The sequence below is a fragment of the Pinus tabuliformis genome, chromosome 3_2 (assembly GCF_031772625.1).
Source record: "Pinus tabuliformis cultivar Carrire ecotype Pingquan chromosome 3_2, CPIR1, whole genome shotgun sequence".
Classification (NCBI taxonomy): Eukaryota; Viridiplantae; Streptophyta; class Pinopsida; order Pinales; family Pinaceae; genus Pinus; species Pinus tabuliformis.
In genome coordinates, this window is record NC_142302.1 from 936,673,851 (window position 1) to 936,745,939 (window position 72,089).

A 72,089-nucleotide genomic window follows, 5' to 3' on the forward strand; every position below is an offset into this window, starting at 1 on the left:
AAATAGCCACACTCATGGTCAAAAGAATAAAATTCTACTAACTATTGACCTATATTGGAGGACAAATTTGTTGGATTAAGCTCTTCTCAACTATACTGATGCCAAAATGGAACATCTATTGATCCTAAACAACATTGTTCTTCACCAAAAGGACATGAGTGAGTGTATCAAGAGAATTGAGGTTAACATTGCACCTACTATTGAATTGAGTGGCTGTAACCTAGGGGATCTCAACTCAATTTAGGGGGATGCTTCCATCTCTTATCGCTCCTTTTTTGGATGTATAACTTTCAATCTATTTGGTTTTTTTGTTTCACAATTGCTTTCAAGGCCAATTTGCAATATTTTGTTTATGTCCATTTAGAGGTGGATCATAGTGAATATTTTCTACATTATTTTGATTGAGTTGTTGCAATCAAGGGGATCTCAATCTAATTGAGGAGGATGCTTCCATTTCTTCTCATTCCTTTTTATGATGTCTATATTTTATTTGGTTATTTGGTTTTCCCATTCTTTTCAAGGTTGATTTGTAATGTCATGCTTATATCCATTTAGAGGTAGATTATAGTGAATAATTTCTACATCATTTGGTCAATCCTAGGGATATCATGTATTTCGAGGAAACTCTTGTGTACTCTGAGGTTTTTTTTGGCATGATACTTTGTTGTTTTGTTAGTACTTTGGTTTTTGAAGTGGTAGAGCACTGACAAGTAAAAACCTTGAACTCCAACTCCAAGTGGTAGGCCATTAACAAATAGAGACCTCGAAATTTTATAAATTCTTGCAAATAATTAAAATATAGTTTAAAAAACGAATATAATAAAATGATTAATAATATTAAATTATCTTAAAAGTTTTAGTTAAAAATTAATCTAAAGAATGATAATTAAAAGGAAAAAAATGTAGAAGGAAAGATAAATCAAATAACATTATTAATAAAATATATTAACATTTTATTTAATAAGAAGATTACAACTAAAAAGAGTGCAGTAACTTGTTGATGGCCAAAAAAGATTGAAATCAACAATGGGGAGATCACCACATCAAGGCCCCAAATAAGCATTTATTCATTTGTGATGGTGATTATGAATAGTTTAAATGGTTCTAGTTACCCATGAATCTTTAACTTGGGGTATTCCTAATTACTTATCAACAAGAAGAGAGAAATCCGATTTACTTTTTTGCAACTAGCTTGCAAGAAAACAATCCTTAAATTGACATAAGGCACAACCAAACCAGTACTGAGATTGCTCCTACATAATGAGAATTCTAAAAATGCTAAATATATCTAAATCTAAATTCAAGCTTACTTACTATAGAAGAAAAACAAGGCAAACTACTCTATCTGAATGTTACTTTATATTAACATAAATACTTTCTCCATTTAACTATCATCAACTCAATTTATTTTATTTTAAATTGGTTTATATTTTATTATTAGTTTTTTTCAACAAATTAAGTTAATAAATTAGTTTAATATGTTTTACATTATTATTATTATTACAAGTAATTAATTGTGTTATAATTTTATTTTAAATTGGTTTATATTTTATTATTAAAATTTTCAACCATTTAAGTTAATAAATTAGTTTAATAGGTTTTACATTATTATTATTATTACAAACAATTAATTGTGTATATATGAGTAAGAGAGAGAATTGGTAAATGTTATTTATTTAGAAAAAAGGTGATTGGCATATAAAAGGATTACATTGCAGAGGCCTATAAACCAAAATAAGTAACTATGTTGGTCTAACTTATACATTGAGACATGGAAACCCAGAGAGCATGAGTTATTCATTTTGAAAAAAACAAAATTACAAAAAACTAACATCAATGATTATAATTTCTTTATTTTCAAATCAAACAAACTAAAACTAGATACACAAAATTCATTTATAAAAAAAAATTGACATACTACCAAATAACTTTAATTTAAAAAAACTATATGAATTTAGTTTTCTGATTACACATTTTTAAAAGAAAAACCAATTTTTTTTAATATTTCATAGTGAATAAAAAACATACAATCCCTTTATTTATTCATAATCAATATTCAAATTATTGACAGTAGACACAAGAGTACGTAGTTGAAAGAAATCGCATTATGTAGTAAATGCGCTTTTCGACACAGTCGACGATACTAAATTACTATCGTGCAAGTACAATGGCAAACGCTGTGATATATCATATAGACCTTATTTGTCAGTTCCTCTTGGTTGGAGGGTAACCCTCAGCCCATTTTTCATAAAGAGAGTCAATCCCCGTACCTTATAATTCAGCTGTTCACCTTCGTTAACCAGTTTCAGTTTGTAACGATATAAGATGGATGCCGCCACGTGCTTCATCTGCAAATATGCAAAATCTCTCCCCATACACATTCGAGGGCCTCCATGGAAAACAGGATATTTGTAAACAGATTGGTTCACAAAAACACCCTCATCATTAAGCCATCTCTTTGGCTTGAATTCCATGCAGTCTCTGCCCCAGATGCTTTCCATTCTTCCCATGGCGTAAGTAACGTAAACAATAGCAGTCCCTTTCTTCATAGGTGTCCCATCAGGCAACACGTCGTCCTCTATCGCCTCCTTTCTGCCCAATGGCACAGGAGGGTAAAGTCTCATTGTCTCGGACAAACATGCATGCAGATAATGCATTTCTTTCAGCTCCTCCCTGCTCAAACAAAGTGGATCACCGGGTTTGACATTAGCTGATCTCTTCTTTAAAATGCGGTGGATCTCCTTCAAAATATTTTCTTCCACATGGGGATGTTGAAGAAGCAGCCAAAAGAACCAGGAAAGTGCCACAGATGTTGTGTCGCTGCCGGCAAGAATGAAGCTCAGACAAATGCCTCGTAAGAAAGTGTCGGAATATGGGATTCCATTTTGGTCCAAAGATTTCATAAAAATAGATAATATATCTGCATGGCTACGAGACATTCCAAGTTTTCCCATACCCAATTCCTCCCTTCTAGCTGAAACGATCTCCATGACAAACTGGTCGATGATCTTCAGAGCAGACTGAAGTTTCGCATCGATCCCCAAACCGAAAAATCCCATGATCTTTCTCAAATATACAGGCATTAAAAATCTACTATATGATGCTTCAATAGCATCATCGAATGCTTTGACAAAAGGAATGGCTGGCAGAGATGGAGATAAACACCCCACATCCACCCCAAACGCAATTTTGCAGATGTTGTCAAACGTGAAACGAAAGAGCATGTCTTGAAGATCGGTGGCGCTTCCCTTGGATATGGTGTTGTCCAGGACAGGAATCAGATTTTGGCGCAGCGAGTCTTGTACGGACTTCAAGACATAAGTGAGACTAGATACAGAGTTAAATTCTACCACAGACGCCTTTCTTTGTTGAATCCATAGTTCTCCATCGACGTTAAACAATCCATCACCGAAAACATCTCTAAACGCGCTCCTGAAAGCAGGACCCTTTGGAAAACTTGAAAACCTAGTTGTGAGAATGTACTCCACATTTGCTGGATCTATATATAAAAGCTACGTCCGTTAATGTGTTAATTTAATTTATTTTAAATTTAATTTTTATTGGAATTTAAAATTGATTTATAGAATTAAAACCAAATATAATTTTAAAAAAAATTATAATATATTTAAAAACTAAATTAAAATATTAACTTAATTAAATAAATAAAATAAATAAGAAAAAAAATCTTAATATATATGAACAAACTTGTTTTACAAAAGTATTATAAATATTTATGATGAATTGAGTGTATGATATGGATGGAATCTTAAAATTTTATTATGAGTTCAATCTTAAAATTTCATATGAATATGCTGTCTTTTTTTCTTTATGAATGGATTATCATTGCTTTAAATAAAATATATTACATATGCATTTGAGAATTTAAGAAATATTATAAAATATCGTTTTAAATGGTATGTTTTTTTATTTATTTTGATGTGTAATGATTATTTATATTTTTGGAATTATAATTATATAAAAAAATGGAAATGTTCAAAATGTAAATTTTATTAATATGGTTGAAATAAATCAAATATATAATTATCATATAAATCTTTATTACTATTTTTAAAAAATCATTATTTTGCTTTATAACAAATATGTAATCATTAATAATAGGGAATACAAATGGAAATAAAAATATAACTTATATTTTAAATGCCAGCATATCAGAGATTGACAAAATCCATTCTAGAAAATCAATATTTCTTCACAATAGTTCTAAATCTTTCATTGGTAAAATAAGTGGTATATTATATCTTGGTGAACCTTCATCATCTATTGTGTATTACCAACTTAACACAAATATACTAAACAACCTAAATATAATACAACAACAATTATTATTTCAAACCAAAGTACAACTTTTCAAATTCAACATTTCCAATTTAACAATCCTATGGGCCTCTCTCTGCACCTTTTGGGACAATTGTTAATCATTATGCAATTATATATTTTGCTAATACACCCCGCTAGTCAATTAGTCTAGGATCTAAAATTTTTATATTCAAAAGCGACCTATAAAGTTTGCAACAAAAAATGTCAACTAAAATATAACCTATTGATTATGAACATGAAATGACGTGTGTATATAAGCCAACCTTCTCAATGAATATTCATTATGCATTTATTTATTTTACTAATATGCCCCATCTCTCTACGTGATCTTAAATTTCCATGGTCAATAGCAACCTATAAATTCTGCAACAACAAATGTCAACTAAAATATATCCTACTAATTCTGAACATGATGCACACACACTATAACGAAATGAGTTTATCAAGTGAAAACTGAAGTAAAATCAAATACAATCATTTTTTAGATTTGTTAGTTTCTCTCTGGCATAATTAGAACATAATGATTTTTAAATAATAATTTGATAAAGATGACTCGTAAGGTTCAAAATAATAAGGGTGGGTACAAGACTACTTTAAAATCTGCTTAATGCAAACAACTATGAGGGGCATGAGCTTGATAGAAGAAAAGCAGATGGAAGTTGCAAGGATGGCACAAGAGTACTCTAGACCTAAAGCATGTAGAATAACATGATATAAAGGTTGAAAGGTGATTTTTGTCCAAACTGGGGACATACGTTATTGGAAATATGGTCCATGGGGAAGTATGGCAACAAAAATTCAAGAGAGACGACTACTCGAAAGAGAGCACAAAATCTTCAAGAAAGCCAAGAGGATTTCATAGACTATCGGAAAGGATTGGCAGGAAAGTGTTACTCTATATAGATTAAGGGGTAATCAGGCAGAAAGAATAAGAGATTGGTTCTTTAATGAGTACTGAAGGAGTGCACGATGTTGCCTTTAACACTGTGAGTTTCATGAGAAAATTTGCACTGGTATTATGCTGGCTTGAGAGGAAGTTTCAATCCTCTTTGGAGACATTGAGAACTCCAGAACCTGGATGGGCAATAATGTTCACCCATGTAGCTATCAAGGAACAAGCTCAAGATACAACCTAAAGCAACTGGTATATGTATACAATAAACAGTGAACACATTAGAAAGAAAACACGTTTTTGTTCATATTTTCCTTTACGTTTATATTTCTTTCCTTCATCAAAAGTTTGCTTTTAGAGAAAGAGAGCCTAAACTTGCAAAGCCACAACCGGCAACATAACCCCAGCCTCTTCAGACCTGCACGATCAATTTTTAACAACTAATATTTTAAGTGGAAGACATGCTGTGTTTTAGAGATCAAAATAATAAAAGATGAGTCATTGGAACATGGAATTAATTCACACAATTTAATGACAATTAAATTTATTTATAATGATAAATTTATGACCAAATAGTCACTTATAAATTTTATTAAAGACGAGAAATCAGGAAATCAATAGCAAATCTATATAACTATAAGATCAAATAGCTGATCTAATAAACACAAATTCACATATCTCACAATAGTGCTCAAACATGGAATTACTTGTATAAATATTCCATAAAAGAATAAGATTTTTATTCACAAATAAAAGCGTTTGAAGTGCAATCTTAAACTTGGATCTATGTTATGTATTCAAAAAAGAGTTTTTATAAGAGTCCTCCCAGCAATTTCAACTTTGCCAATAGAGAATAAAGCTATAATAGCGTAAGATCTACCAGTATAATATAAATTAAATCTTAAAAGGAAAACCCCCAAGAACTTAGATATGAATATTCCTCTCAACTTACAATAAAATCCCTCTCTACAGTAGTGTAAAAGGTCACCCTACTTGCAACAAAAATGAACCCAATTTCATTCTCTAATATGTTATTTATAATTAGAAATGAAATCACCAAGAAGAAAGCATGTTGCAAGTAGTTTTGCTTCATGATCTTAGAGTTGGAAAAATCCCTTCTCCTCCTCTATTTCTCTAATCCAATTGCTCCAAGATTCTTGAGTCTCTTCTCCCTGAAACAAACTCTTTAGCAAAACATATTAAAATTAAAATTAAATCCAAAAAATGGAGAAAATTTTTAGATTTCTAAAATTATGAAAAATAAATTATCAAATTCAAATCTAATTTAATAAATTAATAAAGAAAAATTATGCTTTCCCTTACTTTTTGTGGATAAAAGATTAACAATCAAACAATCATGGAATGAGTTAGAAACAACAAATCTCCATGGCCAAAGATTCTTTCAAAACAAACTTAAGATTTTAATTTTATTTGTAAATTCATAATCTTCATTTCTGTTATTTTTTGGTGCTTTAAATGGTTAAATCTAGTCAAATAACCACTTCCATATATTTCTCCTCCGAAGTAGTTTTCCAAAAAAACCTTCATTTGGCTAAATAAAATTCAAGATATCACTTGTCAAAATTTGAGTTCCCAAACTAAATGAGTACTGCTAATTACATAATGTTGAACAATTATGTATTAATGTTATATTTTAATTAATTAATTATTATTATTATTATTATTATAAATAAAAATAAAAGAATTATATATAAAACTAAAATATATATTAAAAAATTAAGCTACAATAAAACTAAAAAAAATGATAAAGGGGCAGACGGTGTTACTCATAGTTTAACATGGAGTATGAAAGAGTATAATGTCACATGGACGAGGGAGAGGGGAGTCCACATAAGTGGATGGTGGCCCCCCTCTTCACCATTAAATTTTAAAATATAAACACAAATTTCCTTTTAGAGTATAATGTCACATGGACGAGGGAGAGGGGAGTCCACATAAGTGGATGGTGGCCCCCTCTCCACCATTAAACTTTAAAATATAAACACAAATCTCCTTCTAGAGTATAATGTCACATGGATGTGGGAGAGGGGAGTCCACATAAGTGGATGGTGGCCCCCTCTCCACCATTAAATTTTAAAATATAAACACAAATCTCCTTCTAAAGAGTCATGTTATATAAGAATATAAGAATGTGCGTTTTGTTTTTATTATATATATATATATATTTTTTGGGTGGTTTTTTAAATAACATTATTAAAATTAAATTAATAATTAATTAAATATTTAAATTTATTTACAATTTAATTAACTGAAAATTAAATTAAATTAAATTTATTTAGTTAATGATTATTTAATCAATTAAAGTTAAATAAATAAATAAAATTTATTTATATATTGAGTATTAATTTTATTTACAAGTTATGCAAATATAATAAAATATATATTTACATATTTTATGTCTCAATAATGAAATTGACGGAGCTTTGACTGAGGATATCTCCCAAACCGTAAGTCATAATGAAGTGAAACTTGAACCTGTTGAAAAGGTGGTAGCAAAGAAAAACCATGAAGAAAACCTAGAAAAGTAAAAATCACCAAATGTTAGCAAAAGTGAAAAATTTTAAAAGCCATTTTAACCAAAATTTACATAGAGGGGCCCATAATTTCTTGAAAAATTAAAAGGGGTGTTGTTGTTGAGAATAGCAACATGAAATGCTAAAAATAGCATTGAGAATATTCCAATTTTAATTTGTCCTTAATCAAAATTGAGAATTAAAATTCAAATTTAGTCTCACACGCTGCTTGAAAAATAATTAATTAATTCATCATGAGTTAACTAGTTGGAAAAATTCAAGCTAGAAGTCTTTTTGAAGTGATGCAACAATTATCCCTTAAATTAAGGACATTATCCCTTAATTAAGGAGATAAGGATGACTTGTATTTGAGTTGTAATTAGTTAGTTCAGTTAACTGAGTTATGTCCAGTTAAATTAGTTCCAAACAGTTTGAGGAACTAATTGTGAGTTCAGTCAGTTAATGCATGCATGCATCCAACTAGTGTACTCCAGATAACTAAGGATTCTCTCATCGATAACTCATGCATGTTAGTTCAGAGAAAGACCTAGTTGAGATTAAAGACATGGACATTGTACTATCAGTCGCATGAGTTTTTCTATAAAGGAAACTCATCCATGCAAAAGGAACAAGGTTCCTCGAGGATTGCGCAGTTTTATAGGGTGTGAGATCAGTGTTACACTTGGTAACAATAGGATCACCCAAGAGAAACAACACAAGGAAATAGGAGGCTTGGAGGGTAGAGGAGAAGGTTTGTGAGAAGCCTTGTTTGCCTGTGAGCATCCAGGAGGATTATACTAAGAGCTGGATCGCTGTGAGAGCTAAGGCTTTGTGTAATCTTGATGTATTTCCACCTTGTATGATAATACATATAGTGGGGTTTTTAGCCAAGGCTTTCCCCTGAGTATTCTTCTTTGTTTCATGTGCATTGATTCTGCTTCTGGTTATATGTATTCTGCTTGATCTTTATCAAATCTATTAAGCTTCTGCAAGTTTGACTCTAGAAGTAGATTAATTATTTTACTTTAGTTATATTGCATAATCAGGTTAATCTATAGTGAGAATTTTTACAGTTGTGGACACAACAACTAGTGACACATGGGGATGAAGAAATTATCTATGGTTTAGAATAATAGGTTTAAATTTACCAAAGGTCAGAATAAAAACTTTCAAAACAATTCACGCATTACACTATTTCAAAGGATCCCACATTAGATGAATGAAGGCAGATAAGCTCATAAAAATGAAAGTACTTGAATACCCAGTCTAAAACAATTAATCCAAAATTTAGGAGTAGCTATTATTTTCTTAAACCTTCTCTCTACAACCGGGTAACAAACCTAGTTAGGAGGTCTTTTTAAGGATTAGTATTTAGATATTAAATATTAAATAACCTCTTTTTCCCGACATTGATTTGCTTCCAGCAGGCTTGTTCAATGCCCTGATGAAGTTTCCTTAATACCATGTATGCATTGACCCACCGCTAATATGCCTGTTTGGTACCTCGACGGGTTCGCATACACTTCCCACACATACGCGATTTCAACTCTCTTATGTGTCACTCTTTTCATTAATATTTGGAGAATTGATTTTAACAATTGGCTGAAGAGAGTGGGGTGGTACAAGAGGGTTTTACATTAAAAAAACAGATACAATACTAGCTAAGTTTGACCTTACTAGTTTTCTCTTCGTCTACTAATATGGAGGAGTAAGGGATGTTTTCAAAGCAAAGACTGTAAATAATTTGTTCCCTTATAAAGGTGAACGTATACCACTTGTGAAAAATCTCAATATTCCCCATAGTTAATGGTTAATATACAAGAAAAGTGAAAAATTTGTATGGATGACCTTCAGATAAACAAAATCTTATTAAAAAGATAGAGAAATAATTTCCCCATATAAGCCAACTGATGTTGGGTAGGAAAAAATTCCCATTTAGATTTTAAAAATATCACAAAATCCAATCCAAATCACAAGTGAAATCAAACCCCACAAAGAATGAAAACGAGGAAAGAAAATGCAAACTTTAAGTAAAAGGTAAATGAAAAACCGTGATTGAAAGAAAACTTCAACAAGACCACTTATGAAAATATGTCTAAACAAAGGACCAAATATGAGGAAAGCATGTGTGATTTTACTTAAGTTTAAGTCTTGATAAGTTATGTCTCGCAAAGTTATAACTGATTAGTATTTAATTGAGAAAATAAATTTTAAAACTAGGGAGTAGTTAAAAATGAAGTTGCATCAAGATATCACTTTTTTTTCACAAATATTTTGTTTCAAAATAAGTTTTGAAAAAAAAACAAGATCATAAATGAAAACGAGGTAAGTAAAGATACTCCTTGATGTAACTTTTTTGCAATTTAATCATCCTCACAAGTGCTTCTTTGAGCCAGAAGGGATGCAAAGTAACTGAAGGATTTCTATGCAATCTTGATAACAACATCAAACCTTCAGTGTAATTTATAACGCCTCCTCCCACATTTACCCGCTTTTCCAGGCTCTCCGGGGTAAACATGAGATGAGTGTCACTATAATATGGCCTGACCTCCAAGTTCCAGTTATGTAAGTGGGGTTAACAAACCGAAAACTTTTTGATACCTCTCAAGAGCACCAAATCATCCAAAAGGCAGTCCACAACCTCTAATGATCAGATCCTGAGTTGGAACTATTTTTTCACAAGCCTAACACCCAAAGCACACATTTGACACACTTTTAATGTGATTATGAGGCTCCAACCACACCCATAAGCCCACAAGCATGAAATTATAATTAAAATTCCCCATTTTTGTGCATGTGGTGGCGAGATCTATGCCACCTTTTCAGGCTAGCCTCTAAACCACTTCCTAGAATTGTCTATGACTTTCTAGAAACATAACTAAGAAGATAAAATTGCCAACCATTCAAAACTTGAGCAAGATCTTGACCTAGACATGACTAATACAAGATATACATTTTATCAAACATATGATAAACATAGAAGCTACATGTTATGAATGCATATCTGATCATAAACTTCTGAAATTCATTTGAGAATCATCAAGTAGGCTCTATGCCCTCTCAAGCTAGTTGCAACAACACTTGCTAGCCCATGCATTCATCAACCATTCAATAAATTGTCAAATCATGAAAGAGATCCATAGTAAGAGCACATCATACAACTGTGCATATAATCAAAATATAACCAGAATAAAATACATGACAAACATCCATAAAGTCAATGTAATAACCATTACATGTGCTCATAAATCACAATAGGTAAAATAAAATCATAATAACATATGAAAAGTCCCACCAAATCAGGGACTTCCAAGTACCACCCAACCATAGATTGGTTGAACCGAATTCTCTCTTTCAACCAATTACCCCTGCGCCATATTCCAAGCATGAATGTGATATCACGTGTTAAACCAAAATAGAACCAACTAGGGCTTCCAGAGGCCAAAACACCTCAACCACCAACCATAGCGATCTCACTTGTACAATCCAGAAATCACTAACGTCAACCAAATTGGTCTCTTCCCAAGCTATCCAATGCTCTAGGGACTACTAACTCAACTCACAACCTATAGGGAACAAAATATGTTACAAGGTTTGAGAGATCTACCATCTCAACCCACAACCTATAGGGAACCCAAGTTGGTCAAGGGCTCTAAATAATTTGTCCCAACCCACAGTCATATGGAACTTAAGAACAAATCAAAAAACCAAATGTGAACCCACTATACCATGGCTATCCAGGAAATGGCAAGGCAAGGTTGAAACCACTATCACTCTAGGAAAATCTCCATGCTAATGATAGAAAATGACCAAGGAACCACATGCATATACCATGCATCCTAAAACCAACAAGGAAATCACACATACAACATGTTACCTGTAAAGTATCTCTATTGTAGTTGCAGTTCCAACCTTATCTTCTGCTTCCCACCAATTCCTTTCTTGTCCTTGCCTACTTTGTGAATACTAGAATGCTCCAAGAATTCTTTAAGTGTGAAAGAGTGTAAGAGAGAAAAGATAAAACTGACAAAAACATAATTAACAAAAGCTAGCAACTGTTTCTTTGATATATTTTTATTATTGATGTCTCCTTTTTCTTTCACTTTCCTTCATTTTTCCTCTAATTTCCCTTGCATGCAAATTTGTGTCTCTTCACCTTCCTTTTCTCCTATTTTCCGTTATTTTCATAATTAAATTCCAATTAGTGCCTCTTTACCTTTTTCAATTCCTTTTCTAATTTCCATAGCCATTAATAAACCACAAGTGATTCCCATTATAATCTTCTTCGACCATTGAGCTTGGAATACGTGTCCCATGACCTTGGTATTATTTCATTTACATGGAAAATCAACTTGGGGTTGTTACAAACCCCTCCCCCTTGGGGAAAAACCTTCCTCAGTGTTTTATGATTCTTATAACCAACAAAACATGTTGCCCATGGAGCTTCATAACACAACGTGATGCAACATTTAAAACATACCAAATTGCTGAAAAATAATGACCACCATACTTCTTATTGGAGCTTTATAACACAACTCAATGCAATATTTACAACATACTACTTATTGGAGCTTTATAAAAAAACTCATTGCAGTGTTTACAATACACATATGCATATATAAATATAAAACAAAACACATATACCAAACACATATGCTCAACCAACAAATAAGGAAGGATACAAAGCTTGCATATGATTAGCCATCTCCCATGTAGCTTCATCGGGCCTAAATTACTTCCACTACACTTTAACTTATTCTATTGCTCAGTTCTATAGCATGAGTTGTTTCCACTACAAAATTCACTAAGGGTTTGGTTGGAAATCTCCCTTTGGTTCCACTTGTAATACATACCAATCAATCACATGATCAACATCCTACACATATCTCTTAAGCAATGAAACATGGAAAACATCATGGACTTTCACTATTGGCGACAGTGCAAGTCTATAGGCCACTGGTCCAATCCTCTCTAGGATCTCAAAAGGCCCACAATACCGAGGTGCCAACTTGGCACATGATCCAATCCTCAAGGAGCTCCTCTAGGGATTGATGTGCAAATACACATGCTTCCTAACCTGAAACTCCTTGAATTCTCTATGCTAATATGCATAACTCTTCTTCTTGTCCCGTGCCGCCTTCAAATTCCTTCTAATAACCTACATATCTTGCTCCATATCAACCAACATATTTTGTCTAATCATCACCTTGTTCACTAGATCACTCTAGATGATTGGAGTATTACAACTCCACCCATAGAGAGCCTTAGATGGATTCATCCTCAAGGATTCTTGATACCCAATATTATAAGAAGAATCCACTAGTGGAAGATAATCCACCCACTTCCTCTATTGACGTATGACATACATCCTTAACATATCCTCAAGAATCATGTTAACCCTCTATATCTGTCCATGTTTCTGGGGACGATAGGTTGTACTGAAATATAACTCTATCCCCAAGCCTACAAACAACTCCTTCCAAAACTTGGAAGTTAACTTGTCATCTCTGTCTGATATGATATTCTTGCGAACACCATGCAACCTCACTATCGCCCTGATGAAGATATGAGCTATGTCACTAGATGAACTAGTAGTCTTGATTCCAATGAAGTGATATACCTAGCTCAACCTATCAACCATAGCCATAATGGAATCATTTTGTCTCAATGTACTCAATAAACATATAATGAAGTCCATATAAATGACCTCCCATTTCTATTCTAGAATCGAAATAGGTTGTAATAGGCAAATTGGATGCTTACATTCATCTTTCACCTTTTGAAATTCCAAACACTTTGCAACAAACTCAACCACCTCTTTCTTCAAGTTCGACCAATGATAGAAATTCTTAACAATTGTGAAAGTCTACTGATATCCTAGGTGGCCTAAATATGGCTTGACATGAAACCCTATTAAGATAAGCTTTTTCAATTCACTGTTATCTAGCACATAAATCATGTTCTTGAATCTGACCAAGCCATATGTTGTGAGGTGATACTCGTCATTTGCATCACCCTTCTGCAACCTTCACTTCATATAATGGTACCTCTCATCATGCTGCCCTGCATGCAAGATCTTCTGCTACAAATCTGTCCCATAATATCTCATAGTTGAAATATGATTCACCTGCATTCTCCTATTGAGAGCATATGCAACCCTATTCTCCTTTCCCTTAATGTACATGATTTCAAAGTCAAACTCACTGAGGGTAGCCAACCATCTAGCTTGCCCATCATTAATATTGTTTTAGTTAAACAATTACCTTAGCCCAATATGATCACTTGTCAAAAGAAACCTCCTGCCAAGGAGATAATGTATCCACACCTTTGATGCATGAATGATAACTATTAACTCAATATCATGAGTCACATAGTTCTTCTCATGCTCATTCAATTTCCTTGATTCATAGAAAACTATATTTCCTTCCTGCATTAGGACCTCACCTAGTCCTTCCTTACAAGCATCTATATGAACCACATACTCCTTATTAAGATCTACAATCTTCAAAATTGGAGCATTTGTGAACAAATGATTCATCTGCTCAAAATTAGTTGCACACTCCTCAGTCCATTCAAACTTAATCCCTTTTCCATACAAATATGTAATAGGATAGTAAATCTTTGAGAAGTTCTTGATGAACCTCCTGCAATAACCTGCTAGTCCCATGAATGATCTAACCTCATACACATTCATAGGAGTTGGCCACTCCATGATAGCTTTAATATTTTTTGGGTCCATTGCTATCCCTTCCTTTAAGATAAGATGTCCCAATTAATGAATTTGAGATTGAAAGAAACTGTAGTTGCTAAGCTTGGCATATAATTTATGCTCTCTCAACAACCTCAACACTACTTCTATGTGCTTTTCATGCTCTTCCTCATTCTTGGAATATACCAATATATCATCAACAAAGATTGTCATAAACTTATCCAGATAAGGACGCAACACAATATTCATCAAACATATGAAAATGGTTGGAGCATTATAAAGACCAAAAGGAACTATTACAAACTCATAATGTCCATACCTCATGCGAAATGTAGTCTTGTATATGTCTTCTTCTTTGATGCGCACCTGATGATATCCTGATTTGAAATCAATCTTTGAAAAAACCGCTGCTACCTTTAGCTAATAAAAAAATGATCAATCCATGGCAATGGATACTTATTCTTGATGGTCACCTTGTTCAACTGCCTGTAATCAATGTAGAAATTCTGCAAATTCTCTACAAATTTCGCTCTGAGACCTTTATAGAAAATCTAACTGTAGATTAACCTCATAATGCAATATACCAAAGAAAAATACTTTAACTTACTTCTACAATCAATTTGCAGAAGCTTAAATGTTTGAGCAAGAACGAGCTGAACACATATAACCAGAAGAAGAATCAACGCACATGAAACACAGAAAATACTAAGGGGAAAGCCTCAGCTAAAAACCCCACTATCTATATGATCATACAAGGTGGAAATACATCAAAATTATACAAAGCCTTAGCTGTCATAGCTAGCCAGCTCTCAGTACAATCCTCCTTGATGTTCATAGGAAATCAAAGCTTCTCAAAAGCCTTCTCCTCTGCCCTCCAAGCTCCTATTTCCTTGTGTAGTTTCTCCTAGGTGATCCTCCTGTTACCAAGTGGAAAACTCTCAACCAAGTGGAACACTGATCTTTCACACTAATCTCACACCTTGTCAAAACTACATAATCCTCAAGGAACCTTATTCCTTTTGCATGCATGAGTTTCCTTTATAGGAGAAAACACACAACTGATAGTACATTGTCCTTGACATTTAGCTCAACTGGGTCTTTCTTAGAATAGACATGCATGAGTTAATGATGAGAGAATCTTCAGTTATCTGGAGTACACTAGTTGAGTGCATGCATGCATCAACTGACTAATAACTCAAAATTAGTTCCTCAAATAGTTTGGAACTAATTTAACTGGACTTAACTTAGTAAATTGAGCTAACTAATTACAACTCAAATATAACTCAATCTTATCTCCGTAATTAAGGGATAATCTCCTTAATTTAAGGGATAACTGTTGCATGACTTAAGAAAGACTTCTAACTTGAATTTATCCAATGAATTAATCCATAATGAATGAATTAATTATTTTTCAAGAAGCTGGTGAGACTAAATTCAATTTTAATTCACAATTTTAATTCAAGGACAAATTAAAATTGGAATATTATGGATTCTATTTTTTTCATTTCTTGTTGCTATTTTCAACACTCCCTCTCAACAAGAAAATAATTCAACTCGATCCTGATCATGTACCTTTGGAATGTCATGCATGCAACACTTCTCTCTAGTGTTGTTGCTCCAACAACTCTAGAAACAAAAAAAAATCCAACCTGAATCAGTATGATGCATCTGTCATCAAAGTCTATGACTACTATTATCTCTCTCAACTGAAAACTTTGTGCATATGCTGACTCTACCTTTCAGCACTATTGTCAATCCTTCTCTGCGCTCTTTAGTATCTGACTGCTCTAGCCTCTGTCACTTTGATTTATGACTGCATCAATCCCAATGATTCCTCCCGCTACTATGTACTTTGGTCTCCCATAGCAAGGTACGATCCATGAGATAAAACCTCTCAATGGACCCTGCCCAATTTTAGCCTTCTTGAGACTATCACTTCACATCGCCCCACCTCACACCTAGAGGTATGGCTGCATGTGATCCCTCTGCTGACTCTAATTGTGGCTCCTCCACAATTGTACAAGTCTTCTTCTGGGACTGCATGTTTAGAGGTAATTTACTCTCCCTCTCAACCACCATGTCTCTAACATTTGCCTTGCTCCTCAAGGCTTTGCATGCATCTTGAACATCAAGAGCATACAGGTTCTTGACTCATGAACCGATTTTCTTCACCTATCTCATGGTGATGTGTCTAATGAAAACCTTTCCCTTATTAAAAACAACATCATAGCCTTTGTCCTCTAACATCGCGATCAATACCAAATTCTTCTTCAGTCCAGGCACATACTTCACATCTGTCAAGGTGATAAGAGATCCATGCTCCCTTTGAAAAGCCACTATGCCCACTCTTGAAACACTATACCTTTCATCGTCACCCATCTCTATGCGCATCTTGAGGTCTTTCTCCTCCAAGGTACTGAATAAACTTTTATCGCTGGTCATGTGGAATGAGGCTCCACTATCAAGATACCAACCACAACCCATCATCGATGACACCATGCATGCGATGAGGGTGAATTCCATCTCAAACTGAGAGGCTAATGCCTCACCTTCAAATCCTTCTGAGGATCCCTTCTTGGACTTCTTCGATGGACAATTAGTTGCATAATGACCCATTTCGTGACAATTAAAGCATCTTACTTTAGACTTGTCAACCTTCTTCCCTCCATGAGAAGAATTCGATTTGGAATGGGAATCCTTCCCCTTCGCTTTCCTTGCCTTACTCGCTAAGGCCAGATATTCTTCATCAACATCCTTGAATGAAGAAGCATCTCGAGTGCTCCTCCTGATCTTGTCTTGCATGAGATTTGACCACAGTCGTTCCCAATCCGGCAGTTTCCCCCTTCCATTCATAGAGTCCTGGTAACTATTCCAACTCTTTGGAAGGCCGAGGAGAGCGAGGCTCACCATATCATCATTGGCAGTAATTATTCCCACATTACCAAGCTCATATCGGCAAGTTGTGAGCTTGTTCAGATATGTGGAAATAGTATCGTCATTCTCCATCTTGATTCTTCGAAGCTTATCTTTGAGCGCCAATTTCCTGGTCCCTATTGTTCTGGTAGAGGTCCTTCAATGTTTTCCACATTGAATATGGAGTATCCTTCCCATGGAGACTCGACACAATATGGTCTCGAACTCCCTCAAGGATGATCTGTCTCGCCCTCGCCACACACTTCTTCCACTCAACAAACTCTTGTGCATTAGTTGAACCTGTCTTTTGTATTTCTTGATCAATGAAATCCTTCAAGCCATTGTCTTCTAAAATAGCCTCCATGCGATCTTTCCATGCTATGTAATTTGAGCTGCCATCCAAGGCATACTCATGTCTCAAGCCATAGAATTCCATTGACCAACCTGAAGTATGAAATGAATTCGATTTCCACCTACAACCTCAAACTTAAAACTTTGAATTCTCTTCTCAGTATACTGTTCACAACTCTGATAAACTTGGCTTTGATACCATGCAGAATTTCTACAAATTCTCTACAAATCTTGCTCTGAGACCTCTGTAGAAAATCTGAATGTAGATTAACCTGATAATGTAATATACTAAAGAAAAATACTCTAACTTCTACGATCAATTTGCGGAAGCTTAAATGTTTGAGCAAGAACGAGCTGAACACATATAACCAGAAGAAGAATCAATGCACATGAAACACAAAATATACTTAGGGGAAAACCTCAACTAAAAACCCCACTATCTATATTATCATAAAAGGTGTAAATACATCAGAATTATACAAAGCCTTAGCTCTCACAGCTAGCCAGCTCTCAGTACAATCCTCCTGGATGCTCATAGGCAATCAAAGCTTCTCACAAGCCTTCTCCTCTACCCTCCAAGCTCCTATTTCCTTGCGCAGTTTCTCCTAGGTGATCCTCCTGTCACCAAGTGGAAAAATCTCAACCAAGTGTAACACTGATCTCCAACACTATCAGAATTGCGCAATCCTCAAGGAACCTTATTCCTTCTGCATGCATGAGTTTCCTTTATAGGAAAAAACATGCAACTGATAGTACACTGTCCTTAACATTTAGCTCAACTGGGTCTTTCTCAGAATAGACATGCATGAGTTAATGATGAGAGAATCTTTAGTTATCTGGAGTACACTAGTTGAGTGCATGCATGCATCAACTGATTGATAACTCACAATTAGTTCCTCAAATAGTTTGGAACTATTTTATCTAGACTTAACTCAGTAAACTGAGCTAACTAATTATAACTCAAATATAACTGAATCTTATCTCCTTAATTAAGGGATAACTATTGCATGACTTCAGAAATACATCTAACTTGAATTTCTCCGACTAATTAATCCATAATGAATTAATTAATTATTTTTCAAGTAGCTAGTGAGACTAAATTCGATTTTAATTCAAAATTTTAATTTAAGGACAAATTAAAATTGGAATATTCTGGATTCTATTTTTATCATTTCTTGTTGCTATTTTCAACAATCAATGCACAATATAAGCGTACCATCCCTTTTCCTTACAAGCAGCATTGGTTCACCCCATGAAAATTCACTTGGCCTTATGTATCCCTTATCAAGCATTTCCTTAAGCTGCAAATTGAATTCCACCAACTCTAGAGTGATCATCCTATAAATTAGATGTTGTTGCTACTCCCAACACCAACTCAATAGAAAATTCCACCTCTATATGAGGAGGCAACTCTAGAATCTATGCAGGAAACACATCTCAAAATTGTCATAAACCAGGATACCTATTCAGGACTTCATTTTGCTCAACATCCTTCCATTTGTCATTGGAAATATGTATTACAAATAATAAACATCCTTTCCTACAACTGCACTTTTCTTACATAGTTATAACCATTTTCACTAATGCAGGTTTCTTCTTTCCCTGCAAAATTCTCCTTTCCCCATCATCATCCAAGCACTCAATAGCCTTGTCATGGCAATCCACCTTAGTGCTATGAATGAATAGCTAATACATGCCAAAAAGCATACTGTATGAACCCAAAGGAGGCACATTTAGATGTGATTATGTAGGCATACCTTTTGGGTGTGGTTTTTTACCTATTTTCTACACATTCTTTCCCCAGTTTTGACCTTTCTGTCCTCCAGGCCTACGACTTTACATGCTCAAATTCCATGTTTTCTTACCTTTTTAACCTATTATACTATCATGTTACTTTTTTGTATTTTACCGAATAATATGAGGCTTTATTCCTTTTTGTGGCTAAATGGGAGAGTATTGAAGAAGTATTTTGGGAAGCTCTTATTTCCACATGATGGATCGCGAGAACAAAGCTACGAAGGAGACAAGCAGTGCAGAATAACTGCAGAAAAGGGTAGAACGGTTCGCTGTTACACCCTGGATGCTATTACTATTGGCATTATGACACAAGTTTGGTGCTATGACACAGGTGTTGTCCTTGATGGCAACTCTCTCAGTTGACAGATCACAGTTCAGGATCACAGAATGAAGGAAAAAGAAGTATACACAGGTTCCCCTTGACCAAACCACGTATACACGTGGGTTTGCAAACAAAAGGGTGCGTATGTGTATACACGCACTTTCACACAAGGAAAAGTGCGTACATGTTGGAAAACTTGGTTTTGGTCTGTGGTATTTGATCCTTGGTATTTTGACCCATGGTATTGGTCCAAGGTATCTTGTCCGAAGTATTGACCCCAGGTATTTGGTCCAAGGTATTGATTCTAAAGTGGTTTTGGACCATGGTATTGAGTAAGGCCTAAGACTATAAAAGGAGGAGGAGATCATTAGGCAAAGGCACTCAAGCATTGAATATCTAATGAAGAGAAAGATCTAGAATACTGGTCATTGGGTTATGGTGCATAGTTGGATCTGAATCAAGGAGGAACCTGAGCGCTTGAAGAATGATAAGTTCTATGGATGGGTCAAGATCTTTAGGCTTGAAGAGAAGTATCTTTGTGTGGTTTTGATCTTTTATAATTGGCGCATGTTGTAATCTGTAAATCTAATGATCTGGGTATAACTAATGTCTGAATCATTGTAAAGGTTAAATCATCTTTTATAGATCTGTACGCAGGTTCAATATAGCAAAGGTGCATATACACGCTGGTTCGACATTTAAAAACAACGTATACGCAGGTTTGCCTTCAGATAACAGCGTATGAACACAGGTTCGACACATTGAAGTAGCGTACGTCTCATAAAATATGTTTTAGCTACTTCTGTTTGCTGTTGCAGTGTTCTGGGTTCTGCATTGGGTTCTGGTTACTGTTATTGTGTTCTGGTTACAACATTCTAAAAAGTGATTATCTGATTCAGTTTTGGTTGGTGCAAAGGAGATTGATTGATGATATATTTGATGTTTGATTAATGTTATTGATGGATCCAGTCTAAAAATTTATGAAACGTGGTCCCTGGAAGAAAAGAGAAGGTTGTAGCCTTCTGTAGGTCAGCAACTACGTACTAGTAAACACATTAGCTAGTACAAGAGCTAAGGGGGTTGTAGCTCCCTCCCAGGAAAAGTTGGAGAACGAGAGAAGGTTGTAGCCTTCTGCAGGTAGAAGCCTACGTACTGGTATGAGGCTGCACCAGTACAAAATTTGTAAAAGAAGTTTCTTATTAAAGAAAGATTGAGACGATTGCAGCAAGTGGTTTTCACCCACATTGGGTTTCCACCTTATATCTTGTGTTCATGTGTGTGATTTCCTATTCTGTTTACTGCATCTAATTACTGGTTATATGGTTCTGATACACATATTAAATATCAACTAACTAAATTATAAGATTGCAAGGTATATGCTGGTTGCTCTAAACACTGTTGCGTATACACGCAGGTTTCATTAACAGAAGTAGCGTATATAAATCTGTTTATGGAAATGAAATATTTTTACATTTCTAATACTGATTCACCACTCTCAGTATTATTTCCAACAGTTACATGTTGCTGTTACACATTGGATGCTGTTAGTATCTAATGTGTTGTCCATCGTCATACCAAAAGTGTTGTCACTAGTGATGCCGCATCATCCCGAATTGCCATTCACTCGATGTTGTTGTGCCAAAGCTGGAAAATATGGGTCCTATTCCACATAACAGTTGTTGGTAGTAGGAATTGTTTATTTTTTTGAAGCAACAAGACTCAAGCAGTTGCAATCATAACTGACGTATATTTTTATTTAGCAATAGGTTGTAACTACTTTTATTTTTGATCAGCATGAGAATCGTGAGATTCTCGTGACTGATCTATTTCTAATTTTGGGTTGTAATAACTATAAAAGACTCGATTTTTCATGTACAAGGATACAACATATAGAAGAGTATTGTTACTCTGTGTATATAATTCTGTGTTTATTTTTAATATCAATTACCATAGTGATGTTGTTACTGTTCTTCAGCTGATTCGTTAATCACTTTTGTGTTATTCCTATGGCCTACTGAGGAGGAAAGGCCATCCTCTTTGGCAGGGATTGTAGTGATATAGGTAGTGTACATTCTAGTTTGGTTAATTGATTTATGGTTTCTCGTTGTTGCTGCACAAATCATGGATTACGTTCACTATTGTTTCTATTTATATTATGTTGTTAGACTGAGTTAATAAACAAAATGGTAGTAACTAGCTGGAGTAGATATTAGTTCCTGTGTGGCGTGCCTTTACTTTGATAGCTACAAGTTGTGATTTAATTATGTAGAGTGCTTTTATGTCTACATGCATGGTTTGATTAAGGAATTTAGTTCAACGACATATTTTATAGTTTTATGCATTTTCTTATTCTTGGTTGGAATGTATCGGCATAGATAGTGTGAATTCCATTGAAACAACAAGACCTACCCTGGGTTGAAAATTAATGTTGCAGTCTCAGTAAATTAAGACTGATTAAAACAACACTATATTTTGGCACCGTTGCCGGGGATGGAAGTTGACGATACAGTAATCCAAGTTGTTTATTTGATATAGAGTGTTCCTAGTCCATAGTTGTTGGGCAGTAAGACGAGAGGTAAGAACTTGCACATCACTCTAACATACCTGGGTGGGCTCACCACTATCAAAGATTGAGACACTTAGGGTGTGATTTAATAAACATAGGGTCCATGTGTGCACTTGTAGGAATTACAAAAATACTGAAATCACCCCCACTCTAATAAGTCACAAGAATGACGGGTCGTAAAAAGGAAAGGAAGGGTGAAGATTTGGGAAGGAAGACATTTATCCAGGAACTAATCTCCAAGGCAGAAGAAGAATAGTCCAGCTCTCAAAGGAATGCAAGGAAAACAAGGCTGCAGAAAGCCATTACTCCCATAGCGAAAGAAGAAACCTCTAATTCCTCCATCTCGGGACTGTATCATTCTAAAGCTAGCACTCATACCCCCAAGACCATGGATTCAATTCATGAGCAAGCAAGGGAAGCTAGTAGCAAGAATTTTAGGGCCAAGGGGCAAGGGGAAACTGAGGGGGAACATTAGACAACTGAGATGGAAAAGCACTTGTTGGTTTATCAATATCTAGATACAGGTAGTGTAGTGAAACAACTAGCCCTAGGGGTATCTGAGGCACTAATCACATCTATGGGGCCATCAAAAAAAAAATTTGAAGGACGTCTACTATAGCAAGGGTTAGAAGAATTAGTCATGGGGGAAAACAATAATAAAAATGCTAAAACATATGCCATTATCACCACCTTTGAGTTCCCAATTGAGAATATCAGAGGTGAAGCTCCTATGAAAAATGTTCCTCTATCATCCTTACCATCCTTTCAGGGGATGAATGTGGAAGATCCAGACACATTTCTATTTGAGTTTGATGTCTCATCTAGAAGTTATGATTATATAGCAGATGCTTAGAAATTAAAGATATTCCCTGCTACATTAAAAGGGGTAGCCTTGAGATGGTTCATGGGATTGGGCTCCGCTTCTATTTCAACGTGGAATGATATGAAGGAGAAATTCTTATCAAAGTACCAAGACTATTGTAGGACCAGGGACTTAAGGGAAGAAATATTTAGAATGACATAGAATGAGGACGGAAGCCTGGAAGATTATGTGGAACAGTTCCAATATAATACGCAGAGGTCTAAACACAGCGATTTAGACCAGGAAATCTTGAAGACTATATTCATCAGAGGAATGAGGGATGACTGCCTTGACACCCTAAACCTATTGGGAAAAGGGGATATATCGCAAGAGCCATTCATTGAAATTGCAAAGATTTGCCTAAGATGCTCTCGAGGGTCGTCCAAAGGAAGGAGTACAATTCAGGATGCCTCTGTTCGTATACAAAAATCTGCAGGTAGAGGAGTAACCAGAGCAGAGATCGGGATTTTGTTTGAAAACTTCAAGACTGATATCCTCAGTACTCTCTCAGCCCAGATAATGACAACGTAGATCAAGAAGACACAAGCATAAGCTGACACACCCCTGGCTGTGTTCTATCCAACTTGTTGGAACAAACATCCTTTCAGGGAATGTGAATTGAACAACATCATCCTGTGTAATATCTGCGAGCTGGAGCATTCAACAAAGCAATGTTTGTAGCTTCCTAGACTAAAGGTAGTACTAAAAGAATCAAGTGAAGAGGTGCAGTCCTCTTACTTCATCGCACCAAGGAGGCCATGGCAATCATGACCTCTATGTATGTCTCAAGACTTTTCCTCTTTCAATTCGTGGAACAATGCATATAATAACCAACAATATCCATGGTAATATTATGACCCTCCTTCAGCATAGTTCCCTTCACACTAGAACGAATGGTCTCCATCTTCTCTTGTTCAAAATTCTCAATTCCAACCATACCCTTGGAACCGGAACTTGAGAGGAAATACCCATAATTCAGCTCTACCTAGATCACCCATGCAACAACAGTTGCAGTTACCTCCTTTCCAAGCTCCTGCTCCTCCACCAACTCTGCAACCCCAACTACCTACGCAACCTAACCCAAACCTAAACAATAAAGTAGCTCAAGGTATAGAGGCTCCAACTACCTTCCAAACCTACCTTAATACCCCTATGGGACTTAATGAAATACAATTGCGATCGAGCACTGTATTTAACCCAAGTCACTACCCTATCATTATAGAGGAGGACTGTGAACCATCCAGAGGAGATGTTGGAGGCTCTGAGGCGACTATTGCACCTACAACAACTAATATAGAGGAATTTGTTACATTTATAACAGCTAACCTGTGAAGAACTGTTACTGCTATAAAATGCAATTCAGGGAAGCCTGATATACCTGTAACAACATATTCGACTGTTGTAATGTAGGACCTGTTAGCTCTGCTACAAACTTCAACATTTGGAGGACCATTTGTCAGCTCGGCTATGTGTTTATGCTGAAAGGGAGCTCGTAGCAGTCATCTACCTTCTCCTTCGTCAATTTCCTCATACTCTCCTAGCCTCGTTATCTCTATTTCTTCCATAAAACCTCTGCATTTCCCGTTTAAACCCCCCCCCGAAATTCATTAAAGACCATATTTCCTTAGCCCCCGAGCACCGAGTTCAAATGGTCATATGACCGTGATTATATGACCGTGCGCCTTTCTTAAGTCCCTTTTTCCCTCATTGAAAATCGGCAAATCGCAATGGTTTCCCCGCCGTCACATCCGACACACATCGCAGTTCTATTGCATCGCGCCCCCGCATACGGATACCACCTACCCTCCCGAAGCGGTGCGGGGAATACCGCCCGCCAATGAAACCACTGTTCACCCGCTCGTTAACATTCACGCTTCTCTGCCGCCCGATGGCCGTTGGATCTGCCCGACCACGATCCGATGGCCCATGATTGTCCGATCATTTCGTACCTCCTGATACTCCTTAGCAAGTGCTCTCCGCCGTCGATTCACGCATATCAACGGTTGATATTTTTCCACCATGCCTCCGCCATACTGCCTGTGTCCATAGCCTGTCCAGTGTACCCGAAGGAGAACGAAAGTGATCAACTACCTGTACCCTGCGCAGTTAACCCTCAACCACTGCATTCAAGGAACAGCATGGCTGAGATGGAAAGTACAGAGCTCGAGCAGATAAATGCATTTATCAGTTATGGAGCTTCTTTTAGTCAACACTCCACCTGCTCAGAGAAGGATTGCAGAACACTAGAGAAAGGTCGATTTGTTCATTAAAACAATCAGATTGTAGCAGAGACCCATATCTAAGAGTTAAGGTGGTTGGTGGTCCATTATGACCCCTCCACGCATAGCACAATAGCATATCTTTGTAATCAACCTCTATATATACCCAGGAACAGGGAATGGAAGAGGTTGATGGTTGTTGTTTTGATGTAAGGTTCAACTTCTGGAGACTGTAACTACTGTGATACCTGCAGTGTCTAGTCTTCATTTTCAGCTAATACAAGCTTCTTTTGCTATTAATTGCTCACTTTACACTTCTTCTTTGTTCCAGGCTATGCCTGTTATGCATTTTTCATGTGCTCTTGATGTTTAGCATTAGAGGGGCTGTCATCCCACCTTTGTGTTAGAATCTTGTATGTGTCATTGAATGTATATGCAGGTTTCTGTTATTTTAGTGCCAGAGAGCTGTCATCCTGTCTGTGCATTAGGAAATAGATTTGCGGGCCTCTTTAACTGGTTGCAGCCATCCATCACATGGTCTTGTGCATCTACTGTTGTGGTCAGTATTCTTCATGTTCACCTAATCCTCAAACTGTGAGTAATTGGTGGTCTAAAGCCTTGTAGTCTGGGGGTTTTCACCCATGTCTGGGGTTAAGCATAGTAGAAGTGGTTATCTGGCTTGAATATGCATCATTCCTTCCACTCATCCACCCATTTCCAACAATTTTTGTTGAGTTTTTAATATTCCCGAGCATCTCTGAGATACAACCTAGGAGACTTTCTTGGGGTGATAACATTAATTGGCGCCGTTGCCGGGGAGAGGAGATTGAAGCTTAGCTTCCCTGGGAAAACGACACAGTTCCAAGCTTTGATGATAGACAAGGTTTGGACACATTTTCTGGTTGTAATCATCTATCTAGCGACTCTACTGGAGGAAGACCAACCTTTGGCGACTCCACATTGCAGTTCTGGTGCAGTTGGTGAGGCATGCTCGGAGAAATCCTTAGAAACCATCAGCTGAATCAGTGCCTGACCCTGAGAAGATCGTTAAGTAGAAGAAAATTTCGTAGAAAGGAGCATCAGGATTAGGTAAGCCTTAAAAGTCCCATGTATCTCTGCTAGTGAAAATCACCTTCAGAGATTCACAAAGCTCCTTAGTCATTCATTTCCCTTTCGGATTTCAGTCCAAGAAAGCATCCCATGCTGTCCATCATATTCTTCTGTCTCTGTCATCCTTTTCATTGATCCATACGACTTAGTCTACCAGTATCCTTTCATATACTCCAATCATGGCAGGCCAGCAAGAACCTACGAAGATAGAAAGAATTGTAGCTTCCATGTATGGACCTTTGGTTCTGCCTGTTCCTTTAAATCCCATGCCTGCAGGAGATTATCAAGAATATATGCCTAAATTTACTGGTTCAGAAGGAGTGATAGTCGAAGAGCACCTTGAGGCCTTTTATAGCTATGTTGATAACCTAGATATCAATGAAGAGGATGTGTGGATGAGGGTTTTTGTCCAAAGCTTAGATGGGGAAGCTAGAAAATGGTTCAGAGAATTCCCCCCAGGTCTATTGTAGACATTGAGGCCCTAAATGATGTGTTCCTAAAGCACTGGGGGAATAATAAAGATCTTCTCTATTATCATACTAAGTTTGAGAACTTGCAGAGGGAGGATGGTGAGCTGCTGTTTGATTTCAACAAGAGATTCAACCATTTGTACAGCAGAATATCATATGAAGTGAAACCCACTCCTACTTCTACTATGCTCACTTATGCTAATGCCTTCGATCCTCAGTTCTGCTTGTTGTTAAGATAAACAAGATGTGCTTCTTTGGCTGATATGCAAGATGTAGCTTTTGAAGTAGAATCAAACATCATTGCTGCAGAGAGACTCGAAGGTGATGCTGAAAGAAGAAGACAGGGGGGTGAGTCCTCATCATCCTCAGATCCTGAGATCGATAAAATGTCCAGGATGATAGAGTTTTTGGCCTTTGAAGTTTCCAAATTAATGGTTGAGCAGCATTCTGAAGAAGCAGGAGCTCATTGTTCCATTTTTCTTCCAACTCCAAATCCATATAGAGGAGCAAATGATCATGTGCAGATTTTGCAAAATAGAGGTACAGATGAAGATAAAAGGGTGAAGACCCTTTTTCAGAATATAGTCCTGGAAGAAGAGCAGTTTGAAGAAGATGAGGTCCATGGTTTGGAAGATAAGGGAAGTGCCCCTTTCCTAACCAGAGCTGCCTATGAAGAAGCATTATCCAAAGGCACTGCTTGTGAGTTTGTTGTACCTGCAAAACAACAAGCCTATCAGCAGAAGCAACCAGCAGCAGATCCTACCATCCTTGAAGACTCTGAGCCCGAAGCGAGCCCATCTTTTAATGGCTATGTAGATCTGCAAATTTATCAGCCTGCTTTTGTCCCCAACACAATTATCAAAAAGGGAGAACAAGGCTCCCCATCATCTTTTGTCCCTCTGTTTGCTCAACTGACAATCCCTCACAGTTGCCCACTAGGCACTGAGGCAGGCCATAACTCAATGCCCAAGGCTGAGACTGATCACCTCAGTTTTGATATTATGAAACCTGCTCAGGTAGCCTCCACACAGCTTGGAAGGGCAGCTTGTCTGATGACAGAGGAAGAGGGTGCACAGTTTTGGGACTCCTCCTTGGATGTGGACTGTTCTAAGAAAGATGAAGGAGCACATGATGTCTTTGTGTCCTCCACACAAGAATACATTGGTTCACCATACATATTAATCATGCAGGCAACAGATGACACAGAGAAGTACACAGTATTCATTGTTATCCACCAAGTGTACAAAGGCTCCCATGAAGAACATCCAAGGATGAAAACATACAGAGAGGGGATGAAGTTCAGATCATCTATACTTGACAAAGTCAAATGTCCTAAACTGTTTGAGGTAGATGATCAAATAAATCCAGTTTTGCAACTCTATGATGAACTGGTCAAGAGCAGGAGAAACAATTTTGATGGCCCAACAGATGGCCAAATTTTGAAATTTTATGTTGTTTAAGGTCCTCAGGCCTTAATGATTGTAAGCATTTTCTATTGCAGGTTTTAGTGTAGAATTGGTTTGACTCCATGCCCAATGGATACTAGGCACTGTTTTTAAGCTTGTTTTGTACGAAGGCATTGGTTTGCAGTTCTTGAGACCTCACAGGGAGGATCTCATCCCCAGAAGGAGCCAGTGTTAGCTCTGCTACAAACTTCAACATTTGGAGGACCAATTGTCAGCTCGGCCATGTGTTTATGCTGAAAGGGAGCTCGCAACAATCATCTACCTTCTCCTTCTTCAATTTCCTCATACTCTCCTAGCCCCGTTATCTCTGTTTCTTCCATAAAACCTCTACATTTCCCGTTTAAACCCCCCCGAAATTCATTAAAGACCATATTTCCTTAGCCCCCGGGCACCGAGTTCAAACGGTCATATGACCGTGATCGTATGACCATGCACCTTTCTTAAGTCCCTTTTCCCCTCATTGCAAATTGGCAAATCACATAAATCATTATAAAGCCACCCCCCTTGTCTATCGTCGACACAATATTGCGATCGCTCCTCCGCCGTTGATCGCCCTAATCCAACGGTCCCCGTCACATGCTAAATCTTGTTCATATTCCCAGCGTTGATCACATTCACCTTAAGATCTAACGGTGATCGCGCCTCCCACTCTCATAAACAACATGCTTGATAACCTGCGGGGAAACCGGTTTCCCTGCCATCACATCCGACACGCGTTGCAGTTCTATTGCATCGCACCCCCGCATACGGATACCACCTACCCTCCCGAAGCAGTACAGGGAATACCGCCTGCCAATGAAACCATTGTTCACCCGCTTGTTAACATTCGCACTTCTCTGCTATCCAATGGCCATTGGATCTGCTCGACCGCGATCCGACGGCCCACGATTGCCCGATAATTTCATACCTCCTGATACTCCTTAGCAAGTGCTCTCCACTGTTGATTCACGCATATCAACGGTTGATCTTTTTCCACCATACCTCTGCCATACTGCCTATGTCCATAGCCTGTCCAGTGTACCCGAAGGAGAACGAAAGTGATCAACTACGTGTACCCTACGCAGTTAACCCTCGACCACTGCATTCAAAGAATCGCATGGCCGAGACGGAAAGTACAGAGCTTGAGCAGATAAACACATTTATCAGTTATGGAGCTTCTTTCAGTCAACACTCCACCTGCTCAGAGAAGGATTGCAGAACACCAGAGAAAGGTCGATTTGTTCATTAAAACAATCAGATTGTAGCAGAGACGCATATCTGAGAGTTAAGGTGGTTGGTGGTCCATTATGACCCCTCCACGCATAGCACAGCAGCATATATTTGTAATCAAACTCTATATATACCCAGAAATAGGGAATGGAAGAGGTTGATGGTTGTTGTTTTGATGTAAGTTTCAACTTCTGGAGACTGTAACTACTGTGATACCTGCAACATCTGGTCTTCATTTTTAGCCAATACAAGCTTCTTTTGTTGTTAATTGCTCACTTTCCACTTCTTCTTTGTTCCAGGCTGTGCCTGTTATTCATTTTTCATGTGCTCTTGATGTTTAGCATTAGAGGGGTTGTCATCCCACCTCTGTGTTAGAATCTCGTATGTATCATTGAATGTATATGCAGGTTTCTGTTATTTTAGTGCCAGAGAGCTGTCATCCTGTCTGTGCATTAGGAAATAGATTTGCAGGCCTCTTTAATTGGTTGCATCCAGCCATCATATGGTCTTGTGCATCTGCTGGTGTGGTCAGTATTCTTCATGTTCACCTAATCCTCAAATTGTGAGTAATTGGTGGTATAAAGCCTTGTAGTCTGGGGGTGTTCACCCATGTCTGGGGTTAAGCATAGTAGAAGTGGTTATTTGGCTTGAATATGCATCATTCCTTCCACTCATCCACCCATTTCCAACAATTTTTGTTGAGTTTGTAATGTTCCCGAGCATCTCTGAGATACAACCTAGGAGAGTTTCTTGCGGTGATAACAGGACCCTTCGTATCCTCAAAGATTGGTCGAACCTAGGATGACTTCACAACTTGAATCTAATTTTCTGAGGGAGTTGCAAAATTTGAATGTACAAATTCCTTTGTTGCAAGCGCTTAAATAAGTACCCATCTATGCTAAGATAGTGAGAGATCTGTGCATCAAGAAACCTAGGAGGAAGCCTAAAGACCCTGCCACCATACATGTGATGGGGAAATTATCCAAATTAATGTTTGCTCAGCCTCTCCTAACTAAGTACAATGATCCAGGAAATCCTACGGTCACTGTCCACATTAATTATCAGCCCATAGCCAACACATTGATCGATCGGGGTTGCCATTAATGTAATGACAAAGGACCTCTTTATTGCTGTCGGGGGGACTCAGACATACTCCTACTATGCTTGAATTAGCATATAGGTTTCATGTTAAACCTGAGGGGATGCTAGAGGATATAGTGATTACAATAGCTTTTTGGGGATATCCATTTGATTTTCTTATCTTATAGCCCGAAGGGGGGCATCCTTTGATTTTAGGGAGACCTTGGCTGGCCACTGCAGATGCATTTATAGGTTGCAGGATGGGATCTATGGTGATCTCGGATGGCCAGTCAACACAGAACCTTAATATCTATCCCCTAAAACCAAATATGGATGTGTAAAACCCTTGGTGGGATGAGTTTGAGCCCGAGTCAGATCTTTCCCTGCCACTCCTCACTCTAGAGAAAGCCTAGTATTTTAAAATGAGACAGAATATGATATCATTAACGATTTTATTAGTAACTCACTTTCTATTTCTTTTTTAAAAATGCAAATGAGGAAGAAGAGGTGGAAGATATAGATTTTGAACAAATGAGAACTGCTTCGAATATTGCTAGCATTTCAATTGGGATTAAATCTAGAAAATTTTTGAATGTTAATACCAACCTGAATGTTGAACAAAAGAAACGACTGTTACAACTATTACAAAAGTATAAAAATGCATTTGCATGGGATTATATGGATATGAAAGGGATCCACCCTAACCTATGCACTCACCATATTTATTTGAAGTATGGCTACAAACCAGTCAGATAGCCACAGCGCCACATGAACCTTGAACTAAAGGAGGTGGTGAAAGAAGAAATACAAAAACTCTTGAGTGCTAATTTTATTTATCCAATATCTGATAGTCAGTGGGTGTCACTGCTTGTCATTGTTCCTAAAAAGAATGGCAAGTGGAGAGTCTATGTTGATTACAAAGAACTCAATAAGGCCACTCAGAAGGACCATTTTCCCTTACCATTTATAGATCAGGTCCTCGATACTCTCTCCAGAAAGAAATTCTTTTCATTTTTGGATAGATTTAGTGGCAAAAATCAGATACAGATTGCCCCGGAAGACTAGGATAAAATGACATTTACTTGTCCTTGGGGAACCTACACATACAAAGTACTTCCTTTTGGGCTTTGTAATGCACCAGCAACCTTTCAAAGGGAAATACTGGGAATTTTCTTTGACTTGTTGAATGACTACCTGGAAATCTTCATGGGAAATTTCACACCCTATGGATATTCTTTCGAAACAACATTAGTCAATTTGGAAAAAGTGTTAGAACGGTGTGTATAGACTAATTTTGCTTTGAGCACTGAGAAATGTCACATGATGATGAATGAAGGGATCATGCTTGGATGCTACATTTTTGCCGACGGAATCAAGGTAGACCCTGCAAAAATAGAGGTAATTCTAAAAATTCCAACCCCTAAAATGCAAAAAGAGGTATGTAGTTTCTTGGGGCATGCAGGGTATTACAAAAGATCTATAGATTTTAAAAAAAAAAATTGCATCGCCATTATTTTCCTTGCTCATGAAGGATGTTGATTTCTTGTGGATAGGGAAGTGTGAGCAAGCCTTCTTAAAGATGAAATGATGTGTATCATCAGCTCTATTCTTGCAAGGATGGGAACTGTTGTTTCACATAGCTACGAATGCATCAAATATTGCTGTAGGTGTTGTTTTGGGTCAACTGGAGGATAAGAAACCTTATGCTATTTACTACATAAACAAAAATCTAACCTTAACTGATGTCAACTATATAGTGACTGAGAAGGAGTTCTTAGTAGTCGTGCATGCCATCAATAAATTTTGACATTACACCACCGGGTATCAAGTATTTGTACACACTAACCATTTTTCCATTTGTTTTTTAATGAATAAGCCAATTACAAATGGTAGGATTGCACACTAGTTATTGCTGTTACAATAATTTGATATCACTATTGTAAATAAGCTTGGAAAAGACAATGTAGTAGCTGACTTTCTTTCTAGGCTAACTATTGATGACAGTTGCACTCTCACTGAAGATCTTTTCCCTGATGAATATCTTTTTGCTATTTCTACTTACTCACCTTGGTATGCAGATATAGGAAATTATCTTGCTGCAGGGAAGTTTCCATAGTATTTGTCCTCCAAGGAGAAAAGAAAAATCATACAAAAAAGTGCTAAATATACCTGGATAGATGGAAACCTCTACCACACTGGATCAAATTTCTAGATCAGACGATGTGTTAGAGAAGATGAGGTATTTGATATCCTTAAAGCCTGTCATGAGGAACCTTGTGGAGGACACTTCACAGAAAAATGGACATGATACAAATTCCTTTCAATAGGGTATTACTAGCCAACAATATTTCAGGATGCCAAGAAGTTTGTGAAGGGATGTGATAGTTGTCAAAGGATGGGTCAACCACTGCAATCATATGAGATGTTGTTACAACCCCAAATTGTCCTATAACCTTTTGAGGAGTGGGCTCTAGATTTTGTGGGACCAATTAATCCTTCATTTAGACAGAGATCCTACATCTTGGTCTACACTGACTATGCCACAAAATGGGTTGAGGCAAAGGAACTAACTAGAGCCACAGAGCAGGCTGTCTCAGAATTTCTGTTTGAAGACATCTTTGTTCAGTTTAGCATACCCAGAGAGATAGTCACAAACAGAGGGCCCCAGTTCACATCTCATAAGATCTAGGAGTTGGTCGAGAAATATAAAATCCATCACAAAATCACAACACCTTATCATCCACAAGCAAATGGCCAAGAAGAAAGCACTAGCAAAGTAATTGAGGGGATCCTTACTAAGATTGTGACCAGTCATCGAAGAAATTGGGCTGAAAAACTTCCAGAAGTGTTATGGGAATACAGGACTACATGGAGGAATACCACTAGATTCTCACCATATGAACTTGAGTATGGAAAGAACCCTGTATTCCCCATTGAATTTGAAATCAAGACACCAAGGAAAACATTGCAGGTCAATTTGGATTTGGCTACAACACAAAGGAATAGATTGAACTAGCTCAATGAATTGGAGGAGAAATGGTTGGTTGCTATCCAACAAACATAGATTATCCAGCAACAGAGAGCTAAGTGGCATGACAGATTTATAAAGAAAAAGAAGTTCCAAAAAGGAGATTGGGCTCTCTTATATGACTCAAGGTTTAAAGACTCCAAGGGTAAGCTCTACACTAGATGTCTAGGTCCTTATGAGGTAGGTGCAGTCTTTGACAATGGGACTGTAAATTTGGTGACCATTGACAGTGCGAGGACACCATTACTTGTGAATGGGCATCATCTTCGGTTATATAACAAACCTACCTCAAGGGATTCATTTGTCAACATTGTCACAAATTCAGATCTACAAATTATGGGAATAGGGGAAAGCCCCCCTGTGTTGCAAAATTTTTAATTTTTCCAATAAGCGTAATATCTAAAAAACAACTTTGGTTGGCAGATGTTACGCACTCTATAACAACATTTGTTATTTCAAAGCATATCTTACAATAAGTGTTGTTAGATGATCTTTTCTTCTTTACCTTTTTGTAGAAATTAAAATAATATATATTATTCATCTTGGCTGTTACACTTGTAACAACCGATAACTTTTTAGGAATAAACAAGATATTTTATTGTAATAAGTAGCATAACATCACCATGATCCTCGTCATCATAATTAAGTTTGCGCGTCTCACTGCTGGAGCTTGGTTTGTGCGTCGTACCGCCCATTAATTCGCCCCACGTCACCTAGATATGTCATCAAAAAGGTAATATTGAATTCATTTTATTTTGTAATTATGGAAAATTAACATGCCTCTTGACGGTTGAGGATGGTTGTCATATTTAAGCTAGGGTGGGAACAAATCATATTGCGACATGACAGTCGCATGATTTGTGATCATTTGAAAAATATTGCAATTAAGGCATGATGACCTGGTAGTTATTGTTACTTAATGATGATCATACCAAAAAGGGTAAGTGTACCATCGATGAGACCTCCCCATGACTCACCATTAAGGAAAAATTCATTGTGTAGTACGAACCATGCGTGTCAAATCCTAATTCGAAATCCTCACTTGCGCCACCCTTCCACCCTTCCATTTACCCCAGCTAGAAGCACGGAATCCCCATTCAGAGTGCTCGGAGAAGAGGAAGATAATAGTGTAGGCTGAAACAACTAGATTGTGTGTCAACTACCTCAGAGCACTTAAAGGGAAGGATAAGCAGGTGGAACAACACTGAATTGCATAAGAAATGGGAGGAGTAGCAATATGGCACGAGCCAGGGTCCACAGAAGCCTTGGAAGATTTCCCAAAAGCATGCCATATTTTCAAGGATGCAGGCTGGTTCAAATTCTTCTGGAGGTTGGAAGGATTAGATGGTGGTGTTGCCATGGAATTTGCAAAGAATCTAGAGAGAAACCAGACATAGGTCAGAAGGTTGAAGTTGGAGGTAACGAAAGAGGTGATTGCTAGAGTAACAGGATTACCAGTAGAAGGGAAGAGATGGTTCAACAGGAAGGTTAATGACCCCTCACTGAAAGGGGATTTCCTCTAAGAAGAAGAGTCACTGGTAAATAAAGGAAGGGGAATTGATAGACTGTCACTCCCCCAGCCATGGGTGGATGTTGCCCTCTACCTCATCAAGTACATTACTTGTGAGGGAAGGGCAAGAATTGTGTTTAATTATCATTTTCCATTGCTGAACCACCTCCAGCATCAGCAGCTAATAAACCATCCTTATTTCTTGCTAGGAAACATTAGGCACATGGCCGCGACTGTGAAAAAAATATGCGCACCCAAAAACGTGTGTTACCAACCATGGCCTTATCAAACTCATTGTGCTAGACGATTTGAGCTGATAGGGCAAGAATTGGGAAGAATTCATTCACAAAAGGCCCAGGACCACTCACAGAAGGCAAACCAAGACGTCTGAGGAAGCTCCAAAGGTGACAAAGGAGCAACCCCAACCCTCGACAGTAAGGGTCAGTAAGAGGTCGATTGATAAACCAATTGGCGACAGGAGGCTAAAGCAGAGGATAAGGGTTAGCGGGCACCCAAAGTCGCCATCCATGTCAAGAAAGAATAAAGAAGCAACAAAGCAGACGGACGAGGAGAAAGCTCAGCCAGAAGAACCTTCTTCACTTGGTAAGAGTGAAACCCAATCCTTGTTGTCAAAAATTGAAATTCTATAGAATGAAAATAGAGAATTGAGGGAACCACTAGCAAAAGGAAAGGTAGAGCTAAGAGCCCCAAGGCTAGATACTTTGGCAGAGGTTGTGGATAGGGCCAGAAGGGGAGAAATCTCGGGCACTCTGTGCATAGCTTGTGCTAAGAAGTTGGTGGCAGCAGGATTCAAAGTTTGTGTAGCAGACACCACCTCGAGGGAGACTCAAAATGAAATCTGGGAAGCTGTTACACAATAACCTATCGAGGACATTGTTGTTACACAAGAACCAGCAACCGAGATGGTACAATCCATAGGAAGTGATCGGGTAATGGATACATAGGAGCCCTTGGCTGACATTGTTGTTTCATTAGAACCAGTAGGGTAGGAGGAAGCTAGCCAAGAGAAGGAAGAGAAAGATAATATCCATGAGCCTATGGGAAACAATGCTACTACACAAGAACCAGCAGTGAAGACACATGCCGATCCAGAGAAAAACGATGTACAGAAGTCTATGGATAACACTACTACTACACAAGAACCAACAGTGAAAATGGAAGCTGACCAGGAAGATAAAGAAACTATGACAAAATCCACTGACAAATCTGTTGTTACACAAGAACTAAAATCCGAGGTGGAATAGTTTCACCCTCAGGGGGCTGCTACACCCTCAATTGATAGTGCATGCAGATGAACACCGGGTCTTGATGAAGGATGGTGTTCTGAGAGATTTTTGTTGTTGCCAGAGCTACAAAAGTGGAAGCAGTTGGTGCTCTCTTTATAGGAGGGAGTGATTTCACTCAAAATGCATAAAAGAATGATGGATTCCCTGAGAGAAAAATGGCTAAAATAAGACTGGGAAAGAGAAGAGGAGGCACAAAGGCACAAGAAAGTTATAAAGAAGAAGGATGAACAATTGTATTAGTTGCATTGATAGGTCTCAGACCTAATGAATGACAAGACCAAACTCCGTGACCTTGCTCTAAAACTGCTAGCATGTAGGTGGCTTTCCCCTTCATACCTAGTGTTCCTTTGGGAACGTTATCACTTATTTCAATTAAAGGTAGTTTTTGAGAACATGTCATATTTGGGTTCTTGAACCCGTGCTTTCTTGGAAATTTTTCGCTCCTATGACTTTGATGACTAGATCTTGCTGTGCGAGCTATTCTTGCACAATATCATGTGTGAATATGTTAGCATGAAGATGGTGGTGAGTGTCCTCTCCTACATGGGGGACTTGCAGTTGTGGGCCTTCCTTTCATTCATGAGGAATCAGATTGAGTGGCACATGGCCAAGAAAACAATAGAAACCAATGAGGAAAGAATAACATTGTGGGTCAAGGCTGAACCAGGAATGGCTTACGAACTCTGGCGATAGTTTAAACTATTCCTGAGCACTCCAGAAATTAGAGAAAAATCAGCCAGCTACAGAAAAAGAATCGTGAGGATCTGCCTCAACTTGTTTACAAATATGAAAATCCGAGCGTTAGCTGGATGTCTCAAGTGCATTGAGGCCTGTAGCACGGAGTTATAGGAAGGGGACCACTTTGAATACAGGAACTTCATGGCTGCTGTTACACGGGTGTTGGAATACGCTCGGATTGTGCAGACACTGGGGACCTTTTGGATTGGCCTCAAGTTCAAATTTCCTTTGATATGTGTTGGACACCTAATCCTCAATGGGTTAGTGTGGAAGCTGAATAGACAAAGTAGTCCAAGAGACCTTGGGATGTGAAACCCAACGGTCACATATTGTACTATAAATTTAAATCATTTGTTAATAAAAATTGTACTCTCATGATTTATCTTTCATATTGTTCTTACTACCCATGTGTGTTTAACATGGTATCAGAGCGGGCGTACTCCTACCCTACATAATTTCTTTGAACCATTTGTTTTATGGTCTTTATGAGCAGGTCCTATTTTAGTATTCCTGCCCTTGCAACTACCTTCTGCTATATTCTCTGCAGTCTATCTTTTAACATGAATCTGTCCTGCCATGCATAATCTCTTGCAATTTGAAAATTTATTGTTGGATTTTTTTCTAGGGTCGTCTTCGCTATTTTAGTGGAAAACTGCATTTTATTAGCTGTGTTGTACTGAGTGGTGATTTAATATCTGACTTCTGTGTCAGACTGTGTAGACAATGTGACTGAACCACCATTGGCATTGTATAGAATAACAACGCTGCTCTCTCCAGACTGGTCATACGCTCCAAAATGCAACGCATCCGCCATCCTCTCACTCAGCTTCATCAACGGGAAGCTGGAGAGCCACCTTGTTGTTCCTAGTTATTTTTAAATTGAAATCATAACACCTTCTGGTCCATATCTGCTCCTATTTCATTGATGCGCAGAGAAACGCTCCTTCACTCAGTGCTATTTGTGCCATTCTTTACCTGCGCCCTCTGTCTTTTACAGTCCTGACCCTTGAAATTAGACCTGCGCTCTCTGTCTAACATTCATTTGGTTTGAAACGTTTGTGCTGGCATGCTGGTCATCCTGACCTGGTTTGAACGCTGGACGCTTCTTGTTTCAGTTTCATTTGTTTGCAGACCACAGATTTGGAGATGTGTCGCTGATTAAAGTTCCACGTCTTTTCTAATTGGTTTAGTTTGTAAGGAAAATGTTCTGACACGCTATACAACAGGTTGTTCGTGAGTATGACAGGCTATACAACTGTTACAAAAGTCTCAAATACGTCCTCGAACGGGACATCGATATGTTTGAAAAATTGAAAGAAAAGGTGGACGAGGCAGAAAAGAACAATGATGAAGAGGGCTTGAAAGTGCTTGTTCAAGAGATTAAGGAAAAGTTTTCAGAGGTAGACAGATACTCTCCGATACGAAAAGCCTTTGTCGCGTTGCATGGTGAATTGAATAAACTCAAGAGACGAATTGAAGGAGATCACAGTTGATCATAGGGTGGACTCGTCTCCGTGAGACAAAGAAGAAATACAGATTTTAGAATTTAGACATACTGCTGCTTCTGTGAGCGCTGCGTAGGTGGACACGATTTCACACCGCACCTCTTGCCACAGCCGCAGTATTCCAGAATGTAAGTGCGAATTCGATGGCTATGCCAGTGTCGAATCCCTGAAGGTACTGAAAGTATGTTAACCACCCCCTGCTCTGCTTCTGGAACAACCTCATAGTAAGGACAAGCGTATCTTGTAACCTAAGATTATCTTCGAGTGTGCTTAAGACAAACACATTGCCATCAGAACCCCTTATTACACATTGCGCTGAAGGCCCATTAGGGACTGTGATAGATATATCAGGAGTATACTTCTCATTCATGACCACTCTACGCTGTTTGTTACTCTTTATCTCATAATTTGATTTTTTAAGAGTCAGTGTAGCACTTTCCCAATTGTTACGTTCCCCAACCGAAAGCAGAACGTCAAATAATCCTTGCCCTGCAGAAAAATAATTCTCAATCTGTTCTTGCATAACAGGATCACAAGTTATTTTGTTTGGCTCATTTGCAAAAACCTTGACTAGCTTGCCCTTTCGACTTCTCTCATCCATTGGAACGCATTCAATGGCAATCCATGCATCAACATCATCTGCCGTAATTGTATATTCAGGTTGAGCTGCCCCCTCAATGTACTGCACAGTGCCATCTTGTAAGTGACGAACCCACTGAAAAACACAAAGAGAAGTGCCATTGACAGAAATTCCACATGCTTGTAATGTGTTCATGGTTGTGTTGAATTTTCTGCCGCTCCTGCGCGTTGAGACTTTGACTGGCCGTGGTATACGTCGAACAAATTTTCAAGGACTGTGTTGAATGGTATGGTTGCGTACAACTCTTATGTGCATTGAACCGTCGTTTACATGTTGTTTTCTTTTCATCGCTGAGCCATTGGAATGGTCAAATATTGCTACCTTAATTAACATACCAATTTTTTTCAAAAGCAAAAGCGTTGGGGTTGAAAGAAATTTAGTTATGCATGTTTAATCATCAAAACAACAAAGCCAATGTTGATCATGAAAATGTTGAAGAAAGTCCATGACAGATCTCAGAAGATCATTTAAATTTTGGTAAGGGAATCTACACAGGGCAGAGACACGAGCTATCACTATAGCTATAGTTGCTCCAAGTTTCTAGTCCTTCATAGGCTTGGGATCGCTGGTAACTTTGGGCAAATTGATCAAGATCTCAAGTTGAAGAAAAGAAGACATTGTCTGTCCATAGTACATTTGGAGTCAAAGAGATTATTGATAAAGGGACGTGGATTTGTCCTATAGCGAATCATGAACTAGTTGCAGAGTGGCACCTCTGGTAGCAGCATACATCACTACAAATATCTTCATGTAATTATTACATAAAGTTGAAGTGGACTATTTTTTTCTTTCAAGAAAGTGGCAAGATCAGAGGGTTGTGTTATAATTGTGAAGTTTTGATAGCCATCATTTAGTGAAGGAGTATTTGAAGGATCCAAGAAAGTTTGTAGTTGCTACTGCCCCAGTTGTGGAAATGTATTTAAAAATCATTATAGTTTCTGTCTACATATATATGCATTGATTCCTTGATTCATTTGCTGCACATTTACAAAGGATTTTTCTATGTCTTTGTACTGTGAGTGGGTGTTACTTTTACTCATTGGGTCATAGTTGTAATCAATTTTTTAAAGGGGTGTAATTTTGACAATGGAGAATATGCCTCGAATTACTGAAATATTAGAGTTCTTAAAAAATCTAATACATTCCTCTGATCATGGTACAGTAAGAATAAGCAAAGCTTCTCTGGTTGACATTAGAACCTATTTGTATAATGTACAAGAGAATATTGAGTTTTTGCAGCTTGAGACAAAGCTACAGCAGGAAGAATTACAGCAATGGAGTCATCATTCTGAACCTGTTTCTGTTCACAGGATTGAAACAAACTCCCATAAATAGCAAGACAATAATGTTACAGTTCATTCAGATAAAACAACAGTTGTACATGCAGATGCAGAAACTCAGTCTGCACTTCCCAAGCCCATCATCAAACATTGGGAACAACTTGTCCACAACAAGCACAGAACTGGTCTTGGACATGACAAGGACTTGTCCTCTCATATTCCAGACTACTCAAAGCCCATTCAGTTTCAGAATGCTGGATTCATTCATGATAGTTCAGCTGCTCCTCATGACAGTTCATATCGAGCTGTTCCAGATTCTGCCCCTCTTCCACAACAACAACAACAACAACAGATCGTGAAATGCCAACACTGTGACCGAGTTGGCCATTTGAAAGATCACTGTTTTGATCTTCATCCATGTAAGCACTGTCATAAAACCAGTCATTCTTCACACAGATGCTTAAGAAACAAACGTCCTACAAGAATAAAGATTCATCTTGGATGGATCGCTTCTTGGCAATGGGCATCAACAGCCAAGAAGATATTCCAAACACATGTCAGAACTTGCTCTAGAGTATTGAACAGTCTTGCAGTTGAGTTTTCTCCATCATCTCACCTTGTATCTAACAGGGGGGGAAATGATGGTCATCTACAAGCTTCAAAGTCACATCAAGCGAGCCTGAGCCACAACCTGCCACACCAGTTTCAGAGTTGTAGCCAGAGACAAAGATGCCCATAAACATGCCTTCAGTTAGCAATCTGGGACACTTCCTCTAGCAAAAGACTTTAGCTTCTTGCCAGTTTCGGAAGAATTCCAGGAACACAATTAAGAACACTTCCTCTAGCAGAAGACACCAGCTTCTTGCCAGATTTAGAAGAGTTCTAGGAATTGCATTAAGCATTCTAGAGTTGTTGGTCATCCTTAAACCATCACAGGTTGAGACTTCCATTTTGAGGTTGAAGTTCTCCCTTTTATACGGGTGAGACCTCCCTTTCATGGTTGAAGGTTTCCCTCTTCAAAACAATAGGATCACTTCCTCTAGTAGAATACTTCAGTTTCTTGCTAGTTTTGGAAGAGTTCCAGGAACTGCACTAAGCGTTCTAGTGTTGGTGGTCATCCTTAAACCACCTCCCTTTATACCAACATTTCAGAGAGCACATTTAGCCTAGTGCTGCCATGCATTTTTTCACATTTTGTATTACAGATCTCTTCTTGCACTCATACATAACCCTTCGGATTAAGGGGGGGAATGTTGGACACCTAATCCTCAATGGGTTAGTGTGGAAGCTGAATAGACAAAGTAGTCCAAGAGACCTTGGGATGTGAAACCCAACGGTCACATATTGTACTATAAATGTAAATCATTTGTTAATAAAAATTGTACTCTCATGATTTATCTTTCATATTGTTCTTACTACCCATGTGTGTTTAACAATACGGTTGCCATTGGATGAGTATCAGCTTGATTACCATTTATGAGACTATGAAGAGGAATCTTAGGCATGTCAGTTGATGGCCATTCAAGGATTTGGAGCTCTGAGCGACGACATTGCTAGTGCCTACAATTTCACAGATTTTCATCGTGGATACAATAGAAGGAACTGAGATTCTGCATGGGGACATGTAGTTGCTTCGGTCGGGGGGAGATGTTGGGTGTGGTTTTTTTACCTATTTTCTGCATATTCTTTCCACAATTTTGACCTTTTTGTCCTCTAGGCCTACGATTTTACATGATAAAATTCCCCGTTTTCTCACATTTTTAACCTATTCTACTGTAATATTACTTTGTTGTATTTTCCTGAATAATACAAGGCTTTATTCCTTTTTGTGGCTAACTGGTAGAGTATTGAAGAAGTATTCTTGTAGCTCTGGCCCAGAAAATATATGAGAAATAGACACAAACCCAAGAATAACAAGATCTGAATAGATAGAAATGATTCACTTTATTGATCAAACCCTTAAGGTAGGGTAACACCATACATTCACTCCTTAAGGAAGGAGAACACTCCACAAGCCATATGTTTGTTCATACAATAATCCTTCACTCTACTCCTTGACATGGAGTCTCTAGCCTCTATATAGGCCTCATACATACAATACCATGGGTCATTACCATGGTTCCCTCATACCATCAACTAATACCATGGGCCCATTACATTATTATTAACTACTTGTGGTCCCTTACATGATACGGGTTAACCACCTTATTTATTACTATGGCCCATCCCATTATTACATTATTACCTTGGATACCTCCCTTGGTACCCCATATTATCCCCCCTAGGTATATAACACTCCACCCCCCTTAGCATGTTTCGTCCCCGAAACATGGGAAGAACACAAATAATAAGATCTACTCAAAGTATTTTTGGAATCTCTTCTTTTCAGGTGATGGCTCGTGAGAAAAATGCTATGAAGCAAATAGGCAGTGCATATTAACTGCATAAAAGGGTAGAACGGTTTGCTGTTACACCCTGGATGTTGTTACATGTTTCTATTACACATTGGATGCTGTTACAAGTTGTTGTTATGCATTGGATGGTGTTACATGATGTTGTTACACCACGCAGTGATATAAGAATATGTCGTCACACCAAAAGTGTTGTCGCCAGTGATGTTGCGTCATCCCGAATCACCATTCACTCGATGTTGTTACGCTGAAGCTGGAAAATGTGGGTCCTATTCCACATAACAACTGTCAAAAATAGGAATTCTTATCTTTTTGAAGCAACAAGACTCAAGCAGTTGCAATCATAACTATTTATATTTGTATTTAGCAATAGGTTGTAACTATTATTTTTGATCAGCATGAGAATCATGAGATTCTCATGATTGATCTGTTTCTAATTTTGAGTTGTAATAACTATAAAAGACTTGATTTTTCATGTACAAGGATACGACATATAGAAGAGTACTGTTACTCTTCTTCTATAATTCTGAGTTTATTTTTAATATCAATTAGCACGGTGATGTTGTTACTGTTCTTCAATTGATTCATTAATCACTTTTTTGTTATTCATGCACCCTGCTGAGGAGGAAGGACCTCCTCTTTGGAAGGGATTGCAATGATACACGTAGTGTACATTCTAGTTTAGTTAATTGATTTATGGTTTCTCGCTATTGTTGTACAAATCGTGGATTAGATTCGCTGCTGTTTCTATTTATATTATGATGTTACATTGAGTTAATCAATAGAATGGTAGTAACCAGCTGAAGTAGATATCAGTTCCTGTGTGGCGTTCCTTTACTTTGATAGCTACGAGTTGTGATTTAATTTTGTAGAGTGTTTTTATGTCTACACGCATGGTTTGATTCAACAATTTAGATTAGTGACATCTTTTACAATTTTCTGCATTTTCTTATTCTTGGCTGGAGTGTATTGGCATAGGTAGTGTGAACTCCATTGAAATAGCAAGACCTACCCTGGGTTGACAATTAATGTTGCGGTCTCACTCAATTAATATTGATTAAAACAACACTACAATACCATTCAACTCAAATACACAAGATCTCACCTAATGATAAACTCTTCTCTTGGTCCCTATAGCCAATTGCACCAACCAATATTCTGCATGCACTTATACTTAAGAAACACTTATCCACTAGATCAAGACTGATATAACTATAATTAGATCCAAGATCGATCAAAATGTAAAAAACTTGATCATGAAGCTTACCTTCCATCTCAATAATGTATTCATTAGGATCTACCTACCTGTTATCCATTGTTGCATAAATCTGAGTAATACTTTGACCAACATATCCAACTATTTGTTCCTCTTGAGCACTGTAAATATGAGGCCTTCCACCTTGGTGCGATGGGAACTCACTCCTATGATGCTCTCCACCATAAGTTGAACACCTCAAATTATTTCTATCATTTCCCTTTTTCTTCTCCACACGCTGAGACTCATGTCCTCTCTCAGTTTCATTGAGCTGCTTATAAGGCACAATATTCTCCTTGTCACTTACATCCTTAGGACCTCCTCACCTCTGAGGCCATTTTCATTTAGTCTTCTCATTACCTTTCCAATCCCATTGAAGCTCAAACTTGCGCGTTGAATTCTCATAATAATTCTTTTGCTTCCCGATGACTTCCTACAATGACCAAGGCTCATCATACTCAATGTGATCTTTAAATGCTAATTGCAATCCACTAATGAGCCTTTGGACCTTTTTCCTCTCATCCTTGAGGTAGGGCACATATATCAACAACTTTAGAAACTTGGTCATGTACTCTTCGTCTATCATGGAACCCATCTTAAGCTCATAGAATTCCTTGGCTTTCCTATCATAATATCTCTTAGACTAGTACTTCTTCCTAAAGGGTCTTTTAAACTCATGCTAACTCAACTCCTCTTCCCTGATGCCTTTAAATTGCTTAACATATTCCCACCAGATATCTTCTTTCCCGTTAAAACTAAAGCTCATTATCTTGGCTTTCATATTCTCTGAATAATCATGTAATCTGAAGAAATTCTTCATCCCAAGCAGCCATGCTTTTACATATTCTGACTTCTTCACATCCCCATCAAAAGTAGGAGGATTGTATTTCTTGAACTCATCTAGCAAGTACACCCTCTCACTCCTCCTGTAAGGATGATGGTAGTAATGATGATGATATCTCTCAAAACTAGATCTAGAATAAAATCCATGAGTGCTAGACCGTTTGTTAGATGCATCCAAATATTTGCCACCTCTGATTGTATCATCTTTGTCAAACATGTTCCTTGTTCATGACCTACTACCATATGCCCCATTAGTCTTTTCCTCCTATTGATGACGAATCCTTAGCTGTCCCTATTTCTATAAATATGAAAGGCTTTGAAGAATCACTACATTAACTTCTGCTTCCTTTTCTTAATCTCTTGTAAGTATTTCCCGTGCCTCAATCAACTTTTTATTGTATACCTTGTAATGTCTAATTTTTCCTTCAAACTTCTAAGTGTATTTGCTAGATCAGGAGAATACTCTTCTCCTTGCTTCCTAACTAACCTTTCCCATTCCATAGAATTCACATCAGGCTTGTAAGGGGAGTCATGTGAATTGTAGTCCACCATTATGCTCTTCATCTCTCATCTTCTCTCTCCTACAAACATACCATGTTAGAAAAACCAATAGAAGACATAATCAAATGATACCCTAATGTATCTCTAGGGAGGTTATACATCTGCACAAGTCTCTCTCTCTCTCTCTCTCTCTCTCTCTCTCTCTCTCTCTCTCTCTATATATATATATATATATATATATATATATAGATATATATATATATATATATATATATATATATATATATATATATATATCTATATATATATATATATATATATATATATATATATATATATATATATAATGACATCAACATATCAACATCATGCAAGAAAACACAAAACTGTAATAATAATTGCATGCATGATAACCATAACCATCACAATGCATGCATAAAAATATGCATGTTATTCCACCCAATCTAAGTATTTAAACCTCGAAGCTTTGATACCACCCTATAACGCCTCCTCCCACATTTGCCTACTTTTGCAGGCTCTCTGGGGTAAACATGAGTTGAGTATCACTATGATATGACCCAACCTCCAAGTTATAGTTATGGAAGTGGGGCTGACAAAATGAAAAGTTTCTGATACCTCTTAGGAGCACCAAATCACCCATAATTCAGTCCACAACCTCTAATGTTAAGATCCTAATATGGAACTAATTTTACACAAGCCTAACACCCCAAATGCACCCTTGACACATTGTGCATGCAGTTATGAGGCTCCAATTGCATCCATAAGCCTACCTGCATGTGGTTACGACCAAATTCCCTAGTTTTGTGCATGTAGTGGCGAGATCTATACCACTATTTCAAGATAACCTCCATACCACTACCCATAACTACCCATGACTTTCTAGAAACATAACTAAGATGATAACAATGCCAACCATTCAAAACTTAAGCGAGATCTTGACCTAGACATGACCAATGCATGATAGAAATTTCAAAAAACATATGATAAACATAGAAGCTATAGACCATGAATGCATATCTTATCATAAAATTCTAAACTTCATTTGAGAATCATCAAGAAGGATCTATGCCCTCTCAATCTAGCCGCAAAAACACTTGTTAGCCCATGCATTCATCAACCATTTAATAACTTGTCAAATCATGAAAGAGATCCATAGTAAGAGCACATCATATAACTGTGCATATAACCAGAATAAAATCCATGACAAACATCCATAAAATCAATGTAATAACCAGTGCATGTGTTCATAAATCACAATAGGAAAAAATAACTCATTAACATATGCAAAATCCCACCAAGTTAGTGACTTCCACATACCACCTGCTCATAGATTGGCTAAACCAAAATCTCACTTTCAACCAATTATCCCCACACCATATTCCAAGCATGAACGTGGGATAATTTGGTTTAAGCCAAAATAGAACCAATTAGGGCTTCTAGAGGCCAAACCACCTCAACCCTCAACCACAGTGATCTCACTTATACGATCCAAAAATCAATAACATTGACCATATCAGTCTCTTCCCAAGTTTTCTAGGGCTCTAGGGGCTACTGAATCAACCCACAACCTCTAGAGAATCCAAGTCGTTATAGGGCTCCAGAGATCTACCATCTCAACCCACAGTCTCCAGGGAACCCAAGCTATTTGAAAGCTCCAGAGAATTTGTCTCAACCCATAGCAATATGGAACGTAAGAACCAATCAGAAAACCAAATGGGGAACCCACTACACCATGGCTATCCTAGAAATGTCAAGGCAAGGTTGAAACCACTATTTCTCCAGGAAAATCTCCATGTCAATGAAAATAAATGACCAAGGAACCACATGCATATACCATGTATCCAAAAACCAATAAGTAAATCACACATGCAACTTGTTACCTACAAAGCATCCCCGTTGTAGCCGCTGATCCAACATTCTCTTCCACTGCCCACTAATTCCTTGCTTTCCCTTGCTTGCTTTCTCCAAGTCCAAGTGAATACTAGAATGCTCTAAGTGTGCAATAGTGTAAGAGAGAAAAGCTAAAACTAACAAAAATTGAACTGAGAAAAGCTAGCAACTATTTTTCTAATGGCTTTTTATTATTGATGTCTCCCTTTTCTTTCATTTTTCTTCATTTTTCCTCTAATTTCCCTTGCATGAAAATTTGTGTCTCTTCACCTTCCTTTTCTCCTATTTTCCTTTATTTTCATAATTAGATGCCAATTATTTCCTCTTTCCCTTTGTCAATCCCTTTTCCAATTTCCATATCCATTAATAAATAAGTGACGCCCAATATAATGTTAACCCATCATTCAACTTGGAATATGTGTCCCATGACCTTGGTCTTATTTTATTTACATGGAAAATCAACTACGGGTTGTTACATAACCAATGAGGGCCTGTAAAAATATAGCTTAAATTAGAAAACACTAAAACTAGACTAAAAATAAAATCAAAATGAAAAAAAGAGAGGATGAAAATAAGCATACAAAATTTACCTTTAAGGATTTTGTTAAGATTTACCTTAGAGATATTGATTTCCTCCACATTCATTTTTTAAGAAGAAACTTCTTTTCATAGTTAAGATCAAATAACAAGGAGAAGCTACAATTCTATCAAAGTTCATATGCCTATGATTGTCTAATTTATTAAACCTAAACTAAGGCGAGCATTAAGACTATGGAAAATACTTACCCGGAAAGAAGTGGTTTCATGTTCAAGCTAAAAACAATTAATATGAATCATAAGAAATATCAAATTTGTGCTAAAAATATTAATGCTATGATGAAAGCAATGAAATTTTGGTAGAACATTCTTCGCTTTGTATTGTAGTTGTGATTATCCTCTTGGCCACTTCTAATTTAAATCATGTTCTTTGTATGTGCAGGATGGATGAAAGCACTTTGATTTTTTTTCAGCCCCAAGATTTTCATGAAATATCCTTGAAGGATGCCAAAGCCCCTATGTGGCATTTTTAATTAATATGGAGAGAAATCAAGAACTTTATATTGTGGGCCTTTTGGAATGGAGTGATATATATAACCAAAACTATGGAAGAAACCCAAATTACCTCAACATCATTGTTGGTGGATAGGAGATGGGGAATGGAGAGGATCCACATAAAAACTTTAGTGGATGACCATGCCACCCTGAAATGGAAATCCCAGAAGAAACAGGTAGAGCTGCTTTGCGATTTTGCTCGGGTCACACGTACCCGGGATTAGGTGGTAGAATAAAGTGATGGTTAAGGACACTTGTAAGGTGTAAAAAAATGATAACATGGAGGAAATGAGCCTGTTGGTGAGCACCAGTATTGCAGCAATAATGCTGCAACTCCCAGGCTGCCTACTTTACTCTTATCAACCCTGTAGTTTGTAACAAGCTTGGAAGCATGGGTGTTGTATGCACAAGTACTATTTCTTACTGCAGGTTGTCACTTGGTCAGCCAGCGCAAGATCACTAGGAGCTCAAGCCAACTTCTATGGATTCAAAAATAAGCTCTATATGTGTTCAAAGGAGAGAAATATTACTCTACAGATGCTACTCTAACTGCAGAAAGGAGAAAGACTGAAATGTAAAGCAAACCTAGTAAACCCTAATTAACCAACTAATTCTACTTTTGCAGAAAGCATTATGAAAACCATGAAAGGAATGATATTACCTACTCAAAGAAGTAAACAACATCTAACTATGCTATTTTTGGAAGCAAATAAGCAAAGAACATATTTTTTGATTTTTATGTATTTTTATGTGAAGTTGACATATATGTAATTTATTGTGTGTGAATGTGGCAGCAAATAGGTGGCGTTGGAGGGCAGTTTTGGTACTTGAGAGGATGTAGGATGCTGTGGATGGGTCCTAGGAGGCCTCAGGTGGCCTTCTGGAGGCTTTTCCCACACTCGGCCTTCAAAATAAAGCCTACAGGAAAATCTACACGAGGATACAGGAAATCTACAAGAGGAAAAACATTGTTCTACAGGAGGCCTACAGGAGGAGGCCAAGAGCAGTTTTCACTATTTTGAGGGTGTGAGAGGGGGTGAAAAAGGTGGATGAAGGTTCGAATTAGGTGTTAGGCCACCTATGGTCTACTGTGAACCACCAAGAGAGAGAAAGATGATTGGATTTGCTCAAGGAGAGAGGAAGAAGTTCTATGGAAAATGTAGGAAACTAAGGTAGAATTGAAGTGAGATTTGGGTGACCTATAGGGCATGGATCAGAAGGAGAATGTGATGGATGATAGGCTTACCTACTGCTAGAAGAGATATGATGCAAAAGAATTGACATTCAACCAATAGGATCAAACAAGCAATGAAATGAGTGCATATAGAAAAACAGAGTTTTTCATCAAACTAGTCTAAACTATGATCTATAAAAGGAAATGCTGAGAAATACTGTAGGAAAGGAAAGCATGAAAGAATACTATTGAAAATCAGGAAGTAAGCACGATGAGGAAGATCCAAAGTGAAGCAAGACTGGACTATTAACCTTCTAAAAAGCTGCAAACACTAGAAGTCCTATGAAGGAGGAAAATATGTGTTTTTGGGGCAGCAAGAGGGTGTTTGCCTCAAATCATGGTCCCAAAGGGAGGAAGAGAGGCCAAGGAACTATTGATAGCCTTTTGAATCTTTGTTTATCATTGTTTAACCTACTACAAAAAGCACAAATGGAAGCCAACTACTACATCATCAAAAGCAACCTATTCTTAACCATAAAGAAATACATCTAACATCAACCTAATCTATAACTGAAATAAAATATACAAATACAAGTAAATAGGAGCTTGGATGCTTGGATTGGGCTCTAACCCAAGAGCTTTATCCCTCTGAGGTAACTCAGTGCTAGCCCAAAAAGGATTCCATCTTTATTTTCAAAACAATAGCAAGATTACATGAAACTGTCACAAAATAATAAGCTCGAAGTTGAGCAGAGTTTACATAAGCAAAAATCCAACAAAAATCCGACAAAAATCCGACCCTAGTGAGGCTTGGCTCCCAAAATAAAGATAATCATTAGTCATCCTTCACTTGCTCGGTTGCCTCCTAGTGCATGATCCGACTGCTTGTACTCCGAGTTGAATGAAGGAGAATTCAAAGTGAGGAGTAATAAATGAGGGGAATTCCATCCTATAAGTCCTCTCCTCTATCCACTTCGAGTCATTGCTACCATTTGTCGACTGGATCCTTGACTTTGACTTCAAAAATCATCAATCATCTGCATTAAATACACATTAGACCACATGGCAGAATAACTAACTCAACTCACTCTATAAGCATCAATATAGTAAGAAAATCATGTAATAAGCTAAGAGAATGGTTGGTTTGAGTAGGTTGGGAGTTAAAATGAGCCCATATAATTACCCGTTTATGAGGCTTATCGTCACCCCCCTACTGAAAGTGTTGCTCATCCTCTGAGCAACTTAGTCCATATCCTCATATTTTATGGCCCTGGTGGCCTCCCTAGCATCCCAAGCTTCTGATGCAATTCGCTCTTTCTTGTCATAGAATCCGACCTTCCTGTCTGTCTCTTCCCACTGCTCCTCCTCTTCTTCTTCTCTTTTGGCTTCCAACATGCCTAATAGCAGTGGGGGACTCAGTTTGAGGCCAATCTAGTTGACCTTCAGCCTCTGCATGGAGCGCTTGTACATTGACACTCTTCTTAATGCCTCCTTCATCCTCATGGGGGATGATATTCCCTAATCTGCATACTATGTGGTAAGGTGTTCCACCTCCTCATGCGTGCATGCACACAGTCATTCCCAAGTAGCCTTTGGATATCCTCAAAGTGTGCAATGGCTTGTGCCTATTCACTTGTACATCTAGGGGAAATCTGAGGATTATTTGCAAGCAGGTTGTGTGTGCTGATGAGTGCCATGGGATCTGATGGCCCAACTCTTATCATTAATGGCTCATTCTACTCTTTTATCATCAATCTTCTTATTTCTGCTGCCCTCAACTCTTCATGGTTTATCCATGAGGCCATGGCCATTAGTTGCATGTCCCTTAGCCTAGAATTGGGGTCCCACACATTCATGTCTGTGAGGGCCATGCTATGTAGTTAAAATTCTGCCATTTTTGCCTTATCCTTTGATGTGCTTTGGTCACACAGATCCATAAACTGCCTATAATCCTCAAAGGGCATGGTGCCTCTTTGTGCCAAAGTCTTTATCTAGAATTGTAACCATTGGTCCTTGAGATATAGGCCATAGGATTTTACTGGTGTTCTACATTGCAATGCCTCCATGTATAAGCTGGCCATGCATGCCAACTGAGTCTCCTTCTTTTGCAGCTGCCTCCTTAACAATTCATTTTCAGTTTCAAGGTGGCTCCTTGTAATTGCTTCATTGTTTCTGATATTACTCAACTCTCTACCCATTTCTCTGAGTTTGTTTTCCATATGGCCAACATCCTCAACTCCCCTAGATTTGGCTATTTGCATCCATCTATGTGTTCTTATTCTCTCTTTCTCTAATTCAAAGAATAGTGGAATTGCAAACTTTTGTGGAATTATCCTTCCTCCCTCAAGAAGATTGTAATAGGAAGCCAGACTAGGTTGGGGATCAGGTTCTTGTATCTCTGGTTCTTCCTCCTTCCCCTGTGGTTGTTCTTCTATCCTTTTCTCAAGCTGTTGGGTCTCCTATAGTTTTGACAGTGTCTCTTGTAGAACTATCTAAGCCTCCTGTAGGACTGTTTTTGGGTCCTGTAGTACTACCTTTTCCTTCCATGTGGAAGATCTAGGAGTCCCCCTTTCATATGTGATAGGTGCCTTGGAAGGGGATTCTTTCCCTTTGGTAGAGGGTGAATCTTCAATTGTAATTGGCACTTTTGAAGAGGGTTGAGGTTTTCCTGTTTTGATTCTTGTGCTCTTCCTAGCCCTGAAATACATGGAGGCCTGCCTTTTCCTCTTTTGCTTTGGCTTGATTGGTGTACTGAGGGCAGCGAGGGAAGCTGCTACCTCCCTTTCCAGAGTCTTAGGGGACCCTTCTCCTTGTTCTGCCTTTTCTGCCTCTTTTTCTCCTCCTTCTATATCTTTTTCTATCTCTGTTTGCTCTGTTTCTTCCTGCTTTATTTCTTCAGCTTTCTCCTCCTCTATCTTAGTTTCTTCCTCCTTCCTTTCTTGTTCTGCTAAGCCACCAGTGGCTTCACCTTCTCCCCCTTGCTTCTCTTCCTCCTCACTACCAGTAGGACTGAAATCATAGGTTAGGGACTTTATGTCATCCTCAGCTGTCATGTTTCGGAAGACTTCCCATGCTATAGGGAGTGTAAATGTATGCAGGGCTTCTTCCACTAAAATTTTGATTAACCCATGGTGAGATAGCTGCTTTGAATTCCCTGCTTAAACCTTAGTGCTAGAGTCAATGAGGGACCGCAGGAGGAAGTAAGGGATGCTGAGCTTCTGAGGTGCTAGAGTGTCCAAGCCATACCTTAATTCATCAAGGATTCTAAAGTGATAACCATAGACAATTCTGTAACTCCCCTCACAGGAAATGTATTTGATTATTTGGTAGCTAACCTCATCCCAAGGATATGGTATGCTAGCCCTTCTAATGCCATTTTTATCCTCTACAGGGGTTTCATTGTTTTGGAAGAAGTTTTTCTTAGCAGCCTGGCCAATTGGTTTCTCATCCTTACTCCAAGGCAGCCCAAGAGGAAGGGTAGTGACTCTACTGATAAATTCAGGGGTTATCTCCATGGAAAGACCTCTAAAGGTGATAGTGGCATGTGTTCTTGTGTGAGGGACCAAAGAGTGGGAAAATTCTTGGGAAATCTCCTCATCAAACCCTCGAAATTTCTCAAAAAAGTTCATCCAATTTGCTCTTGTGAATATGTCCACTACTTGGGGATGTGCATGGAGCCTAGTGGAGTTAGTGGGCTCCTTTCTCATGAACCCTCCTATCATTTTGTTGATACTCTTTTGGGAAACCAAATATGGAGATGGAGACAACAATTTTTGAGAAAAACAAAGAAACAGAGGAGACTGTGTTTTTTTTAAATAAGCAGAAAAATTTTCTTATGTATTTTCTCCTCTCCTAAAGACTTTATTTCCTCCTCAATTTGAAACCACTTCTTGCATATATTGATATTCAATGGGGTCATGCATGGAACCTACCTCCTCATAATGAAAATCGTGCTAAAACCCTTGTTTTCTCCCTTCAAAACAACTCACTGCCCCTCCTGTAGAAGCTTGCTATCCCTCCTTTAGAATTCCTGTAGATGCTCCTGTAGAAAATGCTGAGAGCAGGAATATGGGAGAGATCGATGGAGGATGATGGTTATGAGGCTGTGGGGTCACAAGGAGACTGTTGTTGTTGAGTTATGAGGAGATAACGAAGGAAAAGGTGGTGAGAGTGCTCGGGGAGGAGTACTTATTACCCTTTATGGATATTTTCGGTGATGGGGGGTGAGCTAGCAAAGTATTCATTGGTCATATTCGGACCATTGGTCCCCACCTGTCTTGTCATCATGGCCCCTCCTCATAATCATCCCTCATGATTGCATTGGAGTTCACACTTCCTCCACTACCTATCCTTGACATCTTTCTTGAGTTGACTGTGCGCACATGTGGGTGACATCTTAGATGAGTGGAGTTAACTAGATGAAGATGGCCAAGTTAAATAGCCACCATTCTCTCATTCAACCTAAACCATCTCGTTTCTTTTTCATGACTTCTAATTACACAAATGCAAACAAAGGAGCGAGTTAGTTACTTACCTGTGACCCGAATGTATTTGTTGTGAGGTGCTATGGCTCCCTTTTTGTTGCATGCCTTTATTTCTTTTGATGCATGCTATCTGCTTGCTGATGTGTGGCTGTGTCTTATGTAGGTTCTCCTCTGGGTGCATCTAAGCTTCAGGTGCCTTCTTCACCCTTCATGTGTGCATTCTTCTGCTGCTGGTGCTGGGTTTTGATGGGATCAACTGCTACAGGAATTCCTATAGGAGCTCCTGTAGCTATTTCTCCCCTTGAAACTTCAGCTTCTTTATGTGCTTGGAGCTTTGTGGATGATGCCAGAAGTGTAGATAGATATGGAGAGGGAGTAGGTAGGCTTCAGGTGAGGTGGATGGTGCTGCTTCCTCTCTTTTTTTTTTTCTTTTCATGAAAAACTATTTTTTTCTGTGTTTTTCTTGGACATGAATAAGAATGATGCTTGGGGTGTGATGTAGGCTTAGAAGTGATGGCAAGGAAGTTTGAATACTGTAGGAGGGTTTATAGGTTCTTTATGAAGCTTCCCTGCCCCTCAAACTACCTTTTATATTCATTTCTGGCTCTCTGTAATTTCTACAGAAGCCTCCTGTAGAAAACATAGTTTTTGAAAAAAACACAGTGGGGCGAAAGAAATGGCAAAAATGATGGAGAAAAATGTGGAGAAGATAGGGTAGGTGCTGGTGTGGATGTCAGGGTTCCCTTGGCACCTTGTTTTGCTTCCTGTAGTCCTCCTGCAACTTGTAATGCAAATGAAAATTCACTTTTTTTTTTCTTTTTTTTTTGAAAACAACTAGGGCACCTCAGGGAGGTTTTCACGCTAATTGCCTGCCCTGGGTGCCTCCAAGGGAGGTTTTCACCCAGGGATCTTATTTTTTTCTCTTTCTTTTTTGACATCACTGGGCCGCCTTAGAAGAGGTTTTCAACCCAATGATGGGACTCAAGCGCCTCATGGAGGTTTTCACTTGAGTCCTTATTTTTTATTTCTTTTTTCTTTTTCTTCAGTGAGTGGGTGAAGTGGAAGCTAAGACATGCTCCACTACCATCATTGTTTTATCCATACCTTCAATAAACTCTCGCTTGGAAGGAGGTTTCTTGTAGATCTTCAACCAATGTCCATTGACAAGCATGGGGATAGCTTCATCATCAATGGTTCTGATCAAAACTGAACCATTGTCATTGCATTTCTCCACAGTGTAGGGTCCTAGCCATCTTGTCCTCAACTTGCCTTTGAAATCTTTGTATCTTGAATCATAGAGTAGTGTCCAATCTCCCTCTTGGAATTGATTCTCCTTGATATTTTTGTCATGCCATATCTTTCTCTGAAGCTGAACTACCTTTGTATGGAGAAGGGCCTACAATCTGTGTTCATCCAATCCATTGAGCTGAAGTAATCTTTGTTTCTGTGCATGGCTGAGGTCTAGGTCCAGCTGACCTAACATCCTTAGGGTATTGTTCAAATTCTATTGACAGCAAAGCCTTCTTCACAATGACTAGTTCATAGGGTGTGAACCCTGTGGTGGTCTTCCATGTTGTGTTGTAGGGCCAAGTGGCCTCAACTAATCTGGTAGCCCAGTCTTTTCTGCTGCTGCTCACTACCTTGGTCAGGATCCCTTCTAATGATATGTTAGTGACCTCCACCTGCCCGTTGGCTTGTGGATGGTAAGGGGTGGAAGTCCTGTACTTGATTCTATGATGTGTGAACAGGTCTTCAATCAAATTGGAAGTGAACTCACTGCCTTGATCTATGACCAACTCTCTTGGATACCCGAACTTGTAGAATATGTTTTCTCTCAAAAACTCAACTACTTTTTTCTCTGTCGTTTCTTTGATTGCTTTTGTCTCTGCCCACATTGTTAGGTAATCGGTGCACACAATGATGTCTTGTTTCTGCTTTGAAGGAGGGCTAATAGGACCCACAAAGTCCATGCCCCACTTCTCAAATGGCTCAAAGGTTACTTGAGGTTGCATGGGCATCTCATCCTTTGGAGTAGGTTTCCCCATCCTCTGACACCGGTCGCACTGGTTGATATATCTCCTCACATCTTGATGAAGAGTGGGCCAGTAGTAGCCTGCTTGGAATATCTTGAATATTTTTGCTGGAAAGTGACCTCCACAAGGCCCATCATGACAGGTCAGGAGGATGTCAAAGAATTCCTCCTCCCTGACACATCTTCTCAAGATCTGATCTGGGCCAAGTTTGAAGAGATTTCCTGCAATCCAGGTGAAAGGGGTGCTTTTCCTTACTATCTTGCTCTTCTCTTTTGAGGACAGGTGTGGTGGGAATTGTGCTGAAACCAAGTAGTTTGCTATATCATCAAACCATGGAGAGAGGACTGAGATAGCAAACATATGTTCATTTGGCATTTGGTTATCCACCATTCCTTCTTCTCCTGCAGGCAAATTTACTCTAGACAAAAAGTCAGCAACAATATTTTCTTTACCAGGCTTATGAATAATGGTCAAATCAAACAGCTACAGTAAAAGCAACCATCTAATAATAAGAGCATTTACATCTGGTTTTTTCATTAAATATCTAATTGCAACATGATCAGTGTGCACAAAGGTTTGATAGCCTATGACATAACGTCTGAATTTGTTTAAGGAATGCACGACAACTAGGAGTTCCTTCTCGGTCATTGTATAGTTTAACACTGCCTTTGACAAGTTTTTGCTTATAAAGTATATGGCATAAGGTAACTTTTCATGAATTTGTCCTAAGGTTGCTCTTATTGCTTTGTTTGAGGCATCTATGTGAATGTGGAAAGGTAGGGCCCAGTCTGGGCCTCTAAGAATTGGGGCAGTCACTAGCTTGCTCTTTAAGGTATCTAAGGCTTCTTGACAATTTTCCGACCATATGAACTCAACATCTTTTCCTAAGAGGCCAAAAAAAGGAGAGGCTAGCTTGCTAAAATCTTTAATGAATCTTCTGTAATATCTAGCTAAGCCTAGGAAACTTCTGACATCTCTCACCTTCTGAGAAGGTGGGATCCTTTGGATGATCGCAATTTTGTTGGGGTCCACCTATAGTCCTTGTTGAGATATTTCATGACCTAACACGGTCCCTTCAGTCATAAAAAATTCACATTTTTACAGACTGAGGGATAGGTTCATCTCAATAAACTTGTCTAGAACTTTTCCTAGGTTAGATCAAGCTTCCTGAAAGTCAAAGCCATAAGGAGTAAAATCATCCATGTATATTTCTATTGCATCATGAACTAGTTCAGATAATATATTCAATACCTCTCTTTGGAAAGTGGCTAGAGCATTGCACAAACCAAAAGGAAGGACCCGATATGCAAAGGTACCCCAAGGACAAGTGAAAGTGGTCTTATATTGGTTTTCCAGGCTGATTTGAATCTAATTGTACCCACTAAACCCATCTAGGAAAGAGAAAAACTTTTTCCTTGCCAGACCGTCTAATACTTGATCTATGAAAGGTAAAGGAAAATGGTCCTTTTTAGTGGCTTTGTTCAATTCCCGATAGTCGACACAGATTCTCCACTTACCATTTTTCTTTAGCACTAGCACCAAAGGAGAGACCCATTCACTCTCAGAGATGGGATAGATGAATCCTGCATCAAGAAATTTCTATAGTTCTTCCTTAACAATATCTTTAAGTGCTGGATTCATCCTCCTTTGAGGTTGCCTAACTAGTTTTCAATATTCCTTGATGTATATATGATGAGTACATACTGAGGGGTGCACTTCCTTCATTTCCTTATAACTCTAGGTGAAGGCATCTAGATGTTTTCTCAGCAGGCTGCATAGCTCCTTCTCCTGGGAAGTAAAGAGGGATGGATTGATTTTCAATGTTCTTTCTGGGTCGAACTCTATATTTTTTACATGGGGAGGAGTAGGATCGACCACCTAGAGATAAGTTTAGGGGTTGTTTTTGGTTTCTCTTACTATGTCTTCTAAGGGTGATATAGTTGGAGGTGGATTCTGAATCAAATTTTTGATCATATCATCCTCATCTTACGGTTTTCCCCCCATGGTGGTTTCTAATGTACAAAGTGGTGCGGAACAAACTTCAGCCTCATCTTCCTCCTCCAACTAGAGAGGTAGATCATGTTCTAGCAAGGGTTGGGTAGGAGGGTATAAGATTAACTGCTTGGACATGTGCCCATTGTTCATGGTCATGTTCCCAGCTCAACAATTGATGTAGGCATCAGATGTAGCCAACTAGGGTCTTCCCAGAATGAGAGGATATCCAGTGAGCTTTGCCTTTGGCTGGAGAACTAAGAAATCAATAGGGTACTCCCAAGAATCAATGGAGACCATCACATCTTCCACAAACCCCTCAGGGGTCACGGTGGAGCAGTCTGCTAGTTGTAGCACGATCATGATCTTCCTCAAGGAGCCCTGGACGTTAAGTTTGAGCATTGTGTCCTTTGTCATCACATTAATGGCAGCTCCCAGATCAATCAAGGTGTGTGGGATCATGGTGCCATTAATGTGGACATCAACTATTGGGCTTCCAGGGTCCAGATATTTTGGACAGATTACCTGCCCTAACATCAGGTCGGACAATTGTCTTATGACATTGATGGTTGGGGCATCTCTCTTGCACCTTCCTGGATGCATAAAGCACTTCTCTTTGATCAACCTATTGTAGATAGGTACATCTTTTATGGCTTGGAGAAGTTGTATCTTTACACATAAATGCTTCAATTCTCCCAGGAGTTCAGTTTTTTTTGGGGTAGGCTGGATTGTCGCGGATAGTCTCTCAGGAAAGGGTGGATTTGCTTTAGGTTCACTTTCCTCTTTATCTTCCTCAACCTCCCTGGTTGGAGGCTAGCTATATGGGAGAACTTTCCCAGATCGCAAGTTAATTTCTTGAATCTCCACAACATAAGTTGGGCATGAAGGTTCCCCACTATACACTTGCTGAGCCTGTCTATTGTTCGGGTTCAGATTTGGATGGGTAGGCATTTGGGGTTGCTTTGGTGGAGTAGGAGGTAATGGTTGTGGTTGGGCAGGTGGTGGAGGCAAAAGAGCGGGAAGAGAGTTGTATTGGGGCCTCCACCCTTGATGAGATGCACTCCACTGAGGTTGTGGTTGAGCATAGGATTGAAATGAATGGGTAGCTGGTTGGGCATAATATTGAGATGTGAAGGACCAAGGAGGTGGTGTGGACTAGGAAGGATGAGTAGGGGGACCCCAAGAAGGTATGGAGGGCACTTGGTTGGGGTTTCAGTATGCCTAAGATGTCCCTTAAATCCCCTGCTGGTATGGTCTAGGTCCAGGCGATCTTCTTTGGTTTATGTAGTAGAGATGTTTAGTGACTCCCTAAGCCCCTTGATATATAGCTTTAAGTCTGGGCAAGGAAGGGAACTTATCTGTAGAATGATTCTCTTCATAGACTAAACAAACCTCTATAGAATTCAATGGGCATTCATTCCTAGGATGCCTCCTAGTGCATCTAGGGAAAAAAATGGCCAAAGCCCTCTCTGCTTCCTCTTGTTTTCTTTTGATATGTAAGGTGTCCATTTGCATGGCAAGAGTCTGCAACATCTCACTCTTGAAGTCTTCCAGCATGTTTCCAATTTCTCCTTTAATGGATGAGTTGGAGGAAGAGGTACTGGCTATGGGGTGACTCCCCCTACCTTTCTTTTTGGCTGCCATAGAATGATTTCTAAAAACAATCTTTCTGTCCTTGTAGGGTAGTTGGTAGATGTCTCCCCTGGTTAGTAGATGGAGGGTGTCTAGAAGATCTTCCTGGATTCCCCTGAGCAGGACCAGCTTCAGAGACTCAGGGTCAAGTGTACACTTAGCCCTTTTGTAACTGAGGTGGAACCTCTCTTCATAGTCTTCTAGGGACTCATCACCTCCTATGGTCATTCAGAAGATTTCTTATTCTGCATCTGCGCCCAAGTTGTGATGCTATTGCTAGGTAATCCCATGAACTAGCACAGCGTTGCCTCCTTGAGAGTAGAAGGGAACAGTTTCAACCTTTTCTCATCTTCTGCATAGTCATAGGTTCGAAATATAACAACAAACTCGAAAAAAAAGGTGTCAGGATCTTCTATAGTCAGACCATGGAAATGGGGTAGGGTGGAAGGGCTTATATTATTCATTTTGGTGTCCCCATTAGTCTTCCGAATGGGAAAGGTACCCTCTATTCTCTCTCCATTCCCCCTATCATTTCTATTTTCAGCCATTGGCTCCAAATGAATGTTTTCTTCTTCTTCTTCCCCTATAGGTTCTTCAAATATGTCTGGCTGTTCACCTAAGGGTTCTTCTTGATCGCATCCATCGAAGAAGAGAGAAGGCTGGCTGTGTGAAGCAGTGGGGGTCTTGGGCAAATTTTTTCTTGATTTATCTCTATTCTTACGAGGCATGAAAGGAAATATTTTTGGTTGGTTTTTGTTTCTTTTTTCCACATTGATAGTACCTGCAAAACTGAAATTGATTGAACAAAACAAATTACAACTAGCTAAAATGAACTTGCTGAAATAGAAATTTGTAGAATTAAAAAGGAAAGCAAGGAAATGTAGAACTTGAAAGGAAAAGAAATGACTAGTCTACTTTTGCTGAAATGAACTATTAGCAGAATGTTGCAATAGGAAATAGAAGAAAGTAGTAATCACAGAATACTCTGATGCTTCTCCGGCAACGGTGCCAAAAAGTGGTGAGCACCAGTATTGCAGCAATAATGCTGCAACTCCTGGGCTGCCTACTTTACTGTTATCAACTTGATAGTTCGTAACAAACTTGGAAGCATCGGTGCTGTATGCACAACTACTAGTTCTTACTACAGGTTGTCACTTGGTCAGTGGACCCAAGATCACTAGGAGCTCAAGCCAACTTCTATGGATTTTAAAACAAGCTCTATATGTGATGAAAGGAGAGAAACATTACTCTACAAATGCTACTCTAACTGCAAAAAGGAGAAAGACTGAAATGTAAAGCAAACCTAGTAAACCCTAATTAACCAACTAATTCTACTTTTGCAGAAAGCACTATGAAAACCATGAATGGAATGCCATTACCTACTCAAAGAAGTAAACAACATCTAACTATGCTATTTCTGGAAGTAATTAAACAAAGAACATATTTTTGGATTTTTATGTATTTTTATGTGAATTTGTTAGGCCCCTATACTACTAGTGTAACCCCTTATTCATTTGGTATCATAGCCTAACAGAATTTGACATGTATGTAGTTTATTGTTTGTGAATGTGGCAGCGAATAGGTGGTGTTGGAGGGCAGTTTTGGTGTGGATGGGTCCTAGGAGATCTCAGGTTGCCTTCTGGAGGCTTTTCCCACACTCTTCCTTCAAAAGAAATCCTACAGGAAAATCTACAGGGGACACAGGAAATCTACAAGAGGAAGAACAACATTCTACAAGAGGCCTACAAGAGGAGGTTGAGAGTAGTTTTCACTATTATGAAAGTGTGAGAGGGGGTGAAAAAGGTGGATGAAGGTTGGAATGAGGTGTTAGGGTGCCTATGGTCTACCATGAACCACTAAGAGAGAGAAAGATGATTGAATTTGCTTAAGGACAAAGGAAGAAGTTCTATGGAAAATGAAGGAAACTAAGGCAGAATTGAGGTGAGACTTGGGTGACCTGTAGGGCATGGATCAGATGGAGGATGTGATGGTTGATAGGCTGACCTACTACTAGAAGAGATCTGCTGTAAAGGAACTGACAGTCAACCAATAGGATCAAACAAACAATGAAATGAGTGCATCTAGAAAAACAGATTTTTGCATCAAACTAGTCTAAACTATGATCTATGAAAGGAATGATGAGAAATACTGTAGGAAAGGAAAGCATGAAAGAAGAATATCGCAAATCAGGAAGTAAGCATGATGAGGAAGATCTAAAGCGAAGCAATACTGGACTATTAACCTTCTAAAAAGCTGCAAACACTAGAAGTCCTATGAAGAAGGAAAATCTATGTTTTTGGGGCAGCAAGAGGGTGTTTGCCTCAAATCATGGTCCCAAAGGGAGGAAGAGAGGCTAAGGAACTGTTTCCAGCCTTTTGAATCTTTGTTGATCACTGTTTAACCTGCTATAGAAAGCATAAATGGAAGCCAACTACTAAATCATCAAAAGCAACCTATTCTTAACCATAAAGAAATACATCTAGCAATAACCTAATCTATAACTGAAATAAAACATACAAATACAAGTAAAGAGGAGCTTGGTTGCTTCGATTGGGCCCTAACCCAAGAGCTTCAACCCTTTGAGGTAACTTAGTGCTAGCTCAAAAAAGATTCCATCTTTATTTTCAAAACAATAGCAAGATTACATGAAACTATTAGAAAATAATAAGCTCGAAGTTGAGAAAAGTTTACATAAGCAAAAATCCATCAAAAATATGACAAAAATCTGACCTTAGTGAGGCCCTAGACCTCTCTACTTATACAAATGAAGCTACCAACATCTTCCTTAAAATCAGGGAGGTTTGGCTCCCAAAACTCGAGATAATCATCAGTCATCCTTCACTTGCTCGACTGCCTCCTAGTGCATGATTTGGCTGCTTGTACTCCGAGCTAAATGAAGGGGAATTCAAAGTGAGGAGTAATAAATGAGGGGGATTACCTCCTATAAGTCCTATCTTCTATCCACTTCGAGTTATTGCTGCCATTTGTCCACTAGATCCTTGACTTTGACTTCGAAAATCATCAATCATCTGCATTAACTACACATTAGACCACATGGCACAATAACTAACTCAACTCACTCTATAAGCATCAATATAATCAGAAAATCATGTAATAAGCTAAGAGAATGGTTGGTTTGACTAGGTTAGGAGGTAAAATGAGCCCATATAATTACCCATTTATGAGGCTCATCACCTGCCTATCCATGTCATCTTAGAAGGAAAAAATATTAGAAGAAATGAAAAGGGTTCTCTAAGAAATATTTGGGTTCAAGTTTTCTAGGTGATGTGGAATGGAAATAGGGTCCACAAATAATACAGTTAACTAACCGCAAAGGATGAGAGGCATGGATGTAGAGAAATGAATGGAGGAAGGGATATGCAAGCTCATGTAGATGTCTACGTCACCCCATAAGGGAAATACCATAAGAACTTAGGGGAGATATACAGGATTCTGTTGGGGAAAAATGTCTAGGAATACGTGTAAAGTGGGAGACATGAAGGCACATTATCAACGAATAAAAGGCACAATGTGCATGGAAAATAGATAAAATAAAGTTGATAAGGGGCCCACATGGGATAATGAGTCACCTTGGCAATAATATTATGAGATTAACAAAAGGAGCATCTGTCAGGACCTCTAGGGTGAATACCTCTAGGATGCTATGTAAAGTGAGGAAACGAAGGGCTGATGAAATAACTGGAAACATTAAATGGAAAGGAGAACCCATACACATAGTTGGCTTAGAATTTATAAAAGGTGCACAATATGAGAAGTCCAGGGTAATTACCTCCGGGGAAGGAAAACATAATGTGAAAAGTGATAACAACTGTTGTGAAAATTTTTGTCCCAACCTGACCTTTGCAAATCTGAAATTATTACCCTACACAAAAGGGATACAATGAGAGAAATTCACTCTTTAGAATGAATTAGATTGCTTATAATGAAAAGGAAAACTGATCTCACCTTCCTCAAATGCTACAGAGATTCTTCCATTATCCCTACTCTCGCCAAAATTAATCATGCTTTATCAAATTTTAAAAATAAACAAATTTTTACAAAAGCGAGCTTAGCACTAGTTCACAGTGAAATTTGTAAGACTAGATCTGAGCTAGATTCACTGTCATGAAAAGGACTTCATCTTCACATAACATTGGCCAATTAAATTAATCCTGTGGTATGGCATAAAGTTGATACTGCATTAGTGTTGAAAGCTCTCAAAGTTGAAGAAATTACTTGAAAGAAACAATCTCAAAAAATTTCAAAGATTTTTCATTTGAACAAAGGTTTTCCTCTCCCTTCCAACACCCTTCCATCATCCTATCTTTCTCCTGCAAATTCCAAGATTTTTCCTACCCAAAAATCTTATTTAAATTCAGTTATAACCAGTCAGTTACTCTCAAATAATTTATCACACCAATAGAATAATAACTGAAATTTGGATGATATGAATGACACGATTATTAATAATATTAGAAGTAAAGGATATAATCATGGAAAATTTAAGGGGCTAATATTTGTCGATGGGCTAATTTTACATCAGTTTTCCAAAAAAAATATTCGCCAATTTCCATTTTTTTATAAAAATGATTTTCCCAAATTTTACAATATAAAATTATTTTACCTTAAAAATCGCTAACATTATATAGAGAGTATATATAAAATCATTATAAATTTGAATAATTTTACAAATACATCAATAAACATTTTATATTTTGTATATTAATGACTAGCGAGATTCACCAATGTTTTTAAACTTCAAGATAATTTTCCATCCATAAACTTTTCCCTAGATATAATGATGAAACTAATAATTATTCAGCCCTAACGCAGGCCAAGTCAAGATGTGAAAACGATGATGCACTCTCCATGTAGATCTCAAAATCGATTTCTATTCTACGCAAAAGTCTACAACAACTAGACAACTTTTGTAATGGATCCAATTCCAATGAATATCATACGTTGGAAACCAATCATGATTGATATGAGTTTAATAAGACATTGTCTGCACAAACCAATTATAGGGATAACGAGTTTTCTAGGTGCTGCATTTCTTCTATGCATTATACTACCGCATCAGAAATACCTCTGCACAAACTTATCATGATTTCTGACGTAGACCTTGACAAACATAGGGAGTTTTCTAATTCAACTTTGGAATACCATTCTTGGATTACAAATCATGAATTGAGGAATTTTAATCAACCTCACTTTATGTAGACCAACTCTTGGGATTCAAAACAGGTTGGATCTAATAACGACATTTCATCCATTGAGTCTCAAATTAAAATGCTCCCTCGTATGAATTCTTCTCTCCACAATCAAACCCTAACACCCAATATAACACATTCAAACTCTTTAAAATATGAGAATTATTGCTCTTCGAATAATATATCTCTTTCAACTCATGCATCAAATAGGATCATTAATTTATTCGATCTTATTCTAAATGAATCTATTATCAAACTTTTAGGTAAAGGGTTAAATTTCTCTATGACACCTAAAAAATTCCCATAGAAGATATTCTTTGTTACATTGAATATGGCATAAAAGACATGCCTGAGAATACCAAAGAACAAATTAGACAAGATTGTTCCATCATTCTTTGAAAATCCAAACCACCCAAAAGCAACATCACAAAAGATGAATACCTTGCTCTAAAAGCCTTAAACTCCAACCCTAACATTATAATATTAAAAGCAGACAAGGGAGGGGCCACAGTCATAATGAATAAAAAAGACTACAATAATAAAATGATTGATCATCTCAATAATAGTGGATGCTACAAAAAGTTAGATAAAAATCCCTTAAAGAACATTACTAAATAAGTTTCCAACCTAATCAAAGCTAGCAACATCAAGGACAACAAGACCCTCATTGAAAATTGTCCTTATACCCCTAGAATCTATGGTGCTCCTAAAATACATAAAGAAGGGATTCCTATTAGACCCATTGTAAACACCATTGGAGGCCCTACCTATCATCTAGCCAAATACCTTGCTAAGAAGCTAAAACCCTTAGTTGGCAACACTGATTAATTTGTTCATCAAAGATTCCACTCACTTCATAAATGAAATCAAAGATATTAAACTTGACAAAAATGACATATTAGTTAGCTTTGATGTCATTGCTCTTTACACTAACATTCCTATCGATGGGGCTATGGAAGTTGTTCGGAAAATCACTGATCCTTACACTTCAAAACTCATTGAAATTTGCCTCAAATCCACCTTCTTTAGTTTCTTAGACAAATTTTATGAGAAAACTTGTGGGGTGGCAATGGGTTCTCCTCTTTCTCCAATTATCGCCAATTTATTCATGGAGGATTTTGAATCCAAAGCCCTTGAAAGTGCTCCCTTAAAACCCAAATTATGGAAAATATTTGTGGATGACACTTTCATCATATGGCCTCATGGACATGAAGCTTTGGAAACTTTCAAACAACATCTAAATAATATTTCCCCATCGATTAAGTTTACCATGGAAATAGAAGTCAATGATATCCTTCCTTTCCTTGACATCCTCATCACTCGAAATCCTGATGGTTCCATATCTCACCAAGTCTACTGAAAAAAAGACCCACACTGAACAATATCTCCATGCCTCTTCTCACCACCATCCCAACCAAAAATTAGGTATTTTAAACACCCTTGCTACAAGAGTTGTTCGAATCTCTGATAAAGAACACCTAGATAAAGAGAAATCCCATCTAATAAATGTATTTTTAAAAAATGGATACAAAAAGCATCAAGCTATCAATGCCCTAAATAAGGCTAACAAAGAAACTTGTCTTATAAAAAAAAACAAAAATTTAGACAACTTCATCAGTAAAGTTAACCTCCCCTACATTCAGGGCACCACTGATAAAATCTCCCACATCCTAAGAAAGCATAAAATCATGACAACCTTCAAGCCTATTAACACCATCTGTAGTCGCCTCAATTCTGCTAAAGATCCCATTGACCCTAAAAGCCAAAAATGAGTTTATCTAATTCCTTGTTCTTGTGGGATTCCATATGTTGGTGAGACTGGCTGATCCATCAACACTCGCATTCTGGAACACTCTGCTGACATAAAACATAACCGGTCAAAAAATTCAGCCCTTGCAGAACATTCCAATAAAACAAAACATCATATTTGTATTGAGAAAACCCGCATTCTAGCTAAAGTGAGCCACTATTTTCATAGAAAATTTAGAGAAGCTATTGAAATAAACAAACATCCTAAAAACCTTAACAAGGTTGAAGGATGGGTCATAAGAAAAAATTGGATACCTACGTTAAAATCCAACTCCTGAAACCCTCATACTCAAATCATTCCCATATTACCTTCTTCCTTAGCTTCCATTTAAAATTATATTCCCTTTTTTTTATTTAACCCTAATCCCTTTTTTGAATTTATTATAGTTCCTTATAAGATTAAAATTAAAAATATTGAAAATAAGGACATTAAATGTTCTTGAAATTAAATAAACTAATTATTTGATATTATTAAAAAAAATCATGAAATTTAAAAATACCTTAATTATTTAATATTATATCATATCATATTAATCCACATTCATGAATCTTTATAAAAAATTTTAAGTTAATTTATTACATTTTTTAAATAATTATAAACATTCTCTTTGTTGGCTAAATTCTTGAATTATTTGAACATTTTCTTTGTCGGCTTTTTTACCCTATCACCATTTCTCTATTTATCCATGGGCATATCAGTTTTCCTCACACATTTTTATCCTAATGGTGAACCTTAGTTGCAGGTTTGAAATTTCGATCTTCAAGTCAACATGGATGAGATATATCGAGAAAATTCATTACAACAAGCTATCTATCCCAAAAATCCAAAATCTAAAAATGAGGGGTTTTAAAATACACAGGGGTATGGTTCTAGGATGTTCTAGGATGGATAGGGTAATGTGTAGGGGAAGTCTCAAAGCTTCGTGGGTCTTTCCAATGCCATATATTTGTTCCAATTTATTGCTTGCCCACATAAGTTACAACTTGATTAGAAGCCTTATTTTTTGTTGAACACGCATTGAGAAAATGCTTAATATTCCACCAATGTTAATCAAATTTTATTTGCATCAATAAAACAAGCATTTCATGGATTAACAAAGAAAAGTAAGTGTAAGAGGAAATACATGTACATATCAATTTAATGATATTAAAATCCTAGTGAATGAATGTACACTTCCCTGAACATGTTCACGAGTAGATTTGATCGACATACTTTAAACCATCCTTTTCTAAGAAGAAGTAAAGGCTCATTTCTCACTTATTTTTCTACCTACGTTATTAAAAGAAAACAAGAAGAAAATAAATCTAAACTAACCTACTCCTACTCAATTCTAACAAACCCTGCTAAAACTAAGTGAAATCATACCTATGCATATATATTTATATCAATAATAAGTAATAAAGCCAAAATTACTATTGAACTACTAAAAGGAAAATTAAACAAATTATGTACATGAATTTCCAATAAGTTGAGCAAAAGAAATTTATCATCTATAGGAAACCTTGCTAGAAATGAATTTTCCAACCACATTTCAATCCTCTCATGAAAACCATTATGTAATTGTTGAAATGAAATCATGGTTGGAATAAAACTTTCCTGAATAATGTTGTGAATTTCTTCCTGTATAGACAAGTTAGTAGTATGTACACTAAAAAGGGTATTAGAAATCTTAAGCGTGAATGAATTTTCTAAATATTTTCCAAATGACTTGTAAATATGAGAGTGGAAATTAAATAATGTTTTAAAAATATTTATAGACAAATAACAGTGCTGGTAAAAATGAAATGGTGAATTCTCAAGTGCTAAGGCTTGTGGAATACTTATTTTAGATGATTAAATAAGTTGGTATGACACTAACATCGTTTGGAATTGAAATATTAGAAGTTCTCGATGTTCATGATTAAGGCCTTGAAATTCATTTTCACATTCACCTATGAACCCACTTTACGAGTGTTCAATGTTTGATTGTTCAATATGCCAACATAAATATTCAAAAAAATAAAATAAAAGGTAAATAAAAATTTGAGACAAACCATAATAAATGAAAAATGAAAAGGAAAATTACATTACTATTTACATTAATGTTATAGATAGTGTTACAAGACAATTGAGATTTATTTGAAAATTTTCCTTGCTCACTAGTGTTAGCTAATATAATACAATTGAGATTAATACCAACATATACTTGTGGAAGTGAAAGAGGTTTAGGTCCACTGGGGGTTTACTCAATGAACCTTTGACATATCACGTGCATTTATGGAATATTAAACAATACCCTTAATTTGAATACATATTGGAAAATACCTCTAAAATCACATTATTTAACCCCCTACCAATACAAACTCAATACACCTTCCCAATTTGAAAATTCCATACTTTCAATGGATATTGTAGGTATCCATTTTTTTCATTAACATTTTTTACACCCCTTTCTATTTTTCATTAACTTTGAGCTCTATTTTTTATGCCTTCCAATATAGAAACCCTTTACCCACTATATATCCCCCAATATATTATGTCAGTTTTTCCTCAATATATATCCCCAAATATATTATGTCAGTTTTTACTCAATATATATCCCCTAATATGAATGCACGTGGTATGATATTGCTCCCACAACGAAGCCCTCATGTTCAAGAATATGATCAAGAATGGGAAATTGAACAATGTTAGAGTAAAAAATTAGAATGAATTTCTCTTTTTGAAGAGTGCAGTCATTATGATCTTTTGCGATTTCAAGATGAAAATCTATTTTAGTGATATAACTATGATGATAGGTTTATTTTGAATTAGAGATTGAACTTGAATATTAATAACATGAGGATTTACTGATGGGTGAAATGTCTAAATAGTCATCATAAATGGCATCACAATTCTTATTAGTAGTCTCTTCCTTTTCAGAAAGTAGATTAGAACGAGGGAAAGGATTAGATGCACAATTATGAGAATTTCCAGAGTTACTAAAAGTATGGGCAATTAAAAACTCATTATCCTAATTAGAACTAATTGGAAATTCATCATTAATTAAATTTATGACAATTCCTGTGTTTTTTAAAATTGCATTTGTGTGAAAATTAACTGTTATATGATTAATAAACGAATTAAGGTCAGCAAAAAGGTCAACATAAGGAGAAAAATGTTTTGTTTTTTTTTAAATAAATAAATAAGAGATAATTCTTCCCTTTTAAAATAATCATCATAAAATAATTTTTGAGTTTCCAATTTTATCACTAATTGATCATTTTCTTGAAGGCAAGGCTCAAATTTTTCATAATTTGAAGTGGTCTCTGGAATGTTGTGAGTTTAGCTTAATACATATTCCTGAGAGTGAAAATTTAAATAATCTTAATCATATGGTGGAAACTCATGGAAAAAATTAGAAATCTCAAAGAAAATTATTGTAGGAAGCACATCAAAAGGATCCTCTTTGACCATTTGCATTGTCACTTGCTGATTTGTTTGTTGCTTATCTTCTTTCGCAAAATCAACATGATTTGGGACATAAACATTATTTGGATTTAGAGCATTTATGAGATTAAAATTATTCATTTTAGCAACATTTATTTCCTCGTGAAATTATTCATTATTAATCTTTGCATTTTTTTGTTTGAAGAGGACCAACTATGCCATTTTGAGCAATTACTTTTTCAAAATTGGAAAATATACTTAGAAATGTAACATTTTCCAGTCTTGGAAATTGTTTGAAATGATAGGAAGGGAAAGAATATATTCATACCATTCCACCAAATCAATATTTGAAGGTCTATTTTGACATTTAAATCTCAAACAAATAAATTTGAATATAATACTAAAATCTATGGAAATCCCATTTTAAACTTTCGAAAATTTTCAAGTTCAATGCATACATGTTCATAATCATAAGCTTTCAAATGCATGAAGGAACATTGTGATTAATTTTTGCCATTTTTTAATAGAGACAGATGGTAATGATTGGCACCATCTTTTGGATTTTCCCGTGAAAGTGAGAGTAAAGATCTTGCATATAATACCTTTATCAGTATGATAAAAAGTAGAATTTGTAAAATTTTGAATAAATTGAAAAACATGATCAAATGTGGAAACTTTTCTCTTACCATCAAACTTTACATTTGGCAAGTGTCTTACAGTTTTCATTGGAGAGGTGGAAGATGCAGGTCCAAAGATACAACTCCAAATTGGAAATTTAAAAGGAGCCATTGCAAATAAATAAATAAATGACTTTAAAATACAACACTCCCAAAAGAAAATTTGTCATTGGCACTCATTGGCACTCCTTCTAGTACCATAATTATTGATGGCAAAAAATGATTGAAGTAAAAAATTGGGAGATCACCTAGTCATGGCCCCAACTAAGGCGTTATCTGTTTGAGATGGGCATTCTAACTGGTTCAAATAGGTTTAGTTACCCCTCACTCTCATTGCTAACTTGTGGTATTCCTAATTACTTATCAACAATAAGAGAGAAATTAGATTTACCCTCTTATAGCTAGCTTGCAAGCAAACAATCCTTAAGCTGACATAGGGCTCAACCAAAACCACCAATGAGATTTCTCCTACATAAGAAGACTTGTAAAAATTATAACTATATATAAATCTAAATCTAAATGCAAGCTTACTTATTAATGCGGAAAAACAAGGCAAACTACTCTAACTCAATACCTAGGAGATAAATCCTAAATACCAAGCGAAAGGATTAAAATGTGATGGGGATTTGACATTCATTTTTTGATAAATATCAAGTTGTTGAATTAGTTCTAACATATGGTAACATAAGAGAAAGACATGCTCTGTTTTAAAGATCAAAATAATAAGAGATGAACCATTGAAACATGGAACTAATCCACACAATTCAATGACAATTAAATTGATTTATAATGATAAATTTTTGAGTAAAT

At 37.4% G+C, this 72,089-nt stretch overlaps 1 protein-coding gene and 1 pseudogene across 1 annotated transcript; both read right to left on the reverse strand.

Moving 5' to 3' along the window:
- Positions 1-2,198: 2,198 nt before the first annotated feature.
- LOC149183724 (cytochrome P450 86B1 pseudogene) lies at positions 2,199-38,235 on the reverse strand (annotated as a pseudogene).
- A 779-nt stretch (positions 38,236-39,014) lies between these two features.
- Positions 39,015-39,701, reverse strand: LOC149183725 (uncharacterized). The gene has a single exon (XM_089415045.1). It carries the CDS (start codon positions 39,699-39,701, stop codon positions 39,015-39,017), a length of 687 nt encoding a protein of 228 aa, XP_089271171.1.
- Positions 39,702-72,089: the final 32,388 nt, after the last annotated feature.

Bases quoted from the DNA above. Each gene is read 5' to 3' on its own strand.
- LOC149183725 (XM_089415045.1), bottom strand. From the start codon at position 39,701: ATGAACACATTACAAGCATGTGGAATTTCTGTCAATGGCACTTCTCTT.